At 38.0% G+C, this 72,089-nt stretch overlaps 5 protein-coding genes and 1 long non-coding RNA gene across 6 annotated transcripts in view; 5 read left to right on the top strand and 1 right to left on the bottom strand.

Annotated features, from left to right (window-relative positions):
- LOC139189378 (uncharacterized) overlaps positions 1-1,422 on the top strand; it is a 1,715-nt gene extending 293 nt beyond the window's left edge. Inside the window, exon 2 of the long non-coding RNA XR_011573299.1 lies at positions 27-1,422. This is a non-coding gene — a long non-coding RNA (uncharacterized lncRNA). The remainder of the gene's footprint in view (positions 1-26) is intronic.
- Positions 1,423-18,929: 17,507 nt separating this feature from the next.
- On the top strand, positions 18,930-27,587 carry LOC103407509 (uncharacterized). The gene is made up of 9 exons (XM_008346432.4): positions 18,930-19,479; positions 22,335-23,054; positions 23,383-23,478; positions 23,556-23,639; positions 23,804-24,038; positions 24,135-24,295; positions 25,563-25,841; positions 25,925-26,086; positions 26,922-27,587. Exons 1-8 carry the CDS (start codon positions 18,949-18,951, stop codon positions 25,979-25,981), a joined length of 2,163 nt encoding a protein of 720 aa, XP_008344654.3. The 5' UTR covers positions 18,930-18,948; the 3' UTR covers positions 25,982-26,086; positions 26,922-27,587.
- Positions 27,588-27,689: 102 nt separating this feature from the next.
- Positions 27,690-29,806, bottom strand: LOC103407499 (chaperonin-like RbcX protein 2, chloroplastic). The gene is made up of 5 exons (XM_008346424.4): positions 29,081-29,806; positions 28,690-28,781; positions 28,545-28,602; positions 28,208-28,273; positions 27,690-28,103 (listed from the first exon to the last, which is right to left on the bottom strand). The coding sequence occupies exons 1-5, from the start codon at positions 29,420-29,422 to the stop codon at positions 27,984-27,986; spliced, it is 678 nt and encodes a 225-aa protein (XP_008344646.1). The 5' UTR covers positions 29,423-29,806; the 3' UTR covers positions 27,690-27,983.
- A 9,395-nt stretch (positions 29,807-39,201) lies between these two features.
- Positions 39,202-42,586, top strand: LOC103407488 (DNA-directed RNA polymerases II and V subunit 8A-like). Its single transcript, XM_008346415.4, has 4 exons — positions 39,202-39,490; positions 39,598-39,755; positions 41,899-41,990; positions 42,264-42,586. The coding sequence occupies exons 1-4, from the start codon at positions 39,418-39,420 to the stop codon at positions 42,373-42,375; spliced, it is 435 nt and encodes a 144-aa protein (XP_008344637.3). The 5' UTR covers positions 39,202-39,417; the 3' UTR covers positions 42,376-42,586.
- Positions 42,587-57,558: 14,972 nt separating this feature from the next.
- On the top strand, positions 57,559-61,801 carry LOC103407518 (uncharacterized). Its single transcript, XM_008346440.4, has 2 exons — positions 57,559-57,774; positions 60,793-61,801. Exons 1-2 carry the CDS (start codon positions 57,761-57,763, stop codon positions 61,553-61,555), a joined length of 777 nt encoding a protein of 258 aa, XP_008344662.3. The 5' UTR covers positions 57,559-57,760; the 3' UTR covers positions 61,556-61,801.
- Positions 61,802-68,726: 6,925 nt separating this feature from the next.
- LOC103407524 (cyclin-dependent protein kinase inhibitor SMR9) lies at positions 68,727-69,140 on the top strand. The gene has a single exon (XM_017336293.1). It carries the CDS (start codon positions 68,727-68,729, stop codon positions 69,138-69,140), a length of 414 nt encoding a protein of 137 aa, XP_017191782.1.
- Positions 69,141-72,089: the final 2,949 nt, after the last annotated feature.

Here is a 72,089-nt window from a genome sequence, read left to right as displayed (position 1 = left end):
CTGCAATGTTTTTGGAAAATCTATAGAATCTGGCGACGATTTCTGCCACAGATCACAGCAACCGGCGGCGAAGTTAACAGCGTTAAAGACGAAGACAGCGGATTGCATTAGTTCTAATAGAATCATCAACATAATAGGTATATTATGTTATCTTACTAGAATTCACACATCCTGACACACAGCAGCGCTGGACCACGACAGTCATTGTTCGTGCGCTGCTCGATAGTGTGACTGCGATGGCGTACTCACTAGCGACAACGGCAAGTACGGAGGTGCGTTTTCCGATGATGAGAGCAACGACGACGGCGCGTCCATCGACTAGGTGACGCGTGACGACGACTAGGTGACGAGTCATGGCAACCGTCCGTATAACAGTGTATGGGGACCCAAGACCTACCCTAAGGTTATTCGACATCCCGAATCATGCGATGCACTCTGTTTTCACCAATCCAGAGTTATTTATCATGTTTAACTTAGAAAACTTTAATTTAATTTAGAAATGTTACTAAAGGTGTGAATTACAAGTACAGGCATGACTAGCCTTGACAAAGGTAAGAAGCTAGTTGTGGAGACACGATCCAAATTTCTATGAATGGATCATTTCTAAATTATTTTGATGAACATGTTTTGACAAACTGACATGCCTTTGATGGTGGTCTTGGATTAGACTAGATTTAGATTGAAATGATCAGGTGATGTTTTAATTCATATACACTTACATTTTGATTTATTTCCACCATATGGTCTGTCACACATAGAGTATATCTTTATATGCGGCAGTAGGATGCTTGCATGTGTTATTATGTCTAGTAGAGGCTAGATATAAGTAAGTTTATTAGCTAGTAGATGCTAGCAATGCACATGAAGACGTTCATGAACACACACATGCTTGCACTCGCACTAGTATCTGCTAGTAATGTATTACAGTTCCTTATGTTTGATTTATGATTGTCATTTATTTCTCAACTATATATTGCAACAGATACTAATATGTAGTTTTAAATTATATCAAGTTTTATAAAATGGGGATTAGTACTTTCGAAATGAATTTGACTAAATATATGATTATGATCCACTCACACTTTTGTTTTTCACCCATCAAGACCTAGTGAGACAAAGGCGGCAGTAAAGACAAGGAGTGGGTCTGACAATAGTGTAGCCTTCATGTGGAATATGGTGATTCTACTCCTGTCTTTTTGCTTATCTAGTTGTAATAATGCCTAGCCAAACTTTTGGTTATGTTTGCGCATCACATATTGTTTGTGAATATTGTTGCATGTACTACTATTATGCTCTAAATATGTTATGACATGTAATAATAGGGATGAACCCTACTGTGTTCTCAAGTGGGGAGGTTGTTGTAATTGACATTCATGCACAAGACTATAGTTGTTTTAATAAATTGAGCTTGTTAGTTCAAAATTTCACACAAATTTCAATTATCACCTATGCCTTCGTCACCATCTTGGTGATGGCCAACCCATTTCCACCCCTAGTTTGATGGCTATCGGGGTCGGGTTATATCGGTTTGGTATCAAATTATGGTTTGATGTTATGTATTCGCATTCGATGATGCCAGTTATTGTGCTAATGATTTATGCCTCATAGACGAGAGCGAATTGTGAAACCCAGTTTACAGCAATTGACTAATGCATTAGCCTAGTTAATTCCCAGTGGAAACCGAGATCGTATATAGGCATAAATCACTCAAGAAAAAGACTCTTTTACGACATATTTTTCATGACATATAACACTACCGCGAAAAGTATTTGCGACCTTGGTATTAGTAACGTCGCAATTAAAGTAGCAAAACGATTACAAAGAGCAATCTATTGTCCTAGTTTGCAACGCCTCAAACGGTAGAATAAAATTTAACGCTCAATTTTTTTTTAGGCGCTTAATTTTCAGATGAAAGAGGTGAGTGCGCGCTTCCTTTTCCCTTCTTGACGAAAAAAGAAAACTCGTTTTTCTCTCTTCAACCGTTTCCTCTTTTCTATTCGACTGGAATTATGGAGCTTTCCTCGCCCTAATCCATCCAATCAGAGATTCAGTAGGAGATTCTGGATCACTATCGGAGTTCTTGTAAGCCAATACAACCATCTCCATCTTCTCTCTTTTATGATTCAATAACTCCCGCTAAGTGATTTCTAAGGTTTACTCAAATCTGGATGACAAATTATTATAATTTACTAGATTGATTTTCCTAATTGTTGATTCTATTGTTGTTAATATGTTTACCTGGAATTATTTTCATTTTGGTATTGGGTGGTAACGGAATTTGATCTGGATCTCAAGTAGATTCTATTGAAATATATTGATTAGTTAAAGTCATAATTGTTGGTTCTCCTGAACAAAACTCGTGCCAAAAAACTGGGTTAATGTTGATGGACATGGTATCGTAATGGCAGGCCCGACCCAGGCCCAGTGCCACAGGGGCAACTGTCCAGGGCCCCAAAATGAAGGAGGCACCAAAATAAAAAAAAATAAAAAAAACCAAATAACTAAGTATAAAAAAAAAATGTTCACAACTCAAATAAGGGCTGGAGGGCAAGAGCACAATAGGCAACAAAAGGGCCCAGCCGCAGATTATATATATATAAGACACAACAAAACATAACAAGGACCACTCGGTCCTAATTAAACCTAATCCCTAATACTTCCAACCTTTTCCCGATTCCCCACCCCCCCCCCTTTGTTCCCTCTTCCCCCACTTCCCTGTTGCCGTCCCCTAACTCTTCTTTTTCTTTCTCTCAATTCATTGGCTGCTGCAAGCTTTATTGTTTTGGTGTTTCCTCTTGGGTTGGCAACTCAAGTCAACTCTCAACTACAAGTGCAAGCTACTGCACGCAGCTTGACAGGCAGGGCTGCAAGGCAATCCTCCACACTCCTCAGCTTAGCACCAGGTCATTCACCATTGGCATTGGGCCATTGGCTGCAAGTGCATTCACTCACCACCAACCCTTTTGAGTTTTGAGGTAAACTAATTTTTAAAATTTGAATTATCAATTTATAATTTAATATAAAATTTTAAAATGCAAGTGACATAGAATTATATGATAAATTGATAATTGATGTATAGAATTGTTGTTGTTGATGAATTGAATTCTTGACTAATTGAATTATTTGATTTCATTTCAAACCCAATTTTTAGGTTCATGTGTAGGTACTTTTTGCAAACAAATTATCGAAGCCATGTCTTTTAGGAAACAACTCTCTGGTAATATGAAAAGGAAAAAAAAGGCAAAGGATAATGAAATTGCCGAAAGTTTAAGAGGATCTCTTAATAAAATTTTCTCTACAAAGAATGAGTCAGTTGAAAATTTGAGAGAAAATGATGTTGGTGAAGAGCCACAAAATGTTGTTGAGGAGTCTCATGATCATGAAAATGGTAGTGATTTAGAAGAAAATGTTGGTGATAAGTCTCAAGACCATGAAAATGGTGGTGATGTGGATTTAAATGTTGATGATGATCATAATGGTGTAGAGGAAAATATTGAATCTCCTGAACCTATTTTCCATTTAAACATTTATGATCCAAGAGTTTGGGATGGTCTTCGCACTGGGCACCCAAAAACTCAGGACCGGCCCTGCGCAATGGGTCATCCTTAGGGAGATCATGAAAGTCTAAAGGTGTAATTCATAGGTGGTTTAGAGTATAACCAATGAGGGTGGTTTGTTTTTTAGTGGAATTGGAACAAAAAATAAAGAATTAGAAGCAAATAGGTGTTAATTTTCCATAACTTGGTATACTCTTAATGGTCTGTCTCGTCTTTGATATCAGAAATTCATTAGTTTTTAATATCAATGTGTATTTACTTACAGTAGTGTGATGGATTTGTGAGAATTTTGACACTGGATTTCTCCTTTCCTTTTCTTTTATGTTTGTTCTTTTTTTGCTTGGTTGCACGAAAGGCAAAAGAATGTATATTGTGTGTATTGTACTTTCAAATGTTGTGTAGAATATATCCATTCACACTTTCAAATGTTATGCAAATAGTTCTAGTAATTAGCATGCACAGGTTTCCAGTACAGCTCTTCAAAGCCACATAAGCAACCGAGGCTTCCAACTCTTATTTTGATTATTACTCACTTTCAAATGTTATGCAAATAGTACTAGGTTTTTACCCTTTTCCTCTGTATTGTTGTGCATGCATTCATTTCATGTTATTACAAGTTAGCAGACCAGTGGTGAATTAAGCAAATTTTCTATCATTTTAAAGCAAAAATGGAGGTCTTATTATAGACTTTATTTAATAAAGTCGATTGTACTGATCCTTACATTAATAGTCAAAGCTTTGAATTTTTATCATGTCATTTTTCAGAACCTGTTGAGAGGTAGCAGTCAAGAAATTGGTGCTCCAAAGGATGCAGGCAAAGATAAATGTTTTTGGCTGAATGAGTGAACAAATTATGAGCATCAGTTTAGGCTGCATTTGAAACCTAAAATATATTTCTATTGTTGATTGTTTCAAGTCCTAGACTAAGTTTCATTATACGGCCATGTATTATTGCATATGACATTCAATAACTTTCTATTTGATTGAAGTGCTAAGACATGTAATTAGGATGAAGCTAATGATCACCAATACTGCTACTCTTTATCCAACTAAAAAGTAGAAGTGTTACAGTAGGTATTAGTTTTCTAATCTTGACAATTTTTTTTTACTTTTGCACGTTTGACAGAGCTTCCTAGATTGGTAGAGGCCCTCCATGTGGATTGCACTAATTGAAAATTTGAAGAGGCCAATTGGTGAGTACCAAAGATTGGAAATTTTCATTCCTTGGGATGCTAGCTTTTGGTGTGCATGGCCTTCCTCATTTGCCTGATTATCTTGCCAGTGGTATTTGGTAAGTGAGTCAATTGTTAATCTTTTTATTAACATTGGCAATGACTTTTGCTTAAGAAACCTTTGTCAATGATCGGGACTGATCTTATTACTTTATTACAGTGCAGGGAACTGACTTTATTGATTTAATTAGCTTCCAGGACCAAATATTTCTTACAAAAAAAATCTAAAATTCTTTGTGAACTATACTAATTTTTTCTAGGGACTTTGATTATCTCTCTAATGAGTTGAGGTGGCTTTACTGGTGTGGATGTTCATTACGGACTTTGCCATCAAACTTTCGTCCAAAGAAACTCTTGGCGCTCATGATGCTCCATAGTCGTATCACTCGATTATGGGAGGGGTTTAAATAGAACTATGATTGAAATGTAACTATGATTTTCAAAAATTTTCCTACATTATTGATGGTTTCAAAAAGGTCACTTGTTGCAGGTCTTGGATAAATACTACCTGATGCCATTGGTGTATAATGTATAAGATGACAACTAACTTTAAGTAAAACTATGGAAGATGTATTGGAAGTGATGAGATATCTTGCATAAGGTCAATAGTTCAGTATTTTTCTTAGTGGAAAGTGTTAAGAGTTGGTGGAAGTTTAAAAAAAAAAACAGCTATTCCAACCACTACACCGGTAACTTGGGAATTGTTCAAGGCAAGATTCAAGAGTAATTTTTCGAGTTCCGAGTTTTAGGCAATGAAGCATTGTTGAAAGCTGCATTTGCCCCTAAAGTCGACACGCCTGTGATTGAAGTTGCATCCACACCACAACCACAACCAAATACCGTAGATTTGGATTGTTGTTGTTAAGGAAAAATTCAGTAGGCAATGGACTAATATCAATAAAATCAAGACCAATATAATAGTAATTATAAAAACTTTTAACAATTTGTAGAATGTTATAACAACAACCATTCGACTATAACAAATACAACATGTTATAACAATGAAATTGCTAGAACATGAAAGTCAGATGAATTGAAATAATCCAACTTATTGTGTAGATAGAGGCTTGCATATGGACAATATCCTAAAGACATAATTTTTTCCCTTCTGAGTGCTTGAACTTTTGTGTGCTTCCCTCATTATACAAATGAAAGATTTTGTACGTGAAAAATAAATGTAAATTTCTCTCCAACCTTGTGTGGCATATATATATATTTATTGGCACCCTTTTAGGAAGCACATAACCTTTGGGAACAGTTAAGTCTATTACCAATTCAAATTGAAACATTGAATTCAAAATGAAAGGCCTTATATACATCAATTCATTTTAATTCCAACTGTTGATGCCTACAAATTCAAATATAGAAAACCAATTTCCTGATTCAGGAGTCTTCAACATATTCTAAGAACCCCAAGAGTCTAATCATTATTCAACTAAGTACAAGGCACAAAAGTTTATATAGCCTAACATAAACACGTTTTGGTCGATGTGGGATTGTAGTGTTTTATTTGTATTCAAACTCCAATAGTTGTTCTTTGGAGGGTTGTTATTGGTAGGCAGGTATGATTTTGTTGGTTGATTTCCAAGAGAGACTTGGCATATTGTACATATCTTGAGTAGACTTTGAACCTTTATTCATATCCAAAAGTTGGAAGTGTGTATTAGCTGTGTTTGTTACATTAACTTGAGAGAAGTTTTGTTAAAGGCAATCTCAAATGTCTTGGGCAAAAAAAAAAAAAAGTCGAACAACAACAAAAACAACAAATTCAGAGAGAGTGGTTGTGATATTGCTCACATCTAATTGATCAACCTAAAACCAAGTAGTAAACGCATTATTTTCCTTCTCAGGTTGATCACCATAACTCTTAATAGTCTTGGTAGTAGTAGTTTGATTTCTAAAAACCAAATAAGAAATAGACGCATGTGACTCTCCTAAATGAGATAATTAGTTCAGAAAGCTTAATAAAATAAGCAACGTCAGTGTCATAGAATGAGGGGGAAGCATGAGAGCATCTCGAACACTACTAGCTACAAATTTGTTACCTTAGCATGAAAATGACTCAAAAGCTCATATAGCTAGCTTTCCTTCCATTTTTAATAGATGTCGGTCATGTGTCGTGGACCTCAATGGAATGCCCACTACTTCATATGGTCCACCTTTGAGGTATCTTCATTCAAAGGTGGTGGCAGCTTAAACCATAGTTTGTTCTTAAGGTCGTGAATGATTTGGTTGATCGCGACTGAGAACTTTATGAATGTCTTGGGTGTCGAGCCTTTTTCGCCAGAGAGTATTCCCTGTGTTTGTTTCCTGGCTTGCTCTTGTTGGAGGACTACTTTTCATCCGCCTTTTCTTTAACTGCCATCGAGTCATTTTGAGGTTGCTAAGGTACTTTTTGAGTTGTTTAGCTTCATCCCAAAGTGAGTGCTTCTTAGTCATAGCAAAAAGGTTTGCCAAGGCCAAGTCTGCTCTCATGATCAATTCTCTAAACATGGGGTGGTCTGTTGGGAATCCCTTCCTGAATGTTGCGTTGGCTATAACATTATCACATTCAACGATCATAACTTTATCTACCTTGAACCATTTCACGTAGTTGCCGAAGTGTTTCCTTTAGGTCTTTCTTGACGTTGAATAAGAGGTCAGACTCCTTCTTGATTGAGTGGTAAGATAGATATTCCTTAGTGAAAACCAAAGAAAGTTCATTGAAGTTTCGGATTGACCATGATGACAAGGTGTAGAACTAGTCTTGCACAATGCTTTATGGGGTTCTGCTAAAAATCTTGCACATAAAAGCGTCTCAAGTAGAGGATCATGACGTTGCGGTAGTGCTTCAAATGTCCTCGGATCTTCATCTCCCTTTAACATGGTGAAATGCAATATGCTGAACTTACGAGGTGGGTTCATCCGCTCGATCTTGTATAAGAATTTAACATGCTCATCTTGACTACGTCTCTGATGAGTGCTTTATCAATGTTCTCTATGCGTTGGCAATCGCAATCGCAATCGCTCAGCTAAAAGCCTTTTTGACACACCCTTAATCCCAATGTCCAAATAACAGCAGGATGATCACATGTTGGTCGACACCCGAGGGTGACTTAAGCTATTTAATGAATGCATATGCCGAGAACATGAGAAAACATGCATATAATTTCGCTAGAACTACATAATATAATATTCAAATGCAAACTTTACCAAAATAATATAATAGTATTCGGCCGTCAATAAAATGATAGTGATAATGCATGACATGTTCAGAGCATATATCTAATTCAGAATACAAGCGGAATGTGCTATTACAAGTGAAGTCAAGCAGAGAGGATGACGCAGTATCACTAGTAAGGGAATGCCTCGTAGCTCGGATCGTATGTCTCATTCCTATGTTCTGAGGGAGCGCAAAACAAACATGAGTGGACCAAGTTGATATATAAATAATACGAACATAATTATTCAACAACATACTAACCCCCAAAGTTTATGAAAACTCATATAGCATAATATAAAACCCTAGCATGCCTTAAAACCTTCATAAAACATATATTGTATAGTGTGCTAAATAGTGGTATCATGTATCAGTGTCATACGGGTGAAGCCACCAACCTACGCTCGGCTGAAGCCAATATAAGTATCTCTCGGCAGAAGCCACCAACCTACGCCCAACCGAAGCCAATATAAGTATCTCACAGCCGAAGCCACCAATCTACACCCCGCCGAAGCCACCAACCTACACCCGGCCAAAGACAATATAAGTATCATCATCCGTAGGCAGAACAGTGACCACTAGATACACATAAAAACATTGAATATAATATGTCCAACATAAGTACATATATCTCAAAAACATCTTCATCGTATATAGTCATCCATCATATATACTACAAAGAGTGTAAAAACATGTTCATAAATAGTATATAGTCATCCATCACTATCAAGAACATAAATTCGATAAAGTATGGTATTCCAAAATATTCTCAGTTAAGCATAATAATCATAAAGTGTAAATCTAATTTACTCATAAAAAGTAACCATTAAATCATGCTTTTCATGTATGCATTTCTACTATTAAAATATGCATTTTAGAAGGGATCCACTCACAGATACTCCGTCGTCAATGAGCCGTGCAAAATAGGAAGGATGAAATCGCCACTAATAAACTCACCAAATCACATAAAGGGTCCAATTAACAAAACTCTACTATAATGATTGAATTTTGGAAAACGGATGTCATAAATAGATTTAGGACGTAAAAAACATAAGAAGGGACGTCGGAAACCTCCACGCGTTGCTGCAAGGTGACAACTCTGGCGGCCAATCGCAACTATGGGTCGCCGAAAAAGTCGTTAACGCCGTCGTGATCGCTATCGTGGACAGCGACGTGTGTGTTCCACGGATGGCCTGGGTTCCTGGGATCCTACTAGGTTGGGCTGGATCCGGGTCTAGGCCTAGGCTTGGTTTCAACGGGCCGAAGGCTCTAGTTTGCACAACCCAAGGGCCTGGGTTCATAAGGGTCTTGGGCTTGGGTTCTAATAGGCTTTAGGCTTGAAAGCCCAACCCAAATAATTAGATTTAGGTTGCTTAGTGGGTTGTAGCCCTTAGGTTTTAGGTTAAAGGTTTGGGCCTGAAAGCCTAGCCCAAAAGACTTAAGTTGCCAGGTTTGGGTCGTTTGACCCGGTTTCGACGAAAAATAAGGCTAGAGCTTCCCAAGCTTCGTTCAACTCTGATTCTCAACCCTAGGGTATGATCTAGCTATCAAATTGAAGCTTAGGAGGAGAGGAAGAGATTCGTACCAGTTTCACAACAAGTGGTGGCCGAAGTTGGCCGGAAAACACCTAGAAGTTGTCGGGATTCATCAGGTTCTCTAAGCTTTTGCATTGGTTTCCATGGTTCTATTTTCCTTGTCCTAGGCTCAAAGTTTGGTGTCTATGGGTTGTGAGTTTAAAGGTTGGTGTATGTGTGTGTATGTCATCGGAGTGGTGAGAGAATAGATAAAGAGATTTATAAGAGAGGGAGAGTGAGCTGAGAGAAAGCTCAGGAGGGGGGAAGAGAATAGAGAAAGAATGAAGGGTGGGCGAGCTACCACGTGGCAGTCAAAGAGAGAGAGCGTTGGGAGAAAATCCAAGAAGGAATCTGGATTGGGTAAAGGATAGGGACAAAAAGGTAATTTCATAAATTTAAAAATGTGAAATTACAATTAACTTTGGGGTAGGGTTTCACAATCTACCCCCTTAACAGAATTTCGTCCCTAAAATTACAACCTCAAATAAATAAATACGGATACTGGCTCCTCATCAATTCTTCTGTTTCCCACGTCGCTTCCTCAACTGCATGGTTCTTCCACAACACCTTTACTAACGGAATGCCTTTGTTCCTCAGAATTTTATCTTGTTAGTCAATGATCGCCACTGGTTCCTAAACATGGCTCGTATCCTAACTCACCTATAATGGTTCTGGCTGAATAACATGAGAGAGATCCGGTACATATTTCCGAAGCATGGAAATATGAAAGACGTCGTGAATCTGCGACAGCTCAAGTGGTAGCTCCAACCTATAAGCAACCGCACCAATTCTCTAGAATGTCGATCCACGATGCTCTTCTATCGATCTTGTGCAGCCTTTAGATTCCTCTCTATCAACTGGATGTTAGTATTAATGGTGTCAACAATTTTTGGTGCCACTAACACCCATTCATCGACCTTAGTTCAACACAACGGCATCTGGCACATCTTCCCATACAGTGCCTCGAATGGTGCCATGCCGATGTTGGAGTAGTAATTGTTGTTGTAGCAAACTCAATCAACAGCAAATAGCTATCCTAATTACCTTTCCACTGGAGAACAGACACTCTCAACATGTCTTCCAAAGTCTGAATTGTCCTCTCAGATTGACCATCGGTATGTGGATGATAAGCAATGTTGTACAATAGCTAGGTATTCATGGCGTCATTGAAAGCTCTCTAAAATCAGGAGGTGAATCTTGGATCTCTGTCTGAAATAATGGTGATGGGTACACCATGAAGTTTAACAATATTATCGATGAATAGATGTGCCAACTTCTCTAGTGTGTAGGTTTATCAAACATGTAAGAAATGAATAGTCTTGGTGAGTTGATCCACAATCACCCAAATGCCATCATAATTGACCGCTTACTCAGCAACGCATACATGAAATCCATGGTGATGTCTTCCTACTTCCACGCTAGTATAGGGAGATTCTGCATCAGGCATTCAGGTCTCTGTCTATCCACTGTCACCTGCTAGCAAATAATACATCTCTTCACATACTCTACCACATCCTATTTCATCACATACTAGTAGTAGAATGGATGGATGGTGTGATACAATTTGGTACTCCTCGGATGCATGGCATACGTAGAGATGTGAGCCTCATCAAGAATCTCATTCTTCACCACTTCGTTGTCCTTAGGCACAAATATCCTATTTCCCATCATCAAGGCTCAATCTCTCCGGATTTTCAAATCTTGCCTAAAACCATTCGATAGCTGTTCCTTTAAGTATCCGCACTATTGGTCGAGCTCTTGAGCTTCCCAAACCAAATCCACCAAAACAAGCCTAATTTGGAAGTGTGCCAACAATGCTCCATGTGAATCTGGTGTCACTACAACGCCGGTTTCTTAAAGAGAAAACAATAGTGGAACATGGATAGTTCGAAGGAAGGCAAGCTGTCCATAGGATTTCAGGCTAAGTGCATCCGCTACGACGTTCGTGTGACCAGGATGATACTCAATAATGCAATCATGGTCATTAATGAGCTCCATCCACATTCTCTGCCTTAAATTCAGCTCATTCTAGGTGAAGACATATTTCAAACTCTTATGATCGGTGAAGATGTGGCATTTCTCACCGTACAAGTAATGTCATCAAATTTTTAGAGCAAAGACCATTGCTCCAAGTTCCAGATCATGAGTGGGGTAGTTTCTCTCGTGATTCTTGAACTGCCTGGAAGCATAAGTGATGACTTTCCCATGCTACATCAGAACACAACCCAATCCTGACAATGATGCATCTTTGTAAATCTGAAACTCACCACCATCATCCGGAAGAGCAATGACATGGGCATGAGTAAGAAGTTGTTTAAACTCCTGAAAACTCCATTCACAGCTCTTGACCCATTCGAATTTGACCCCCTTCTAGGTCAACCTAGTAAGAGGCAGGGCGATTACCGAGAAATCCTGCACAAAACGTTGGTAATAGATAGCCAATCCCAAAAAACTCCTCACTTCAGTAACGTTCCTTGGTTGTTCCTATATAAACACTGCTGAAATCTTCTGAGGGTCCACACTAATTCCCTTAGCGGAAACCATATGCCCGAGGAAACTGATTTGGTCTAGCCAAAATTGACACTTACTGAACTTCGCATACAACTGATGTTTCCTCAATCTCTCTAACACCAACTTTAAATGTTTCATGTGCTCGGCATTACTCTTAGAGTAAATTAAGATGTCATCAATGAACACCATCACAAACTGATCGAGATATAGTCTGAAGACTCTGTTCATCAAATCCATGAAAGCTGCAGGTGCATTCGTCAACTCAGAAGGCATGATACATAACTCATAGTGTCCATACCTAGTACGAAAGACAGTTTTTGGTACATCTTTGTTCCGGATTAGTAGCTGGTTGTAACTCGAACGAAGATCGATCTTAGAGAACACCTAAGCACCATTCAGTTGGTCAAACAGATCATCAATCCGAGGCAGGGGATAACGGTTTTTCACTGTCACCCGATTCAGTTACCTATAGTCGATGCAAAGTCTCATCGACCCATTCTTCTTTCTGACAAACAATATAGGAGTGCCCTAGGGAGACATGTTAGGCTGGATATAGCCTTTATCCACAAGCTCCTGAAGTTGAATCTTCAATTCTCTCAACTCAACTGATGTCATTCATTATGGTGCCAAGGAAATGGGGTTAGTACCTAGAAGTAAATCAATGGTGAATTTGATTTCCCTCGTAGGTGGTAACCCTAACAAATCTTTAGGAAATACATCGGTGAATTCATTCACCGCTGTCACATCTCCAACATATAGAGAAGGTTCATCCCGCGTGACTACAAGGGCTAAGAATCCCACACAACCCTTCTATAACAACTATTCTGAAGAATTCGTTGCTTACCCTAAAACGCGATCGCTGGTCATCCAGGCCAATCAAAAGTCACCACTTTCTCCCTACATCTGACATAAGCATTGTGCCTAGACATCCAATCCATTCCCAGAAAGACATCGAACTCCACAAGGTTGAAGGGAATCAAATTGGCCTTTCATAAGTTCCTCTTCAATAATAACTAGGCAATCTTTAAACTCCCACTGTGCACATAAAAGATCTCCAGGTGGTAATTGTATAAACATATCAAACTCGAGTGATGTAGGTTGCGAGTTAACAACATGTGCAAATTGTGGAGATATAAATGAATAAGTGGCACCCGAATCAATAAGTACACGAGCCCAATTACCACAAATAAGCAACGTACCAGTAATAACTCTAGGGTCATACTCCACCTCATGTTGAGTCTTAGCATTGATACGCTCATGAACCTGACGTCTCGAACCACTATTACGGCCACCTCAAATCCTAAGGCCCTAGCTATTGTGGCCTGCTTGGTTCCCTTGAGCACGACTATCTAAAGCTGCTTCAGAAAACTATAGCTGCCTCTGAGCAGAAAACTAGGTATTTTGACTATTACTACAGCCATAACTCAAAGTATTCTGACTATTACTTCCCCTATAGTAACCTAAACTAGAAGCATAACTCTCGGGTGGTGGTGCCGAAGGGCAATCACGGACATAATGCCTAGTGCCACCACACTTACGACACGTGGCTGTAACCACAACGTAATTCCCATAATGGCAAAAACCACAACGCGCACAAGCCGCGATTGCTGAACTAAAATAGCTAAAAGAACACCTCGCCGACTCATTGCCTAAGCCTTTACTAGATGATCCTGAACCCTAACCATGTCGCTTAAATGACTGAGAGCGTCTAGGGATATAGGAATTAGAAGTAGTAGAAGGCTAATTCATGCTCCAGGATCGGAACCCACAACCTTGTTAACTCTGGTTTTGGCTCCGATGATGATTTTGGTTTTGGTGCTGGTTTTGGTTAAGTTTGTTCCACCTTGTTTGTTCGATTCTCAAAGCCGCCTCAATCATTTGCTTGTATGAGGTATGCCTCTGTGGTGCCAGAAGCTCACAAAAGTCCTGGTTCCTAGTAATCTGCAGTTGAATCATCATCTTTTGCTGGTTCTCTCATAGTGTCTCGACAGGTGTCGAAAAGTGCTATCAAAATCTGTAATACTCAGATTGCCTAGACGAAACTCTAGGAACTCTTGTCTCTTCCTCAATTGATAATCGGAGCTCAAAAAGTATGCGTTGAATAGTCTCCTGAACTTAGCCTAAGTCATCAAAGAGTTACGTGGGCGAGAGCCCGTCACTAACTTCCACCAATATCTCGCGTTCCCCTAAAGGAAGTAACCATCGGTATTTTTCCATTCAGATGTTGGGCATCTCATACTCTCTAAGATGTCCTCCATCTTTTCCAACCAATCCTCAGCCTCCTCACAGGCTCTAACTACATTAAGTTTTGTAACGCTATGGCTATGAGCAATCCCCATATATGTACGACTCGGCCTGTTACTACCAGGAAAAGCATTTCGTAACATGGAGGTCAACTGCTGAATTCCTCCTATTAGACCAGAACGAGGTCGTTGAGGTACATTTCCATTAGTAGGATCTGTGATTCTGATAAGAGGCAAACAAGATTTAAAAGGACAAAATATTATAGCCATAAGAAACTTATGATTACCAAATGGAAGAATGAAGTCCTAAGTATGTTTTGATACCAATCTGACACGCCTTGATCTCGATGTCTAGAGGTCAGCGGGATGGCCACATGCTGGCCAACACCCGAGGGCGACGCAAGCCATTTAATGAAGTCATATGCCAAGAGCATGAGAAAACATGCATATAAATTTCGCTCAAACTACATAATATAATATTCAAATGCAAACTTTACCAAAATAATATAATAGTATTCAGCCGTCAATAAAATGATAGTGATAAGGCATGACATGTTTAGAGAATATATCTAATTTAGAATACAAGCAGAAAGTGCTATTACAAGTGAAGTCAAGCAGAGAGGATGACGTGGTATTAATGGTAGGGGAATGCCTCATAGCTCGGATCGTATGCCTCGTTCTTATGTCCTGAAGGGGCGTAAACCAAACATGAGTATACTAAGTTGATATATAAATAGTACGAACATAATTATTCAAGAACTTACTAACCCCCAAAGTTTATGAAAACTCATATAGCGTAATAAATAATTGGTTTTCTGAAAACACTAGCATGCCAGAAAACCTTCATAAAACATATATCATATAGTTTGCTAAATAGTGGTATCATGTATTAGTGTCATACTGTCGAAGCCACCAACCTATGCCCGGCCAAAGCCAATAAAAGTATCTCCCGACCGAAACCACCAACCTATACCTGGCCGAAGCCAATATAAGTATCATCGCCCGTAGGCAGAACAGTGACCACTAGATACGCACAAAAACATTGAATATAATATTTCTAACATAAGTACATATATCTCAAAAACATCTTCATAGTATATAATCATCCATCATATGTAGTAAAGGGTTGGGTCGGATCCTAGTCTGGGCCTGGGCTTGGGCCTAAAGGGTTTGGGCTTGGTTTCAACGGGCCGAATGCCCTAGTTTGCACGGCCTAAGGGCCTAGGTTCACAAGGGTTTTAGGCTTGGGTTCTAATGAGCTTTGGGCTTGAAAGCCCGTTCCAAATGATTGGATTTGGGTTACTCAGTGGGCCAAAGCCCTTAAGTTTTGGGTTAAAAGGTTTGGGCCAAAGGACTTGGGTTACCGAGTTTGGGTCGTTTGACCCAGCTTCAATGAAAAATGAGGCCGAAGCTTCCCGAGCTCATTCAATTCTGATTCTCAACCCTACGGTGTGATCTAGCTATCAAATTGAAACTTAGGAGGAGAGGAAGAGATTCGTACCAGTTTCACGACGAGTGGTGGCGGAAGTTGGCCAGAAAACACCTTGAAGCCTTCGGGACTCATTGAGTTCTCTAAGCTCTTGCACCAGTTTCCATGGTGCTAGGGTTAAAGGTTGGTGTGTGTGTGTGTCGTTGTAGTGGTGAGAGAATAGAAATAGAGATTTGTGAAAAAGGAAGAGTGAGCTGAGAGAGCTCAATGGGGAAGAGAATAGAGAATGAGAGAAAGAATGAGGGGTGAGGGGAGCTGCCACGTGGCAGTCAAAGAGAGAGTGTTAGGAGAAAATCCAAGAATGAATCCGGATTTGGTAAAGGATAGGGGACAAAAAGGTAATTTCATAAATTTAAAAATGTGAAATTACAATTAACTTTGGGGTGGGGTTTCACACTTTCTACTTCTTCCTAGATTACCTCTACTAGGGTAGCAATGCCTTTTGCTACCCCCGATGGTGACCTGTAGGTTTGTGCTACTTTTCCTTGTATCTTGCACATATGTACCCCTATTGCAGTGTAAGTCATTCTTCTCTAGCTGGCGAGCGAGCTATTTGTAGTTGTACTTGGTCTGAGCTGCCAGTTGACTTGAGCCGGATCATACTTATGCTTTTTCTCGTCCTCTATGCTACGTGCTTTGGGCGAGGTAAAAGAAACTTCTTGTGGGCCAAGTGACGAGTGAACACTTCACCTTGAATTAGGTCTGGAATGCTCGTTGGAATGCGAGCCCAACTTTTAATGCACACTTGCCCATGGGCTAAGTCGGGAGTGAACATTTCTTTTCTCGCTAAGGCGAGAGAAAATGTTATCTCGAGGGTCGAGAAGAAAGCGTACACTTCCAGAATACTCGGTTTGTGGCTGGTTGAATGGTTGCTTACTGGGACGTCACTAGAATGAAACATCATCATTTGCCTTCGTCCTACTACGGGATAACTCGTTAGGAATGTCTTACGTCTCAATGTGCTCCAAGAGCTGAGTCACTGAAGCCCTCGCTATCTGTGGCTTGCTGGGATAGGTGTGGATCGTCATGCAAATTGAAAGCTCAATTGGTAGACATCTACATGAGTCATGGAAGTGTAATGGACACTGGTGCAAAATTCGAGCATGGATGGTCAAACTTGCAAAAAAATGAGGTAGAAATACCCCTAGTTTAGTCATAATCCAATAAGTCGGTCGGTTCGATCTAAGTCCGCATTGATACAGGGGTGCAGCTAAACCGATTCTTAACAAGTCTAAGGTCCGGAGCGGGCAACTAGAGTGGGTTAGGGAGCGAGTCGGCCCGTGTTGGTTGCATGTATGCTAGGCTCATGAGGCTTAAGCTTGCCTTTAGGTTTGTGTTGTGGCAAGGATATGGGTTCGCCTCTAGGCTTCTGCTACTTCTGTTACTTCTGCAGCTCTTTAGGCCTGGGAGGCTCGATGCATAAGCCTGTAGTGCTTATGTTGTTGTTGTGCCCTCTTGCACTTAGGCCTCAACCTGGGCTGTTACTGATGCAGCGATCCTTGCCGTTTGCTAGACTTGGGTTGCAACAAAGGGTTTCCTCCAACTACGTTTTGAGTCGCGTAAAGCAACAACGTGGGGTCACATCGCGATCTCCATCTCCTAGTTCATATTTTTGAATGTAGGGCATTCTGTTTGTTTTTTTTTTCAAAATTTCTTACCATTGTACCCCTTTACCGAGGATTGATCAAAGATCTTTAAAAAGTTCAGTGACTAGGAGCGTAAGAGAAAATCCCAAAAGGAATTTGGAGAGCCTTTTTCGAGAATTAAATTGGGCTCTCAATGAAAGCACCAATCTGTAGTAGCAAAATCAATCACCTCCGATTTCAATGAATTTGTACCTACAAAACAAATAAACATATTTCACAAAGACCAAAGCCACATGCTCAAGGAGTGGGGTGTAGGGGTTTGGCCAATGGATATCCGATGTCTAAGTCAGTTTTTTTTTTTTTTTTTTTTTTTTTTTTTTTTTAATAAAGAGTTTTGGGGCTTAATTGCATATAAAAAGTTTGCCAGAATTTGGTGGAGAATAACATATTTATAAATAATAGGGTTGGCCATGTGTAGGGTTTGCACTGACATGTGTCACCATTCGATTGGGCAAGGTCATCCTTGAGGAATGAATTATTCCGAAGATATTATTTAATTAAATAATATCTTGAAATTATCTTTTAACATCCTTGATTAGATATGATTGTGATTCCTTACTTGGTGAAGTTTGTCTTTAATTATAAAAGCATTATCTTTAATTAGAAAAGCAAATACCTTTGATTTTTTTCCTCGCCATGAGCAGAAAAGCTTGATTATGTTGTGGTCAGTTGCTCAATTCTCCAGAGTGTTGAAATACACGTAGATTAAATGTGAGCCCAGCTAATTTAATAAGAGCATTATTATCTTTTGTTGGTAAAAGTTCACGTGTCAACTTTATAATTTTTCAGATTATTTTTTGTTTGTTTTCATTTTTTTGAATCAATCTCTCAATTGTCATTGTGTGTAACTAAAAAAATTTGTAATATCGTTACAAGGAAAATAAATAAGGTTAATTGCATATTCACCCACTTTTAGATTTTTTCTTTACACTTTGGACCTTTAACATTTGAAAATATGATTAACAAGTACAAAAGGTAGGTTCCATTAAAAGTGACAAAATGGAACATAAGTGCTCCTCTTAGAAAGTTAGGAACCCATCTACTATGACAAAAATGTCTCTAATCTACTAACACATGATCACTCACATCTAGGTCTAGGAATCTAGTATGAAAAATCATAACCCTTCTTCTAACATCTTCTTTCTCATTTAAAACACAAAACTGCTAGTCGTCTCTATTTCTCCTCTCTTTATAGGCTACATTGTAATACTTGATATCAATTCGAGAAGTTATTTGATGGCATCGTCGCTCTGAGGGCTGTTCAAATAAAAAAAATAGGTTGAACTTTTATTACACTTCTTACCAGTTCTGTCAATTTTCCCAGCTGACATTACCATTTTCTTTGTTTGACTTATTTTTAAAAGTTGAACACCAACACGGAAAAAATATTTGAAGACCAAATTGAAACAACAACTAAAGTTGAGGGGTAATTGTATAAATAAGCCAGAATAAATAATCAAAGAGCAAATTCCCATTTTATTCTGAAAATAAACACAAATGTTTACCCGAAGGGACAATTCTCTCTCCGGTTCTCTCCCGAAGTCATCCATTTTTCTCTCCCTCTCCAGAGGAGGCTATAGCTCGCTCTTCCGTGGAGCGCGGTGGCCATTGCATGTCACGCCATTCGGCTTCTCCAGCGAGACGACGACGACGACGATGCCCACCGCAGCCTCACCCTCAGTCTCCGCCTCTTCAACAAGTGGGGCCCACTCGGACCTCCTGACCCGGCTGACCTCACCCGACTCCGACGTCCAGCTCAAGTCTCTCAGAGAGCTCAAGAACCGCATCATCGGCAACCGCACCAAGAAGCTCTCCTTCATCAAGCTCGGCCTGGTCCCACCAGTCGCCGCCATCCTCGCCGCTAGAGCCCAAGCCCAGCCCCAGGCTCATCACGACAACAATCTCCTTGTTCAGTCGGCCGCCGCCCTCGGAAGCTTCGCTTGCGGTTTCGATGCCGGCGTCTTGGCCATTCTCGACGCCGGCGTGTTTCCTAACCTCCTCTTGCTTCTATCGCATCCTGATGCTAAGGTACATTTGCTTTCGTTTGTTCAATTTTGCTTTTGGGAACAAGTGTTTGATCGAATATGTCAAATTAATCGAATTCTTGCTCGGTTTTCTGCTAGTTTTAGCTGGATGAGAACGTTTATTTGATTTTGGTTGCGGAGAAAATGCGGAAAAGAAAATGAATTGTTGCTTTGTTGCTTCAGATTATAAGAAATGCGATGTGAATTACTCATTTTAAAAGATAGGAGATCGATACTTGCTCAAGTCTGTCTTTTGTGCTAAAGGTTGACTTCGCTTGTGAAGTTTATAATTTAGGCCAAAATTAAAATTACAAGAAGCGCAGGTATGAAGAATGGGGAACTTGGTTTACCAAAACTAGAATTGTGGTTAAGCTAAGGGGAGTGATTCGGCACACCCATTTTCTCCTAATGCACGCTCATGTTTTTTTTTCTGTCCCTTGATTCTTCTTTAATTGATTCAGTCCAGAGGCCAGAAATAAGCATGGGTTGCGGGGGGAGAAAATGGGTGTGCGGAAATCACTTCCTTTAAACTAACTGCATTTTATCTTCAAACTATGTTTAGTAGTTTATAAGCTATTGAGTGATCAAAGATTTTCGGCTTATGGAGAATTGTCATCACTATGATGGAAGTTCACTATACAATCAAAGACATACCATTTTTAGTCGGTGCCACAATTAAGTTGTACCACAACAAATATCAATGCAACATGCTTTTCCTGTGTTAAATGTACCTAGGGTATGACTATGGGTTCTGGGTCATGCGTCTGTGCAATGGCTAGGTTATTCAGGATTCCAGTTTGAATCAATGGACTATTTGTAGGAATTTATCTTAGGATCTTATGATGCTTTCATTTGCAAGATTAACCAAATATGGGAAGCAAGAAACCTGGAATTTGTTTTTGAAACCTTTCAAAACTTCAAAGCAAGCTTTGCTCCAACCGGGGAAGAGTATCGGGTCTACTTGCTAATAAGTGCCAATTTGCCATTTTCCAGATTGGACATTTTTGAGATATGTGTAGCAAATGTGTGAAAGTGGAAGTTGACAAGTTTGTATGGATTTGAAGTTTATGTCTCATAGGCCTAGGATTAAATCAGTTTTTGAATTGAGTCTTTAGTCTAAGAGATACAGGTCTTTATTCCGGATTTAATCTAATGCACAAATATTTAAACTATTTTGTTGAACCTAAATGTGATTGAAGTTGTAAACGTCTTAGTTGTCCTTTCTTGGGTTTTAAATCGGGTGTTTTAGTTTATAGAAATAATTTTTTAAATGTTTTTCATATTTGAAAGTTCTAGGTTAATTAGGTCTTTTAGTGAATGCTTTTTGTGTTTGAAAGTTCTAGTCCCGATACGGTGTTATAATTAATCACTTCTATATTTGAAGGTTTTAGTCCTGATAGTAAATGTTTGTTTATACTCCATAAAAATGTACTCAAAGAATTCAGGTTTTTAAAAGTGGATTAAATGATTGTGTGTATTCATGTATTTGATATACCACGTCAATAATGGTGTATCGGATCCACATTTATTCTGGCAAGGGGCGTGTAGCTGTTGTGCTTAAGACCATTCACCCATATTTTAACACATGCAGAATCATTAATATCTCCTAAATCCAAAACCCATTATAATTTATTGGTGAATTCTGACAATGTATCAGATACTTGTTAACCTACAGTATTCTCTCTCTCTCTCTCTCTCTCTCTTGTTCATGGGTTCTCTTTACTGTTCAATAACAGCACCCCGCTTCTTTCTTTTCTTAACTTTTGATCCCAACTTTTAATATTAATTTTACTGAAATATCTTGTATTTACCTGCTGTCCCAGGACTCAAGCAACCTATCTTCTTGAACTCAAGCAACCTGTATTATAATGCCAAATTGATACTAGGATTTTTCATTTGTACAAGAACTACAGGCGATTTTCACTAACCTGTGCTATGTCAACCACTACTATAAGAACTGGATATATTCCATTTGCTACCAGATTGTAAGCATATGCCCAAAGGATGATCTCAAGGGCCTTTGTTTTATTAAGAAAACTTAGCAAAAGCAACTAAAGAGCTTTGAGTGACCATAGTGAACTGAATAAAAAAACCTTCTTTTCGTTTTTTTCTATAGCAAAAGACATTTGTTTATAAATTCATAAAGCTCCAAAAAGGTATTTATAATGAAATAGTTTAATGATATAAATAAAAAAATGGGAATGGGTTTATGTTTCTCTATTTAAGACAGAAAAAGAAGCCATAATTGTAAATGATTAGGATTATAGAAGTGACTCCCATATGAAAAATCCTGTATATCTTGATGATATAAACAATACTCCTGATTTGGCAGTTTTGATTTGAAGTTGGATCAAAACATTGGTAATAGAGAGAATTGTGGAATCCACAATCCAGAATTATAGTTTATCCATGTCAAGGTGTCAGGTATGTGTTTTTTGAATGCCTGATGCTCAATAAAGTTCACAAATAATAATGTGTATAACTCTACAAATTATGAAAGATAGAGCCACTAGACTGACACTCCATTTTCCAATTGTCTGCTGTTTATGAATTTCTCTGTATTCCCCTATCTCACATCTTTTCCCTATGAATAATTCTCTCTAATCTAGTGGGGTGGGGCATTGGAGTGGATATGAGAGAAGGAAATCTTGTTCTTCCCTTCTTACTGAAAATTAAATGTATATGGACCATATTGACATGTTCATCTATTCTGTTTCAGTTAGTTAATGTGTCACCAAGTACTCTGATTTTACTCTATTTGCAGAATTGGCCCTTGTTTCTAATATGCCCTGCTTCCATGCATACCTTTTCTTTCTAGCTCATTTAAAATGCCATTCGATGGTTTTATTTTTATTGTAGGTTGTCGATGCCGGTGCACGTTCCTTAAGAATGATTTATCAGTCAAAACTGGCTCCGAAGTGTGATTTCCTTCAAGAGAAAAACATGGAGTTTCTTCTTTCGTTATTGAATAGTGAGAATGAAAATGTTACTGGACTTGGTGCAAGTATAATCATACATTCTTGTGAGAATACTGCTGAACAGAAGGCACTGTGTCATGATGGTGTTGTTAGGAAGCTAATTAGCCTTCTTGAAGGTTCTCTAATTCAGAGAGATAATAGTTTAGAGTCTCTAGCCACAATTATGAAAAACAATGTTGAAGCTGTTTTAGAGTTTGTGGGATCTGAAAATGGAAGAGCTTTGAGTTCTGTAATTGAATTGACAAAGGATAGGTATACCCGTACCAAATTATTGGCCTCTATGTGCTTGATTGTTATAAGGAACTCCTCTTCTTGCTATTTGCAAGATATAGGCATCAAAACCAAGTTGGTGCATCTCTTGCTTGAACTTCATGATGATCCTGGTCAAGTTGGAGATGAAGCTCCCTCAGCTTTTTCTGGTTTAATTTCAGAAAAGCTGGATCTACAGAAACTAGCATTTGAGGCAAATGCTATTGATAAACTTTACAACCACTTGCAAAAGAGTCCGTTGCATCACAAACGCTTGGAAGGAATATTGCTGGCACTGGCTGATCTATGCTCAAAGTTGGAGAGCTGCAGGTCTAGATTTCTGTCATTGCAGGTCTGTTGCTTCATATAATACATTAACTTGTGCCTGGGTTAGCTATTACAGTTTTGCTAAGAATACTCATTTTTTCCATCATCGTTTGTTTTCCCATATTTTCTCTCATATGCCCACATCTCCTTCATAAAAATAAATATAAAAACTTAAAAACCAAAAATAGAAGTTGTAAAAAAAGAGTCCCCTTTCCCCAGTAACAGTGGTTTCTGTGAGCAAATCATCATGACCTCATTTCTCTTCTTTGTCTTATGTCTTACTAAGCTGTAGAATTGATTGTTTGTTGAAAACCCAGCCAGTTTGTAACTTCTGATATTTTTCCTCAATATAGGCGTTGAAATTGGTATCTGATGCCCTAACTCATGATAGTTCTGAAGTACGTACGGCAGCTTGCATTTGTTTAAGATGTGTCTCTCGGTCAATCAAGGTTTGCAATGTGTTCTAGGTCAATAATATTTAGAATTTTATTACACGCATAGGTGTTTCTAAGAAATTGTCATTCAGAATTTGTGTGCAGGTAATTTTATGAATGAAATGATTGTCCCTCCCTTGGTTCGGCTATTGGATGACCCTTCTACGTCTGTCCAGGTATATGCTTTGCTTATCACTAATAAACCCGTTTCTATGTCAGCTGAGTCTAGTCCCATATTATTCCCAAGAATTTACGTTTGATTGAAATACAGATATGCATTATGCAGTTGCATCAATGCAAATCGTTTCTAAAATTACCTTATGACTTCTCTTTGTTTCAGGTTGCAGCTCTCAGCGCGATTGGCAACATAGTTGTTGATTTTACCATGCGTAGGTCATTATTTGTACAGTGTGGAGGCATGAAACAGCTTGTTCAGTTATCAAGATCCATGGATTCAACTGTGAGGTTAAATGCTTTATGGGCATTAAGGAACTTGATGTTCCTTGCTGACAATGCCTGTAAACAAGAGATCTTCATGGAGTTTACAGCTTCTTCATTAGCAACTGTCATCTGTGGTAATGTGATGATTTGTTGGTGGCAGTTCAGAATTTTTCCTTTAATAATTTTTCTTTATATGTTCGCTTAACATTAAATGTATTTGCACCTTGCAGACCCCGAACCTTTTGTCCAAGAGCAGGCTCTTGCACTTATTCGGAATCTTGTTGATGGATGTGTGAAGTCCATTGACCTCGCCTTTGCTGAAAATGGCATGATATTAGATGCCGTTGGGAGGCAGTTGCAGAACGTTTCAAAAGATGAAATTTGGATACAGGTTAGATGTCTTTCTACAGATTGATGACATTAAGTAGCCATATTATAGGTACCTTGGTGACATGCAGTCTAAATTCTGATACTTCATTCCTTATTGCCAGTTTGTTTATAATGTACGTAACTGTAAATTTCTGAAACATGTGTTTGGTATATCAGTCTAATAATATTGTGAAATCATGCCAGTTCTAAATTCTGATATTTCATCCCTAGATTGCAAGTTTATTCTGCATAACTGGAAATTTCTTCAAATGTGTATTTGGTGTATCAGTATAATATGCAAAAACTGAACTTATCCCATAGTATTATGATTGGTTTGTTTAACTGGGGATAATTTGGAATACCATGTTTTGATTGAAGGTTTATTCATAAAAGATGTTTTCTAGTTCTGGGTCTTGCAATTAGTGGGCCATTGAGTTGCTTTCCTTGAGTCAGAAAGCAGGCCTTAGTTAAAGTGAAATCATCTCCATCTTTAATATTGACTCTAATTGTGCAAAAGATTTTATGCTTATAAGTCAAGTACCCAATTTAGAAGTGAATCCTGTGATGGCCTAATGGGGCTATTAGAATACCAGTGTTTACCTTCTCCTGATTAAAGTAACTGTTCGCTATCCCATATCGGCCATAGGGAAAAAGAAGGAATAGTTTAAATAAGATTACCTGATTCTAACTAAAACCGAGGCCTTTTGTGATAAAACCCCACACCTAACGGATTGGGTAGATGATAATTATCAAGTTAGGGACAGTATCGGTGTTGTTGGAAGTGGGGCCCTCGACCCGTCTCTCTGAAAATTTTACATGGTATCAGAGCCAGGGGATGGGCCCGTACTGTCACGTGATTGGGTGGGTCCTCTTTGGCCTTGCGCGGTGATGGGTGGGTCCCCTTTGGCCCCACGTGTTGGGTGAGTCCTGATTTGGCTCCACATGGCTGCCAATGTGTGGATGTCCCATGTGTAGGGGCGTGTTGGTTATCCCACATCAGCCAGAGGGAAAAAGAAAGAAGGGTTTAAATAAGATTACCCTACTCTAACTAAAATCGAGGCCTTTTGATATAAAACCCCACACCTGACGGATTGGGCAGGTAGTAATTACCAAGTTAGGGGCGGTGTCAGCCCGTCTCTCTGAAAATTCTACAGTAAGAAGATTTAAATATGCTGAAGAAAGTAGTAGGCGTTGAAGCTTTTGACTCCTTTCTAGTTGTTATCGTTGATCTCATCGTTTCTATATTATTATTTTACTTTATAATAGGGTTTTAAGTTGTTTTCATATAGGGAATGTATGTGCTTAGCAATGTTGCAAGTGGGAATGAATTTCACAAGGAAGCAGTTATGCATCAACTCATTCCACAAGCAGATAATGGGACACAATCTTTTATTCTCAAGTTTTTGCAGAGTAATGAAAACCAATTACGTACAGCTTCTGTCTGGGCCATTGTGAATCTTACTTTTCCACTAAGTCCTGGTGCTTTGAGCCGGCTTGTAAAACTACACGATGCTGGCGTAGTTTCTCAAGTAAAAAGCATGGTCAATGATCCTTGCCTAGATGTGAAGGTCGTTATCTTATATCTCAAATTGGTTATTTATCCATCTGATTTAATAATCAGTTGAATCTTATCTGTTTCATTGTGGCACAGCTTCGAGTAAGAACAGCGGTTGGGCAATTTACAACCTTTGGTGATTGCTCAACATGATTTTCCTACCCTCAAACCACTGGCAAAGAACAAGAGTAATGATGAAGTTGCACTAGTTTTGACCTCATTGTACATTCAGCGTCCGTTGTGGCGTGCAACCACATGGTAAGCTTCAAACAATGAATTCATTTTTTGTTAATAGTAAGCTTTGACCAGAGGTCGCACTTGGTGCGATGGCAAGTGCCTTCGCCCATGAGCGGTAGGTCTCGGGTTCGAGACTTGGGAGCAGCCTCTCCATAAATGGGGGTAAGGCTAGCCGACATTCACCTCTCCCAGACCCTGCGTAAAGCGGGAGCCTTGTGCACTGGGTACGACCTTTTTAGTAAGCTTTGACCAATTTATCATAACTCTGAAAATGAGAAATTTTAGTATGACTTTGTTGTTTTAATTCAAAACTATTCCTATATAAAGTGAAAGTGAGGTTAATTGTACGGGCAAAATAATAGAATAGTAGTAGTATTCCAACCAAATTTCTCTTCCTAACTTTGGCCCCCATTATGCCCTTTAAGCCCAAAAAGAAACTCATATATATCAAAACCAGCTGGAGCACTCCAGCTCCGCCGACTCGACCTCACAGTGCAGCAAGAGTGGGAGAGGGCATCCGGAATAGAGACATCTGGGGGGTTTGGGGCCTATAACAATTTGGTCCTTTTAATATTTAGCAAAAACCACTCTTAAAGTTACAAATTGCTACGCTTTTGACCCCTCCTCCGTCTGTCAAACTATCATCTCTTTTAGTGTTTCTTTTTTTTTTTTTTTTCATGGCACCAAGTAGACTCGTTTTCTTCTCACTTGCACTCCTGATTGGTGCCATGGCCATTTTGAGCCCTCTATATATCTTTTCCCCACCCCACCAAATGTGGCCTCAAGAAAAGCTTTTGACGACGTGAAGTTTGTAATTAGCCAAGTTTATGCTTACATCATTATTTTTTCGTCGCAGGTGTAACACATTACTATCCTTCCAGTCAGTGGTCCGGAAGCTATATAATTTTGAGGGTACTGACCAGGTTGCCTATTCCATTTTTGTTTCCTTATTTTTGTTTCTTTGGAACCCCTTTTAATACCTTGTATGACATGATGGATGTAGTTGTAGTTATGTAAACTTAGTGTACTGTCTGACGCACTTCACATTGCGTGTACAATACCGTGGTGTCATGTCAGATTTGTAAACATGTATACATGGGCAATCTTTTATTTCCAAATGTATAAAGTGACCAGAATAATCGTGGCATGTTGTTGCGTCAAAGGCCTCGTGGAAGCTTTTGTGTTGAGGAGTATCGGGCAAAGGATGCTCCGATGCCGCTGTGATTGAGGCAGGGCTGATTGTGTTGTAGAAGATTTACCTTGGCTGCTTCCGAATTGAGAAAGCCCTATGGGAACTAGTACTGACCAAATGAGGATTTGGGTGAGCTCATATCTGACCAAATGATGCATTTTCTACATCAGTTCAGATTTCAAGTTTGTGCATTTCGATGTAAACGGTATTTTGTTTTTCCATGCGGACATCCTATCTCTTTCTTTGTATGCATTTTCAACCATATTCTTTGGATTTGAATTGGAGGATTTTAAAAATTTTCTCCAAATTATTCATCTAAGTATTTTAAAATTCTTGCCGAGGATGTAAACATTAATAGGCTTAAAATTAGTTTCGGGATTCGTTTCCCTTCCATTGTAAGAGAGGAGCTAGAAGGACAATGCTCGTTTTCAGTTAGTGATACGAATTTTGTTTCATTTACTGCAAAACGTACGAGGAGTTTTCGTTTACATGGATTCAATCGCAACCAAAGGGCCTGAAGCTCTTGAAGTTAGGCCAGGTGGTGAGGGAGGGTGAGGAGGATATTTGATCAAATTCATACGTTATATACAATTTACAGATATTCGCCAACTTATTAGTTGGACTTGGTGCCAAATAATATACCTAGACTAGACTAGACTAGACTAGACTAGGAACAACAAACAAGGCTCAAGCTCAACCATGCACGACGAAGGCCACAATCCCCCGTCAGCCAATCTTCTCCGTGTTGTCATCGGAGGGCCATATCACAGTCTCAATAAGCCGTTCACGCATCAACTCCAAGTTCTCGTCTGAGATTCCTTGATATATTGCGGCATGATCGCATTTCTGCATCAAAGTGCGTCCAAGAAAAATACTTCTCACATTGTTCAACATCTTCCGTGCCATATATATGCTTTGCTTGCTCAAGAAAAATGCTTGAAATTGCTTACCTTGACCCATTTACCATAGAGGTGCAGCCGTGTCACCATTACTCTCTCAGCAAGTTCCTGCCTCTCCTGTCAATCAGCACGCCTTGTATTTCCGTCATTTGTGTAAATTTGCAGGTAAAACATCAAAGGGACAGAAAATATTGGTGTGAAAGTGAGTCTTGTGCTTTAGATTGTGAGGTTTCCAGAAAGTGATTTCAGCTACGCAAACGAGTTGCGAAAGGAATGGTTCAGTGGAACTCTCTGTTCAGCGTCTAATACAATTATAATCGAAACAAAACAAATGTCGTCCCTCTTTTGAGTTCTAAGCAACCACGGAACACAAGATTTTATAGAGTACCTTCCCAAGGGTGCGGAGGAACCGCTTCCCGTCTCCAGGCTTGTGAGTTGCAACAAAACTGTCCCAAAGAAAATGGAAGCAGGAGTTAGATAACAGTCCATATTACGAAGATACGTTACAAAAAGCGGCCTGATCGATCACTTACTCGTACAACCACCTATATTGTGTTGGGTTCATCTCATACAGCTGGTTCATAACAGTCCTCACAGCCTTGTACGTAAAATAGTTGAGTAATTGCTGCAGGCAGAGAAATTACAGTCAGCTACGTTACAATAAGATGCTCCGTCTACGGTCATCTTCCCACATCAAATGGACTCTAGAAACTAACCAATCTACATAGAATTTCAAACCGCGAAACGGACCACAAATGAAGCTGTAATTCTTGTATAAACAAAGCCAAACGCAAATTTCTAAGATAAGTATCATGAAATCAACCACCAAAACACCAACAAACTACATCATGTTATGTAAGAGATCAGTTGAACATATAAAAGATCTTGTACATCAAAATTATCAGTAGGAGGCAAGTTTCTCACCGTTTTAACATCCTCAAAACTGTCTTCGTATTGCCCTGCAAGCTCATTAACAATTACAAAACCCCGGTTCTTTCGCTTCCTCATACTCCTTCTGCCAATACCAGGAATAGCTTTCATCGAAAATCGCCTGTCGTGGCCGGAATCAATGAACGAACTGACCAACTCTAAGGAGCCTGGCTTCACCACATGCTTCTTGGCCATTGAATTCCTCTGCAAACCCATTTCTCCCCCGCTCTTGAGATTCATCGCCGTAGTCGGCAGCGCATCCAAACACAGGCAAGGACTAGTGTGCGAGTCCACCACCGACGAACCCACCACAGACAGAGCAGCCCCCACCATCATATCTCACTCTCTCTCAAAAGCTCAAACCACCTTTTTGAGGAACACCCAGATCAGAACTCTTCCCAAAAACCAATCTGTGCAGCTGGATTCAGGGAAATGCCAAGAATCTGGTGATGGGTTTTCCGAGAAAATGGGAGATTTTGATCAGAAATATAGCCAGAGATTCAGGAGTTATGAAGAGAGGGAAAACTTGATGATGAACGAGGATGGTGTTCTGGTGCAAGTAAAGGTGTGTGAGAATCTGGGAGGTTTTGAAGGTGTGTGAACATCAACCAGACAAAAGTTTGAGGTCCAAATTACTCCAACACAAAACGTTCCAACACAATACGTTCTTCCTTATTTTTCTCACCTTTTCTTAATATTCAATTTATTTTCTAATATCTAACATACCTGGTGGACGGGTGCTTTCTCCATATTGGCTGGCTTCTTGCCACGTGGAAGGATCTTGTTGGCTGGGATTCTGAAAAAGTATCTGTATATTCCACATTAGGGGCGGAAGCATAGGGAGGTTAGATTCTTTTGCTTGAACGTGTGTGGTTTAGAATTGAGCTTTGACAAACATGAGTTTGTTCACCTTTGGCATTGACTTCTATTCACAGTCTAAACACCGAGATTTGTTATTATAAAACTTAATATGGTTAAGTTGAAAACAATTTTATTGACATTGGTGGTGGCCCTTGTATCATAACAAGTTATTATTCCAACACGTTCTATGCCCAATTTATTAGTTTCAAGTTTGCTTTTTTAAGCTGGACTTTCGAAAAGTTAGGGCTAGCTTCAGCTTAGGTGTAGTGAAGGAATGATTAGGCCTTCAAAAAGTTGTGTTGGCTCTAGTAAATGAATGATGACCGAGCTCTTGAAAAGAGGTTGTTAGCTCCGACATAATGAATTGATTTGTTCTCGGCGTGGGGATTGATTTCTTGAGTGACCCATGAGGAGATGACACATCCCGACTCGGAATGTCCACTAGGACTCCGAATCGAGCTATGCTGGCCGACACTTGGAAGGTGACGAAACCATAAAGTGTGATAATATGTAAAATGTGAATAAATTTAAAGGAAAACTAATGAAAAGGGTTTGAAAACTTTGAGTTTTAATGATAAGGACAAAATAAAGGGTAAAGTGAATAGTACCAGGATTGACTTTTTAGTGTAAAAATGTGGTTTTTTGTTAAAGTGAACAGTACCGTGTGCTTTTCGTTAAAGTTCCCTAAATTTAAACCTAAAAGTGCCTATATACACGAGTGCGTGGTGAGCGATTTTGGACCCATTTCACACGTGATACAGAGCATAAGAAAAGTATAATGAGGTAAGATAATAATTATACCATCATAACGAGCCACCTGAACTGGGGAGTGTCACAAGTCCTCGTCGATACGAAACTTTGCTACTAGAACCTGGAAGGGTGCAAAAATAAAAAGTGTGAGTGAGCAACACAAAGATTTTCAAAATCATTTCAATTATCAAAGGTAGTAACCCCTGGCCGTAAAACCTGTATAGTTTCCAGAAAATCATACTACGTATAAGTATGAAATCAAAAGTATACTAACAGAAAATCTATAAGTATACCACGACACATCATCTCATTAGCAATATAAATAATCATGTGCTTAATAACCCATACTAGCACGCCAGTCAAAGTCACCTATGGTGACCTGTACAACTGCAACTATATCTCATCAATCAATGCTAGAACATAAGTCGGAGTCACCTATAGTGACCTTTACAACTTATCCATATCTCATCAGTCAATGCTAGCTCATAAGTCGGAGTCACTTATAGTGACCTGTACCACTTATCCATATCTCATCAATCAATGCTAGCACATAAATCAGAGTCACCTATAGTGACATGTGCGACTCATCCATATCTCATCAGTAAATGCTAGCTCATAAGTCAGAGTCACCTATAGTGACTTGTACGACTCATCCATATCTCATCAGTCAATGTTAGCTCATAAGTCGGAGTCACCTATAGTGACCTGTATGACTCATCCATATCTCATCAATCAATATCCAAGTAATATGTCAACCGGATCCACCTCTTGTGGCCTGTACGGCTGAACCCATAGTTCATCACATATCCCTGCACACGAGTCAGAACCACCTTTAGTGGTTTGTACAACAGGATTGGGTGTAAATAAATACGTTCAAGTGCTACGATTACGTGAAGACTGTGTGAATAATCGCAGGTCACCTACAAGTCGGAACCACCTGTAGTGGTCTGTACGACAGGACTTTGCACTTACCTTGGATCCAAGGTAAGCGTAAGGTATGGGAGGTGAACATCACGTGAAGAACTGTGCCCTGGCCACGGACGGGAGCACTAACACCGAGGTGCTGGTTTATGAGCTCTAACTGCATCTATTATAACATGTACGATTCATGGGCAACCTGTACGACAATGTCGAAGTTGCCTATCATTACAACCTGTACAACAAGGTCGGAGTTGCCTAAAGCATAAATATAGTCATGCCATAACTCGATCATTTTAAGTAACACCATAAACTCACCTGAACTTACCTGTGCGTCCTGCATTCCTCTTCGCACTTCAAAGCATCCACAGTAATTACTTACAGGTAGTATACATATGGATATGCCATGATGCAATCTAATACTCAACCATGTCATAGCATTTACCAATATATACATATATATAACATGGCGAAATATTCATAATCTGTAACGCCCCACTCCGGAACTATTTATTTCAGGAATAATTATCGGGAACAAGTCCAACTAAATATTAGTTTAATTAACTATCATTACTTACGATTCTTTACTTCAATCTCTCAATTCCTCACACATTGATTTATGACCAACATTTAACCACCAAAATCATAAGGTTAAATCTCACCTTTTCCCCAAATTCCTTCACATTGCTCAATTCCCCAAACAAGGCTTTTGTCTCGATTATTTAATCTCATTTATTGTATGGCTGCATCTAACATCTCGTTAGACCGCCTACGTACCCTAAACAGGGATAAAGCCAATCGTAGTTCACATTAATTATTTGTAGGTAACATGCATATGGATATACCATGACATAATCTAAACTCAACCATTTTGTAGTACTTTAGAACATATAAATATATATAACATGGCACAAATTGCTTAATTCAATTTAAGAGTATTTTTTGAAATTATCAATCATGTATATATATGATAAAAAGGAAAAAATCCACTCACCTGGAGTCTGCCCTACCATTTTCCTAGCATGTACATCGAGGCGTCTCGGACGAATGGCGCCTAGAACAATTTTCAAACTACATCTCATAATCCTTATCAATAGATCATGTAACTTACGTAAAACACATCCCTAAAGACGTTTTAAAATGATTTGATACCAATTAATCAAAAGTCAATTGTCGGTCAAGGATCGACGGTAGGGTCCATAACTCTACGTAACTCGATCCGGAAGATCTGCTCTTCAGATTTCTGATCAGAAACTTCCAAAGATCCACATTATGCTTCTAAAATATTATCCTAAAATTTCACTATGATCCAATGGTTGGATCTCCGCCAATTGCCAAAACAAGTTGGTGGTTAACATTTATTTTATGAACTTGCAAATCCAATTCGGGAAGAGCCACAATTCGGATTCCCGATCCATCAATTCCTATAATCTTCAAATATTATGTGTTATCACATATTAAAGTTTAGTAACGATCCAACGGTCAGATCATCGATTCATATAATAATCAAGTGATATACCTTAATCAAACTAGGTTCAGAATAATCCATTCACATCATATGGATATCAACTATGAACTCAGGCATCTAAAATGAGTTAGAAAGACATCTTCAATCCGCTGGCCACAAGCCGCCGCGGGTGGTGGTCAGTCGCCCCGACTAGCCGGAAAACTTCACTATTTCTAAAAATTCTCAAAAATTACATAAATGAAGATCTCAACGAGTAAAGCAAACTTTATACCTATGGCCAAGGCCAATTTGGCAAGAATACACCTTAAACTGGCCACGAACCGCCGGAAAACCCTAGAAAAGGGTGTGCTTCAGTTCGACCTCCATATTCACTCCGACGCCTTGACCATTGCTTGGGCTTTGTTCTTGAGGTTGAGGGGAGTAAATGGGTGGTGGTAATTGGTTGAGTTAGCTTCAATATTTACGGATTGTCGCCATACACCTACATGGACCACGGTCGGTTTTTCCTCCAAAATACCACCAAATTCTTCTAATTTTGGGATGGAAATGGAAGAGAGAGGGTTAGGGTGGTATTTCTAGGTAGTGGTTCAACACAATTCATTGGAAATTGGCCGGAAAATGCACAGATTTGGCCTTGATACTCAGCCGGGTCGCACGGGTCAAGGAGGAGACCCGATTTTCCCCTCCTTCTCACCTTCCCTCCTTTCCCTCCATTCTCCTCTCTCTGGTTGGTCAATCTCCTCTCTTCCTCTCCTCCGATTGGGTTGCAACCCCCTCCTCTGTTTTTTCCTTGTTTCCTTTCTTTTTCTATTTTTCCTCTCCCTCTGCCACACACACACACACACACACACATACACACACACACCCATGGCATATAAATCATTTAATAATAATAAAATAAACATAGTGTAAAATAATTAAAATAGTATTTCATTCCAAATACCTTCGGGTTCGTAACTCAATAAAACTTCAACCGTAACTCCAAAATCACTTTTACCTGTGCCTACGCGTCCATAAGATCGATCTCTATCCGAATATGTCAAGAAACATGACGAAATATACGCGAATCACATACGTCCTCGAAAATCACGCTTTACCCACAGGGCATTTCCGTAATTTCATGTATTAAAATTATAAAAACCATAATTTTTAGGGACGGGTTGTCACAGAAGACGTGTTGGAGAATAGAGTTCCACATATAAATTGTATATTATTTTGCTATATCTTTGATGTGAAACTCTATTATTTAATAACTCATGTATTAGGGCATAGTTATCTATTTCCTTTGGTTTGAAGGATGCAATCTACTATTACCTTGACCGAAAATTTAGCCAAACTATAAGAATTTAGACCCTACAATTCCAAAAATAAGAAAAACAATTCAAGCAAGAGGTATCAATGATTGATACAAACGAACTTGCGTTAAATAGTTTACGAATGGAATATAAACGTGCAAGTTTTAGTTTTTAGTTTTGTGTTAGAGACAAAAGAGAGAGACATGGGAGAAATGTGGAAAATAGAAGATTGAAGGAAGGATGAGGGAAGACATGTAGAAGAAATATAATGGAAAAGGCACACAAAATGAAAACTAAGAACAAAAAACCATTTTAAGTTGGTCTTTGTTGTGAAATTGAGAATGTGTGTGCAGTGGAATAAAATAAATAAGAGACAATATTTACGAGGTTCGGCAAGTATGCCTACATCCTAGGGGCAACAGTAGTACTTTCATGCATTATCTGAAATCATAGGAGTACAAAATAACTCTCACTATTTTATCTCTTCTCTTTAGCCTTGGTTCGTTGGTATTTTCTCCTGCATCTCTCTTCTTTCTTTCCTTTCTTTCCATCTCTTGTTTCTTTTCTCTCTTCCTTTCCTCTTTTCTTTCCTTTCCTCCGTATGTTTCTCACCTCACTTCTTTCCTTTATTCTTCAATCTTTTATAGGTAAAAGTCAGGACCTAACAAACCATCCTATAGGTTATTTTAATACATTAATGGGAACCAAAGTCATCAAGTGAATAGTAAACTTTAATCATCTTTTGGAATCTTCATCCATACTGCATTTTCAATGCGCATTCATACTGCTTTTATAACACTCCCCTTTGAATGCTCACATGTCTTCGATTAACTGTCTCACTAAAACTTTTCATGAGATGAATGGATGGTCTGAAGGAAACAAAAAATATTTTGTTCATGTGGCCAATGTCACGTACTCTTAGATGCTCCCTTTGACCGATGCCTCCCCTGATTATAAATTTATAATAAACCAACTAACTTATCATCAAGAAAATGTCTGTCAACGCAATCCTTGAACTTATGAAGTGAAGACGTTGGAGATATGTATTTTTTTAAATGATATGAAGATGTAGCAACAAATGTTTACTTCATTGGTCGTTGTAGGATCAATTTATTTCCATATGTAAATACAACTCCTTTTTTGTAAGCAATTTGTATGTAGACTAGAGAGAGATTCAAATCTTGCTTGCCTAATAAGACCATGAATTTTGCGGCTTCATTAGAATAGAAGTGTATGTCCTTAATGTTCTAAAGACATCAATTGATAAACTTTATTTCATTCTAAAACTCATATGTTGGTATTATTCTTCATAAAAATGTAATATCTGATTCAATGTATTATGCTAAATGGATTAAGGCACATACTTTACTAAGATATGAAACTTCTAGACCAAGTATCCGTTCATCATTGCCCCTCACAAGCATGAATGATCTCTCTATGTGGCAGGAACGGCAAGCATGGTGATGGCGTCACTCCATTACACACGCCTTTTATCTATTCTCTCTTTCCTCCGTCCTCGCCAACTCCCAATTCGAAGGCTTCGACGACGACACCGACAAAATCGACGATGTTGACGACGACGACGACTCCTCATTCATCTCCCCACTCGCACCTATCCTTCCCTTACCGCCACCTCCCAACTGCATCCACTAATCTCTCCCTACCCGACCCGAATCCTAACTCGATTCTCGATTCGGACTCTCCATCTATCAAGATCAAAGATCTACCTTTCCAACCCCAGTAGAAATCTCCCCTCGATGCCCTCTACAATTATTGAAAATGCCACTCCCTCTGATTCCGATCCTAAACCCTCTGCCGACCCCAAACCTCCTCTGTGCCGAGATCCTTTATTGTGGAGATTGCATGTGGAGACTGCCGTGATTTTCAAGAAGAACTTCAATCTTTTGGGTGTCAGACGGTGGCAACGGCAACGATTCACCCTTGTTGTTAAAGGAAGGGCATAACGTGTTAAAGTTCTACATGAGTAGGCAGATATGCTGTCAGGGGCTTCTGGTGACGCTGGAGCTCAAGAGCCGCCATGATTTGATCTCCTCCATTTTCAACTAGGTAGTCCCCAGTAGGGACGAGATTTGAAAACCCATAATTTTTTTTCAATAAGAATTATTAATTTTTTTTAGGGTTAATCTCTGTTTACTACCCTAATGTTTCGTGGTTTTCAACATTTAGTACATCAAGTTTTTTTCGTCCTAGAGTCATACCTAAAGTATAAATTTTGGGACAGTCTCATACATCCGTTAGTCAAACTGTTAAGTCTCCCGTTAATTGTGACATGGCGCCCACGTGGATAATAACTGGGCGCCACATGTCAATCTGAGTCCACGTGGATATTAAAAAAATAAAAATTAAAAACTAAAACAAAAATTAAAAATTAAAAAAACTAAAAACCAAACCTAAACCTAAAAACTTTGAAGTTGCCACCGCCTTTGCACCCAACCTTCTTCCTCTCTCTGTTTCTTCTTCTCCATCCAACACAAAAAGCCATCAGCGGCACCGCCTAACCCAACCCACTTGTTCCTCCCAGTCCACTGAGACCACCCAAGCCACCAAAATCGGGTAAGCCATCATCCTTTGGAAAACTGCTTTGCTTCGCTCGTTGAAAAGAAGCAGGACGATCACCACGACAGCCCGGCTGGGAACTACGGCCGATAGAGAATTCACATTGAGATTGGAAAAGACCACCAAATTTCGTACTCGGAGAAGGGCGACGACGGTGGGCTGTCGCATGGCAGCGGGGACAAAAATGTTTATAAGGACTATAGGAAAAATATGGAAAACAGTGAATGAATCCACATTGCACTTGCAACTTGCTCATTTCATTTTGATTATTTCAAAATCTGAACTCTATTTTCGATTCCAATTAGAAAATCCATTTAAAGTTTGAATATTTACATTCGAAACCAGAAGCTTCTGCATAAACAAAATCCAATTTTTCACACTTCCCCCTTCAAATTTCAACAATTTCCCAAAAACCCATCTCAAAATCTCACCCCTACAATCAACCCCAACTCATAGATTTCTCTGCAACAATGGTTGAGAATCTGAGATTCATTTTCCTAAGCCCACAGAAAAACAAATGTTGAATTTCTCTAAATGTAATCACTTAAGTTCATAAATTTGAATAATATCTGAAAGGGCGGTAGGTCATCGCATGGCAGCGGGGAGGCTTGGTTTGGGAACCAGGGGATGATCGCTACGCCGGAGGTTTCGCATTTGGGGTGGGGACATCGGTACACTCTCAGAGAGCTTGAGGATTCCACTAATGGGTTTGCCGAGAGTCGAAAAGAGTGTAAAGAGGAGCTTCTGCTTGCGCCACCGTCGCCGGAGCAGAGATTGTGCAGCGGACTGTTTTCCTTCAATCAGATCCCAGTCAGCCGTTCGGGTCGATTGATATGGTCGAATGGTTGGTAGCTGGGTTTGGAAATTGTGCGAAGAAGAGGGCGACGGTTAAGAGGGCAACTTCAAATTTTTTAGGTTTAGGTTTGGTTTTTAGTTTTTTTAATTTTTAAATTTTGTTTTAGTTTTTATTTTTATTTTTTAATATCCACGTGGACTCAGATTTACATGTGGCGCCCAGTCATTGTCCATGTGACGCCTAGTCATTGTCCACGTGGGCGCCACATCACAGTTAACAGGAGACTTAACAGTTTGACTAACGGATGTATGAGATTGTCCCAAAATTTACACTTTAGGTATGACTCTGGGATAAAAAAACTTGATGTACTAAATATTGAAAACCACTAAACATGAGGGTAGTAAACAGAGATTAACCCATTTTTTTAATATCCACATGGCCCCATATTGACACGTAATGTCCAATCATTGTCCATGTGGGCACCATGCTATCAGTGAACGGAGATTTTGACAGAAAACTTAACGGATGTATGAAAATGTTCAAGAATTACGACTTTAGATACTAGATTGGGTCGAAAAAAAACTTGATGTATGAAATATTGAAAACACAAAAAACTTTAGGATAATAAACTGAAAGTAACCCTATTTTAAAAGTTTAGAAAAAAAAAGAAATATTGAAAACAAAAAAACTTTAGGATAATAAACTGAGAGTAACCCTATTTTAAAAGTTAAAAAAAAAGTTTTTTAGCCATGTGGCCTAAATTAGTTTATTAATTTTTTAATGTACACGTGGATGCACAGCAAAGTTACTAACGATCAATCTAACGGAAATATAAGTCTATAAAAAAAAAAAGATGTGATATCCACACACCTCTTTTTACTTCTCCCACACATTTTTGGTTTTCGGCCGTCGGATCGAATGAATTGAAGAAGATCAACGGACATAAATTAACAAAAGGTGTGTGAGAAGTAAAAAGGGATGTGTGGATAGCACATCCCAAAAAAAAAACATAACATTAAGTATGAGAGTAGGATGAAAAACTTGATATATGGAAGTTTGAAAACCACGATACTTTAGGGTAATAAATTGAGAATTACTTTTACACTAAGTTTGGATGAGATAAATAAACTTGGGATTTTAACAAAAAATCAGAATTTATGAATTGACATGCACCAATTCCCTTATTTAGATTTATAAATATAGAAATTTAAATTTTCGGGTGGAAAAAAAACTTGGAATTTGGGACCTTCAATGCCCAAGTTTAAACTCTACATAAATAAGTGTTATTTTCCATTTTCTATGAGTGAGAGTTTAAAAATAACAAATTATGTATTCAAATTCTATTGTTCATTTATGTTAACCAAATAAAAAATTCACAAATTTTAAAAAATAAAATTCTGTGATTTTAATTTTCGTTATTTTAAAATTATTTAGTAAATTTAATTTTACGTTTGGAATTTTTCGGGAGATCAGGACCGTTCAACGGGTCAAGGTGGGAGATGGTAGCTCCCATTGCGCTCCGCATATTCTTCATTCCAACTCTCTGAGCGTCTCACTCTCACTTATAAGCCAGTCTCCGGCAAGCTAGCAAGCCCCAGAGTCGACCCACTACTCGAAACACCGTCGTTCTGCAGCGAAACAGCACCCGGCGTTCAAATCTGCAAGGATGGTTGATCGTCTGTTCGAGGACATATTTCAGATTCTGCGATTGAACCCAGATGGCAAAAAGTTCGATAAAGGTAATCCCATCCATCTTTTCGAATTCCTTATTCCAAATTACATAAACCCTTTTCAAGAGATCTTTAATTTTTTATTAATTTTTTGTTGATATTTTGCGCTGTGAAAGTTACTCGAGTAGAAGCAAAGAGTGAGACTTGCGAGATGTTCATGCACCTGGATGTGAATTCAGAGGTGTATCCGATGAGGGAAGGTGAGAAATTCTCAATGGCTTTAACTTCCACAATCAATTTGGATGGAACTCCTGATACTGGCTATTTCACTCAGGTAAAGTTTAAATCTTCTACTTACTCAAACTTCTGTTTTCACTTTGTTGCTTAGATATTGATGGTTTCCTTTTTGTTTTTTTACCGTATCTGATCTGTAAATCTGTATTGGAAAAATGTGACATGTATCAAAGCATGTGCCACTGTACAGTGAAAGTAAGTGAATTTACAACTTGGGTTATTAGCTTGAGAGTTATCAATGATTTTAACACAAATGGCAGAACTGGGTTTTCTGGAACCCTTAACTTTTTTCTTGGAATTTCATTTGTGGTTTATTTAGGATCATAAATTAGATACTACATATATAAAATATATTTTCAATTGGGTTTTTTGGGGTCTCTAGCAGTTTCTATGAGTCATGGGTATCTTGCCTTTGATTTCATGGTTAGTCTATTAGGTGGTTTCTGAAGAGGGAGTCCTGATCCTTTTGACGTTTTGAGAAATGCCCAAGTCTTTGTAATAAGTAATTAGTAATTAACAAAGGCCACTTGGAAGTTGAACGTAAGTTGTTAATAAAAAGGAAGGTTAGAATTTAAGTTAGTTATGCACATGTTGCACTGTCTATCATTTGTGCCAGATGTTCTATTGTCTTATGAGTTTTCAGAAAATACGAATCACTTAGGCACTTTTGGCTGATGGTGATGATATTACCTGGCTAGTAAGTTTTGTGTTATTGTAAATCAGAGTGGTATCTGTTCATTAGTCACATTTTATCACCAAAGCCCCACATGGTCCATGACACCCTGAGGTTTTGGTTACACTTTTCTTGTCGGCTCAGTTTGTTAAACTGGTCCTTGTCTATCCCTTCATGTACCTCTGGAATGAATCAAATTTCTCTTGAATAACTTGAACAGGAACTTGAAGCCTGAATTACATTGATAGTGATGCATGGTTTTGGTTGGACCTTCACATGCAGTATGGATTTAAGCTTTTTGTGACCTGTGATGGGGTTGAACTTCTGAAATTTGTATAAGCTTGTAATAAACTGACGGGCATGTTTGATTTTATGGGGGTTTTTTACTTTTAATGTTTCCGTTCCTCACTTGTGGTCTGACTTAAGCCAAAAAAAGTGGGGCAACACGACATGCAAGCATGTGTGTTCACTAGGCCCAATACGTGAATAGTAATCTATGATACAATGATAGAATTGGAGCATCCAAGTCAGCAGATGTAGAGGCCCATGACCTTATATTATATGGAAACACTTTTGTTTTACTGATACGGGATAATTCAAAGCAAGTTACATTTGCTGTTACAACTTTTGGTTTTTGCAATGGCATTTTCGCTGTATGGATGCTTGCCTGGAGTCAGTCCACTAGCCACTCTCTACTATGATCCAAAGTACAAATCATTAGTATCTTCAGTTTTTCAAACACGAAGTGTTTCTCTGAGAAGAGTTGAGGAATGAAATAGAGATGGAAGTATGCTTTCCTTTCCTTTGACATACCTTGAATTTCAATGGGGTTCATATTTTAAGAAGGCCTTTTGTCTGGGATGTTTATGAGAAGTCTGTTAGATGTTTTTATTGGCTTAGTGTGAGTATAATATAGTTTAATAGCGCATCTAGTCTTTCCATAGTTCCTCCTAAGTACTGTTTTCGGATGGATGGAAATATAGATTACTGCATTGATTCACACCCCTTTTTGCTAGGGGAAAATTCTCGGTCAATGGATTGGTTTGTTACAGATTGCCGCCACATCTTATGTAGGTGGGTTTTTACATATAGGTCATTGGAACCTTCAAAGTTACAGATTGCCGCCACATCTTGAGATTGTTATTTATTGGAATGCTTTTATTCTTTTCTAAATTTTATTTTTGTGCTTTTAGGTTTATATATTTCTTGCCTTCAAATAAAATTATTCTGGAACTGAAAAAAAAAATGGCGGGGCTCCTGTCACTTAAAGTTGGTGATAGTATCTGCTTGGATTTGATTATATTATGAGGTGTATATATGATAGCTTTGAAGGTCACATCTTTAACAATAATGAATCGACAACGAGAAGAAAGTAGATGATTCCTCAGGATGACTGTGTTCTATGCTTTTCTTGATCTTTGTTCTCAGCTGTAGCTGTATCTGTAGTTCAGTTTTACGAAATTATTTAGCCAGATTATGCCTAACAAAAAAAGTTTTACCTTTTTTGCAGGGCAATCGCAAGACATTGGCTGACGAATATGAGTATGTCATGCAAGGGAAGCTTTTTAAGATTTCAGAGGGTTCAAAACGTGATCCAAAAGCGTAAGTATTTAAAAATAAATCACTTCTTAGGATCTAACAGTGGTGCTCTTTATTTTTTTGTTCGTGTCTAAGACAATGAAAAGATAAACTGTCGGCATAAGGAATTGGTATACCACTATAAGCTCACTTGAAATTGATAAAGTCCACTTACAAGGCATTATATCTCCTACAACTATGATGCCGATCCTATGACAATCAATTGCTCCAATAACTATGAGTTTATATCATATAATCGAGAACCTTTTTTTATTGGGTTTTGTCTTTTGGCTTCAGGGAGGTAAATGCTTCATTTGGTGGGCTTTTGATGATGCTGAAGGGGGAAGCCTCACAATTCAAGAACTTTGAACTTGACCAGAGGATGTTTCTCCTCATAAGGAAGCTATGAAACACTATGATCGCAGCCAAACTATAACTACTGTGCGGCTTACGCTCTGTAAACTTGTGCTAAACCTTTGATGTTTGGGATTAAGTCTGGACTGAGTATAGGTTTCTACGTGAACCGGTTGTTACTGCGTAAATTCCCAGTGGTGGTATGTAGACATGAAATGCTATGACATTGGACAGTTTATGTTATCAAAATTAACTTCTAGGTGCAATTTTCTCCCCACTCCTACATTTTTCTCGTGAAATGGATGGTATTAACGATAGTAGTTCAGTAATAACAGGTGTTCCAAATGACTTTATTTTCTTGTACTTGGCCCGTTTCCTAACCTAGTAGAAAGGTGCAAGCAAAATGAGAGTCAGGTAAATAACAATAGATAAAGTAAAAAGGTGCAAGCAAAATGAGAGTCAAGTAGGTAAATAACAAATTGACCAAAAAAAAAAAAAAGTAGGTAAATAACAATAGATAAATTAAAAAGGTCCAAGCAAAATGAGAGTCAGGTAAATAACAATAGATAAAGAAAAGGTCCAAGCAAAATGAGAGCCGTGACCCAAGATACAATGAGAGGTCCACATAAGCTTAGGTCTGAAGGTTGAAAAAACAAACAACAGAAAACCCTAATCTCAAGCAGCATAAACCAAATCGCCACCACCGCCACATCCTCGGAACAAACTCCGAACTAAGAAAGTAGATACCGGATCCAAATCCCCTTCACGAATCCCTGCAAATATATACGAACAATGTATCTAATAGGTAGAACGTGAGGTTAAGGGGATAAAAATATCCTTACTATGGCAAATGCCACATAACACTTGGCCTCGATAGGGATCTATCATGTTGGTTGGGGAGGGGAAGTGAATGAGGGAAGTGGATCTGATATCCAATTTTTGATCAGAGCTCGTCGATCCGAGCATCTGGTGGGTTAGGGATGGAATATCATGGCTAAGGAAGAGGGAGGAAGAAAAATTAAAAGATAGAAAGCAGTAAAAGCAGGCGATAAGTGTCAGATAACGGGCATGAAGACCGGGACAATTGAGACTTGGCTCAAGGAAAACTGAGATTAAACTCAGGGGAGAATCAAGAATTAAAAAGGAAGAGAGAAAACTGGAAAGGGGGAAGGAAAATAAGGAGGGATGCAGGGAGGGGGAAGGAGCATAGGAGATGAGTGGGGAGGAAAAGGGAGAGAGGGCAAAGGAGAGAGAAACTATGAAAAACTCAGGGGAAATAGAGAAGAGATAGGAAAAGAAGAAAGGAAGAAAGGAAATAAGGAAGGAGCGGTGGATGCCTCCGCACCCAAGCCAAAGGCTAAGGCCAACGGCAAAAGTTTCTTGGGTTTGTGTTTCACAAAGAGCAAACAAAAGGCAATTAAAGCGTTTATTTGTTGTTTCTTGTAAATTTAAAAAAATAAGACACCCTTTCAATGTCAACTCAAAAGAAGAGCCCCTTATTATCCGACCAAAGCCGACCATTGAACTTCCAAAAATAGGACCGAGTACTCCTATCTTCTCTTCCCAATGGGAGGTAGGAGCATCTGTAACGGCATCAGTAACGGGGGAAAGAGAGGCAGAAGGCGCCCGATAGAGAAGGTGAAACCATCCAAACAATGAAAAAAATCAGTCATTGGGGATAACTTCGAAGCTTATCGGGCCTCCTCTTATAAGCTAGCTCCATTTGATCGATTGCTAAGTAGATTTCATATTACATATTTTACTCTATTCTTAGTATGTTTTGGTAATTATTTTGGTAGAATTTTGATATTTTGCTTTATATTTTTAATATTGGACATTCGACTTCCTCTGGAGCAAAATGTTATCAAACGGACAAATTTTAGAGTAATTCAAATTGAAGGATGTTCGTGAGTTCCTTAGCTTGTTCGTGTCAAAATTTTGGTTTTTTCTACCAAATGGTTATTTTCTGGCGATGAAATAGATAAATAGTGCGCGATGTTGGAAAGTCACGTTTTTGGGCTTAATTGCGATTTTTAGAGCCCAAGATGACTTTTGTTGGGTTTGTGGCCTTCTTGAGAAGTGTTTAGAAGCTTTAAATTTAGCTATCAAGGGCTAGATTTGGAGCAGATATGGGTCCAAAACGAGTTGGACAGTTTCTAGGCGAATTTTACTAGTCAAGTTAGGATCATGTTTATTAATTTATTTGGTTTCCTAGTCTTATTCTAAGACTTTTTCTAGGAGGATTTAATTATAGCAGTATAAATAAGCCATTGTGGCCGGCCCTAGTTCTCCTTCTTCTCTATGCAATATTTGAGAGAGGAATTTGGCCAAGGCTTTGAGATTTTCAAACTTTTACATGTAAGGTGTTTTCGATCTTTTTTTTTTCGATAAAATTCCTTTTGATTTTAATTATGAATATGCGTAACTAATCTCTTTTGCTAGGGTGAGGCCACAAGCCTTAGCAAGAATATGTAGTTTCTTTTCAATTTGCTTATGATATTATGCATGCATGTTTTGAATTATTAATCACCGGTTTAAACTATCCAAGTGTCTTAATGATTCACGACCATTAGGATTTTAGAAAAATAATTTGATACAATTTTGGTCGGAGGCCAGTCCCTGAAATTGACAAAGGGTTCTTGTGGTTAATATGTGCAAGTTCACTTAGGATGAATACCACGTCTTAAGGGTTGCATGGTTTTTCAGAAGGTTTTCACAAAAACTTAATGAGTCATGCATGTTTAGATTTGATCTGAATACCACAAACGGATTGTATGTTTGATATATGCTCTATGTTGAGGGTCCAAGTAGGCATATATTAGGAAAACCTAACCTTCAAAATATGCATGTATAGGTCATAAGTAATTGGGAGAATTATGTATGATTGTTAAGGTGACCACAGAACCCTAGTGCTTTCTCAATTTGATTTCTTAAAAACTGGTTCTTTCTCCTTCTTTTAATATTGCAGATTTTTCTAATCTTTAAAATTAAAATTTTTTTTATTGAATTAGGTCATAAACTCAATCTTCCCAAAAGTTTGCTTTTAAATAATTAATTGAGATATGGTTTAGTACAAATTATTTAATAATCCCTATGGAGAATGACCTTACTAGAGCCATCTATACTACAATATCCTTATTACTCTTGCAATTATTACATGTGTTTTTAACCCCTTTGCTCGTGTGGTAAAAATTCTATTAGGAAGGAAAACCTAAAATGGATATCATAATAAATAGCTTTGAAAACTTGTTTTTCCCTGCAAATCTTTGAGTATCATGAAGACGATATTCTTCCCTCTTATCGAAAATATATTATATAGGGTTTCCCACTCGTCACGTGACACTTGAAAGTTGCCCCTCAAGAGGTCCTTCTACTTTACCTTGAATAAGTGATAAATTAGGTTCGCTCACTAATTTGTTAGATATGGCTCGACAAAATTACTTAAAAAATCGTTAGATAATTAATTAAGAAGCCGTTTGATAACCATTTAATTCTTTTCCATTTCGATAGCTAGAACTAAATGCCCAAAACTTGAAAACCCAAAATAGTAAGTTTCAGTTTTTAGTTTTTTTTTTTTTTAAACTAAAATCTCAAATAGTTACCAAACAAATTTTAAGGTTGTTGATGCATAAAACCGGAGGGGTCTGGAAACAACGTAAATCCGACCGTGAATCTGTAAGAATGTAAAGAACACAAGATGTATCGTGGTTCACCCCAATGTTTGGGCTACGTCCACACTGATGTTGATTGTATTTCTCTGTAACTGTATGTATGGATTACAAGCTCAAGGGGAGTCCCCCTGAGGAAGAAAGTGTTGTTGTGTTTGTGAGGGTGTTGCCTTCTGTTGGGTTCACCGAGTTTGATTTATGAGAGAGGGAGGAGTCTCCTTTTATAGAATAATGGGCTCCTCCTTTTACATAATTATGGGCTGGGTAATGAGGCCCAAATGTTGAGGCCCAATGTGTGTGGTACCAATAGTAGTCCCCCAAGTCTTCAGTCAAAAGAGTCTTTTGGCTAAAGACTTGAAATTCAGTCCATGTGTGGGCCGAAGTAACTAGATGTCATCTAGAATTGATACTCGATGTGAGGCGGTGCTCAATGTGAAATGATGCTCAACTAGAAGTAGCACATGTTACGAGGCTGTTCGGCTTGTAGCTTATGTTGCCTTGGTTGGCTCGGCTTGTGGCATTGAAGGTGAGGGAGTCCCTTTTATAGAATAAGGGCTCGCTCCTCAATACATAAATGATGGGCTAGAGTTGGTGCTCGCGGCGAGACGGTTGCTCAGCAGGCGGCGATGCTCTCTAATAATGGTGAGGGAATCCCTTTTATAGAATAAAGGCTCGCTCCTCAATACATAAGTGATGGGTTAGGAGTGATGCTCACGGCGAGGCGGTTGCTCAACAGGCGGCGATGCTTTCTAATAATGGTGAAGGAGTCCCTTTTATAGAATAAGGGCTCGCTCCTCAATACATAAATGATGGGCTAGAGTTGGTGCTCACGGCGATGTGGTTGCTCAGTAGGCAGCGATGATGGTGAGAGAGTCCCTTTTATAGAATAAAGGCTCACTCCTCAATACATAAGTAATCGGTTAGGAGTGATGTTCACGGCGAGGCGGTTGCTCAGCTGGCGGCGATGCTCTCTAATGAAAGTGAGGGAGTCCCTTTTATAAAATAAGGGTTCGCTCCTCAATACATGAATAATGAGTTAGAGTTAGTGCTCGCGGTGAGGCGGTTGCTTAGTAGGCGGCGATGCTCTCTAATGATGGTGAGGGAGTCTCTTTTATAGAATAAGGGCTCGCTCCTCAATACATAAATGATGGTGAGGGAGTCCCTTTTATAGGATAAGGGCTCGCTCCTCGATACATAAATAATGGGCTAAGTCCCCCAAGTATTTTTCATGAGGTCCAATTGCGGAAACCCAATATATGGTACATAGTGTAGTCCCCCAAGTCTTCAGTCAATGGAGTCTGTAGGGTGGAGACTTGAAATTCAATCCATGTATGGGCCGAAGTGGTGGTTGTTCGGAGGCGGTCTTTGTATACCATGCACTGAAGCTTTGTAGGTGAAGCTTTGAAAGTGAAGATTTGAAGCTGGAGCTTTTGTAAATGAGCTTTATGTATGATTAACATGAGTGATGCTCATGTATAATTTTGGGGTACTGAACGTACTTTTGATCACTTGGTTGGTGATAATAGCGGCAGGCTGCCGAATAATTTTGGAGTACTGGACGTACTTTTGATCACCTGGTTGGTGATAAGCAAGTGGGTGTCCAGTCAGACAAGAGATCACCATGATCACGTGGCTCATCAGTCTATAAGTTGGTAGACTTCTTTAATCAGCAACAATGTAGATCAGTGGATCTAGTTGCTCAATAATTCCTAACAATAAATGACAGTATAAGTATGACCGTATAATGAATAAATCAAATTGACAAAGTTTGTCCTTGTGCCTTCTGTGAATAAATGATTTATTCTGTTGTGTGATGTTGCATAAATCAACAATATATTAGGTATTGCCTAACTGTGTGTGTGTATATATATATATATAATCATGAATAAATGATTTATTCAGTTGTTTGATAAATGACATGCTGCATAAATCAACAATATATTAGGTATTGCCTAAATGTGTGTGTGTGTATATATATATATAATCATGAATAAATGATTTATTCAGTTGTTTGATAAATCACATGTTATATAAATGACATAGTTTAATGGCAATCATATATTCTAGGTCATGAATAAATATTGTATATATGTCACTAGGTAATGAATAATATATATGTATATGTATATGTGTGTGTATATATATATATATATATTATATACTTTCAGGCAAGTTGTTGATATCCAATTTGGTCAGATGAGGTGATATATAATGCAAATGGTGTAATGGGTGAACAGACTTTGCCACATTTTACGGTAGTGGTCATAAAGTGATCAAAGCAATGATGACCGTTACAAACAATAATAATAATAAAGTAGTAACAGTAAGAGTCTAAGGCCATGTGACCCGACATAATGAGCACATAAATGTAATCATGAAACTTTATTATAATGACAATGGGGTACACAACCAATATATATATATATATATATATATATATATATATATATATTAGTTAAAGTTTTGTGAGTGCTGTGACAAACATAATGATAAAATATTAAAGAATAAACAAGTATTGTAAGCTTGAAGATTGCAGACAAGGAAACGCTGTAAAGCGTATGCACACTGTAAAAGAGTATGCTCATTGTAAAGCAAACGCTGTCACTGGAATTCCAATAATGATGTGAGGATGTGATGGTGTGGTTTCCAACAACAAGATCACCACAAAATAATAATGAAATATTAAATAATAAACTAGTTAATGATTTAGCAGAAAACCATTTGTCCATTATTCTCAAGGGCTGTGAGATAGCTGGGGAAGCAGCAGGGGTAGGAATACTAGTACTCGGAGATGGTGCGGGAACAGAGGCCGTGTGCTGATCAGATCATATTTATATATATTTTTACTTCAAATTCACTCGTCTTTTCTTAGTTAGTTCCTTATATTTTGAGCTATTTACGTTATTTTTGTGTTTATAGGATTTGTTTATGCAAAGAAAATAAAAATGGCACAAATGAGTTTTAAATAATAAATTCATCGAAAATTGCTTTAGTCGTTCTCATTTTGTCATGGGTTATTGGTAGAATTATGTCACGGATTATAGGTCATGGAAGTTAGGCTAAATTTATTAGGTATGCATTAGAAATTATATGGCATTAGAAATTATATGATATATCTAAAATTGAAGTGTTTTGCAGTTGGTGAGTAAAGAAAAGAAACATAAAGAAGCTGCCTTTGCAGCTGGAACAAATGGAAAAAAAAGGATCCAAGAGACAGCAAAACGTGAAAGAATAAAATAAGGGAAGCTGCCTTTGGGCAGTGGAAAAATAAGAAGAAAAAGGAGAATCCAAGGCATGAGACACGGGGGAATAATAGTGGAACAAAAAGAATGGCAGAAAATAAAGATAGACTTGCGGAGAGACAGGTGGGCTGTCTGTGACGAAAAAGAAATAGCTGCGTGGGCAGCTGTGTGATGACAGTCAAAAGCTAGGGTGAAAGCTGCTTTGCAGCTGGTCAAAGGGAATAAAAATAAGCTGGAAAAGTGGAGGGCAGCCTGGCTGCCAAAGTGAAAGACATGCGCATAATAAAAGAAACAGAAAGCACTGCACAGGGGGGAGAGAGGGACGGAAAGAAGCAGCCAAGCTGCCTTTGGCAGCTTGAGAGACAGGTGGAAGGAGAGAGCTGCCTTTGGCAGCGTGCAGCAGGACAGGAACAGAAGCAGCTGAGCTGCGTGGAGATAGAGACACGGGGGGAATAACGCTGTCCTTTGGCAGTGAGGTCAGGGAGAGACGGAAAGCAGAAGGAAGTCAGGGAGCTGCTTTTGCAGCTGGGGGAGATTGACGCGGAGAGACTTGGAGAAGCGGAAAAGACGCAGAAAAATAAGCTGCCTTTGGGCAGCGTGAGGCTGCACAGAAAAACAGGAGAGAGGCAAATGCTGCCTTGCGGCAGCAGAAACCGACGCGGGCAGAGGAGTCCACACAGGAGCACGCGAAACGAAGGCTGCCCTTGGCAGCGCAGAAATAGAGGGGAAGGAGAGCACAGAGGTCAGAGGCAGACTGAGTGAAAAGGAACAGCTGCCTTGCGGCAGCAGAAGAAAAATAAAAGGGTTGTATATTTTCTCAAACTCATGTTTAATTTCTGGTTTAATTTGAAAATAATGTGTAATTAAATTTATTTTGTCTAGAGGTTAATTCAAAGTCATGAATATATTTGTAATATGAATTGATTACCTTCAGTTGTGATTTCTGAGTTGTGATTTAATTTGCTTAACTGCTTGATTGATAACTTATTTGTGTATGTTGGTTGAGAGTGCACGCTTAATTTACATGCATGAATTTGATGCTAGAATATAAGTGAATTTCACCTAATCGTTATGAACTTATTTTCACAAGTAGTAAAGGTTGCTAGTCACAATCACGTTAAGTAAATTCTTGGCAAGAGTATCATGCTTTTCATAGTTACGAATGACTCGTCAATGCTTATAGTTTTCACAAAGTTTAATGATCTTTGATTGTATCTCTATTGTGCTTTTCACGTAGGGGACTTTTGAAGAATGTTTTGAATTGTTGTATGCGTTTTCCCGTCCAATTCAATAACTTAAGGAAAACTTGAAGATTAAAAAAGTGCTGTTCACGGTTAATCTGAAGTGTTGAGATTCACAATTTATTGAAAGAACAACTGAAAATCAATTTAGGTTGCATATGTGTCATGTGTGGAGAAGAACCCTCTAGCTAGTCCGTCATTTATCCTTTTACCTTAATTTTATGTTTTTGTCAATTCTGTAATTTAATTAAGTTTAATTTACTTTTCATCAAAACCAAACACCCATCCATTATTAAATTATATTATTTAGTTAGTTTTCTTTATTGTTAGTCTTTTAATTTAATTTCCGTCCATTTCAGTTCCTAGTGTTTAATTTAATTGTTTTCATTATTTTGAGTCATTTTAAGTGTGTTTCGAGTTATTAGAGTTTTTAGCCTAGTTTTGTGTCCTTGAGTCTTATTTAATATTTTTAAATTAATTTAGAATAGATTAGCAATCCCTCCTAATCCCCGGCCTAGAACGATACCCTACTTACATCTATACTACAATTGTCAAAAAGAGGGTTTAATTTGTGTGCTTATATATTTCGCATCATGTGCTTCCTTTGTTCTTCTCCCATCAACATTTTGAGCCTTCCCTTGAGCATAGGGCCAGGCCTTTCACCGGTGGAGGCGCGGAGCCTTTTCTGGTTTCGGTGTCCAAGCTTTAGAATTAGAATTTTGAGTACCCTATTGTCATGCAGCATTGCTTCCAGCTCTGTTCTTTGACTTCCTGGCAATCACCTCCCACCCTCCATTCTCCTCGGCCAAGCCCAGGCTAACGTTTGCAACACCATGACTCAAATCTTCAATCTTAGGGCTACTTACTCCCGAGACATCTTTTCCCTTGAAATTTCCACCACTTCTTCTCGCATTCATCGTACCAAACAATCCCTTTTCTGGAACATTGATGAACAACGCCGATCGTAGTGGGAAAAAGAGTCATGTGCGCCGGAGGGAGAGATTCTCGATGGGTGGTGTGAATCACGCGCTCTCCAAGTGTAAGCGAGGTCGAGGAAGTGAGAGTGAGTTGTAGCAGAAGAAATGGCGTGGAAGGGAAGTCTTTTGATTGGCTGGGATGATGTGCTTTGTTAAGAGTGTTGAGAGCAGAGGATCTCAGGTGGGTCTTCAGTTTGGAGGAGTAGGAGGAGAGGAAAGAGTTGGGAATGTGAAGCTTGTTCATAGCTGTTGCCATGACAGGGAGCTGGAACGGAAGGCATGGATTCTGCAGTGACTGTGCAGGTGTTTGGTTCTTCGGTTTTTGCAGATTCACGGTGGAGGTTGTGAGGTTTGATGAAAAAAAATGAAAGAGAACCAACATAGCTTTTCGTGTCGTTTCCCACAGACGGCGCCAAATGTTGATTCACAAAACCGGAGGGGTCTTGGAACAACGTAAATCCGACCGTGAATCTGCAAGAATGTAAAGACACCTGATGTATCGTGGTTCACCCCAATGTTTGGGCTACATCCACACTGATGTTGATTGTATTTCTTTGTAACTGTATATATGGATTACAAGCTCAAGGGGAGTCCCCATGAGGAAGAGAGTGTTGTTATGTTTGTGAGGGTATTGCCCTCTGTTGGGTTCACCGAGTCCGATTTGTGAGGGGGGATGAGTCCCCTTTTATAGAATAATGGGCTCCTCCTTTTACATAATTATGGGCTGGGTAATGAGGCCCAAATGTTGAGGCCTAAATGTTGAGGCCCAATGTGTCACGGTCTGAGGCCCAATATGTGTGGTACCAACAAGGGTTTTAAAAAAGTGAAAATAAAAAACTAAATACTGAAAACAAAATGGTTATTAAACGGCTCCTAACTAATGTGGCATTATGTACCATTATATGATAAGGCCAATGTTCACAACAGATTATTTTTTATATCTGCTTGCCTTCCAAGTTCCAACTAACATGAAGATGCTGAAAACTCTTATCTTTCTATATTTCTATGCACATGTCTTTGTCCAGTAGTCAAATCTCTGGACTTTTAACGCTTAATATGCTCATAAACAAGATAAGTCTCGGAACTGCAGAAGAATATATAATTAACCACCTACTGTTGCTTAGTCATTCTCATAACATTCAAGTTATCTGCATTACAAGAAATTGATCTTAGCCATAACCAGCTATCAGGTAAGCACATGTCAACAAACTTTTGGTGATTGAATACCATGTTTAACAATTGAATATCCAGTTAAGTGAAAAGACCAAACATAAGTATTTATTTGTATCTTTCTCCGTAGCACATATATATATATATATATATATATATATATTTAACAGGTTTTGTACCTAGAAAAATCAAGAAGTTAACCATGATGGAGGAGATGGGTAGCAAAACAAGAGAGATGGGGAACTTAGAGCTAATTTGGAGTTGCTATGCTGTGAAAAAAAAAAACCGATGTTTTCAGAAGCAGAAGTAGAGCTGTTTCTGTTTTCTGCTGTTTTGGACCCATGATTTTGATAAAAAAAACACTTTTTTTTTTCATTTACCAAACACAATTTTAACCCCAGCTTTATTAAAAGCTGTTCTTCAAATAATTTCCACAATGCCAAACCAGCCCTTAACCCTGTAGATGATATCCCTTGACTATAATCATTTCGAAGGTATGACTCGTTCATATGCATATGATAGGATTGTAATAAGTGATTAGCTTAATCACTTAATTGGGGATTAAATTAGGTTTTAATAGTTGGTTAGTTAAGGTTCTTAAGAATTGTCAGCTAGCAAGAAATGTATGCTCGAGTTGTATAAGTGCTTTTTTTGTTAGTGGGAAGGCAACGGTCATTTCAATAAAAAAATTATATTACAAAATTGGGAGCTCAGCTCTATCTTCTTCTTCCTTCCTTTCACCCTTCACCTCTGATCTTACTGCTAGTCAAGGTTGAATTAGGAATTGGAACTTAGGTCATATCATTGATATCATCCTTTGATTCCTAGTTTCCCTTCTTGTATGCCCCGCCACACCACCACGACTGGCACAGTCATGGGCGATCGTCTTACTGCACTGGAATCTTCCATAGAACATGTCAATTTTAAATAGGGAAGAAGCTCCTCACTGGAGTTGGTTCTGTTTGGGTTAATATTTGAACATCGGACTTAGATGAAGAAAAGCCCAAGATTATTTAATTAAAGGAGACTTGCTCGAAGCCCAACACCGAGCCCAAAGGCAAATTGAAGCCTTTTCAGCCAAATGCAAGCCACGGGCTTACTATTGAAGTGACAAGTGATGGAGACTAACCTACTACCAGCCAAAGAACACTTTCTAGTGGCATTCCAAGTAAAAAGCTAATGACTCACTACCCTCCAAGTGCTTTCGGGCAAGAACAAAGTTACAACAGTCGGGCTAAATCGCCTATAAAAGGAGGAAGAGGCCCCAGAGACAAGGACACTCAACCAATCAAACAAACAAACATACAAACTCTACTCTCAAGCCAGATTTGCATTCAAAAGCTAAAATCAACCCATATTCAATCCTTTTTAGTGACAAGCTAAGTATTGTTCAATTTAAAGCTCTGTTATATCCTTTAGTGGCGTAGTATCGATTCCCTTGTGTAAACTTGTTTACCATCCATCCTTTTTTAGCATATAAACCTTGTAATTTCAAAGAGAAGTAATTGCAAGAAGTTCAACCTTGCCATACAAGGTGAAATCTTGCCCAAAACTCTTTGTTTGTTTTCTAAGTTAATAGATCTATTACTTAATGCATTCTCCAGTATGTATTCAAGTCATATCCATCTGCTTTCCCACTTTAAGAGTCTTATTTGTATCTGGATCTGGTTAGTTTAAATGAATATGTCTTCATTGAAAGCAATCTAGGATCAAACAAATGACTTAAGGGGATTTGGTCTCCCTTCATTTGAACATACAAGACTATGAATTAAAAGTTCCTCCACCAGATGATCCAGATCCACATGGTACTGGTCATTAGTCTCTTGATACTCGTGACATGGCCTAGCAAGCATCTAGTTCGTGATATCGGTGACCTTGGAGTTCAACCAAACCGTCCTCAATGGCAGCACAAAGTGGATTTCTCTCGTTTCGTGGATGGTGATGATCATGTGGCATGGATATATAAAGTGGAGCAGTACTTCTTATATTATGGCACACCTGATCACCAAAAAGTGCTCATGGTTTATTTTCATTTGGAGCATGAAGCCTTGTAGTGGTTTTCGATGGCATGATTCTTTGTATAGCACACCTCGTTGGGAAGATTTTACCAAAGCCTTCTGCCAGTAATTTGGGCCTTTTATGTTTAAAGATAGCATTGAGACTTTGTTTAAGCTACGTCAAACAAGTATATTAAAAGATTATATTATGGAGTTTTAGGCCAATAGATCCTTTGGTGTTGGACCAATTTTACTTAAGAGTTGTTTTTGGATGGTTATAGAGCATAAGTTGAAGTACGATGTCAAATTATTGCAACCCTCTACTATACTTGATGTTATAGTTATGATATGCAAGTAGACATTAAGCTCAGAGAGCTCAAATTTGGTTCCTTTCGATTATGCCAGAATGTTAAATTTACCCTTACTTTTTAGTCCAATTTCCAAAACACCAAAGTTAAAACTAATACTCTATCTGTGAAAAAGTTGTCTCCTGATGAAGTACAAAGAAAAAAAGAGAAATGTGAGTGTTGGTTCTGTGATGAAAAATGGGTGAAAGGACATAAAGGCCACCATAAGCAGTTATTAATGATGGATCCAGTAGAGGAAGAAGAGGAGATTGTTGTGGATGAAGATGAAATGCTCCCTGAATTGCACAACATGGAGTTAAGTGAATGTGTTTTTTATGGAACTACAGTTAATCAAGATGAAGATGAATTGCATAACATGAAGATGAAATAATTATTCTCCTAACTTATCGAGGTTGACTTACGCCCACACTCCCCCTCAAGTTGGTGAATAGATATCCCCTAAGCCCAACTTATCGAGTGAGTCATGAAACCTACTAGCAGAAACTACATATGTTAGAACATCACCGTTCTTCTATCTTTACAAACGGAATGTCACCAGCTTAACGTCAAGCTTCTCCTCTATGAAGTGTCTATCCACCTCCACAAGTTTAGTTTTATCACGCTGCACCGGATTATTAGATATCTTCCAAGCTACTTGATTATCATAGTACAACGTCATAGACCCTTTAGGTTTAAAGCCTATCTCATTAAAAAGAATATGAATCCACAAAAGTCCACAAATATCATGTGTCATCCCCTGTATTACGCTTTTACTGATGACCTTGCCACCACACTTTGTTTCTTACTTCTCCAAGTCACCAGATTACCAGCTACGAATGTAAAATATGTTGATGTAGACCGCATATCAATAATATTCCCAGCCCAATTTGCATCATCATATCTTTTCACCTCCATGTGTCCATGCTTTCTGTACATTAAACCTTGTCCTGGAGCTCCCTTTAAATAGCTTAAGATCTGCATTACTGCTGCCATGTGATCCTCACTCAGTGCATGAATAAACTGACTCACTACACTTACAGTATAAGCAATGTCTAGTCTAGTAAGTGACAAGTAAAGCAATATTTCCACTAACCCTTGATACCTCTCCTTATTTGTTGGAACTTGATCTTGATAGACTGCAAGGTGATGATTCTGCACAAGTCCAAGACATACTTACGTTATGACAAGTATGTCCCTTCTCAAGATGTAGCAACCTCAATGCCTTAAGTCCCCCTAGGTCTTTCATCTCAAACTCGGAAACCAAGTACCCCTGTAACTATTCAATTTCATTCATATCATCACTTGTAACAATCATATTATCCACATATATAATGAGTAAAGTAACTTTACCATCCTTGCTGAATAAAGTATGATATGAGTTCCTCTGTTAGTACCTGCATCGCTTGAGTCAATCTTCCGAATCATGCTTTGGGCGATTGCTTAAGATCATACAACACCTTCTGAAGTCTACACACTTTCCCATTGGAGTTTGGAGTGTCATATCCTGGTGGAAAGTCCATGTAGACCTCTTCCTCTAAATCCCCATGCAGAAATGCATTTTTTACATCAAACTGTCTTTAAAGGCCAATCAAAATTAGCAGCAAGAGATAAAAAAATTAAATGGTATTCATTTTTGTGACAGGAGCAAAAGTTTCTTGATAGTCAACACCAAAGGTCTGTGTGTAGCCTTTGACCATTAGTCTCGCCTTGTACCTATCAATTGTTCTGTCAACCCTATGTTTGATAGTAAACACCCAATTGCATGCCACTGATTTTTTTTTTCCTTTAGGAAGTGTAACCACACTCAATGTATTATTCTTTTGTAATGACTCCATCATAATTTGCATTGCCTCTGTCCATTTCAAATCTTTCAAGGCTTCTTCCACTCTGGTAGGTATTTTGATAGTGTCCATCTGTAGAACGAGTGCACAATATTTTGGGCGAGAGTCAACGAGTGGAGACATAATTTGCAATAAAGTACCATACTTTCCCTTCTGGAGAGTATCTGTCTAGCAGTTTTCCTCGATTCTATCTTGGAGGTAAGTAGTTTAATAATATTTGAGTGAGTACGTACTTGTGGATATCCGGTAGATCATGGACCAGTATTGAAGGCGTGTGAAGGGGGTTGTCTCTTGGGATGATACTTGGGGAAGTGGCAGGATGCCCATTTGGGCAGGAGGCAGCATGAGAATTACCCATTTGGGGCAAGTGACAACGCCAATTGGGCATGTGGCGACGGCAGGAGGCCCATTTGGGCAGGTGTCACCAACAGGATAGAGCCCAACATCAGCAAGAAGCTCCTTGACCTTCTTCTCGATGTTGTGGCTGGAGTTGTAGGGTGGAGTTTGTGGCTATACATTGGGTTTGGATGTGATGGGTGAAAGGGGCGATGATGACCATTACTTGGTGGAAGCCATGCTTCTATAACTTTCTATTGATGTTGGAGACAAAATTAGTTTATTTAATTTAACAGAAAATTAACTGCGACTTAACGGATGCGACATTTCCAATAGGTTGAGTATTTGTTTGAAATGTTAAAGAACGTTAAAACCAACTTTGAATGATACTTAAAAGATTTGGAGATTACTTAATCCTTAATAATATCGCTTGTAATAACAAAAAAAAAATTAAATAAAATGGCTTTCATGTGGAAAAATTGTGAGCTTGTTTGGTCGACATATAGACGGGCTCTCATTTCTCGTACTATGTAGACGAAGCTAAGAGACAGAGACGGAGACAGAAAACATCAAGTGTGGTGTAACCAGACGACGGCGAATACAATCTTACGAACGAGGAACATGTTCTACAGAGGGTAACTCCACTTTCCCTTCCCTTCCTTGTAATCCTTTATTCCAATTTCTTCCCTTTCTTCTTCTTCTATTACTATTACAATGATTCCTCATCTTTTCATTTTTTAGGTTATTTAAATTCATATTAGTGTTCTTTTCTCTAATAATTTCTACCGATGGCCTTTATTAGTCGATTTCTTTCTGTTGTTCTTGTTAATTGTGGGTTAGTATAAACTAGATGACGCCCAGAATAATAAGTTCATTTTTTCCCGAAATTTTATGGATTATTTGGGGTTGAACAACATAAATGATAGGATTAGAACTAAATTAGTTTTTCAATTTAATGTTCTGGGATTGTTTTTTTTTTGCCCCCGTATGCTCGATTTCGAAGAAAATTCAACAAATTTATGGTCTAGCTAGTTATGGATGATATCGAAAACCCTTACGTCAATAAAATGCTTGCTGGTAATTTGTAATTAGCAAACGTTGTTTTTATTACAGGACTGACAATATTTTTCTGGTTTCTATTTGGGCCTGCGGGGAACCTTTTCTATTTGAGCAAGTACTGATTATTTCCCTTGTTTTGAAATTGATAAGCGCTTTAAGGCGGAACGTAGGATGTGGAAGTATGTCATCAAAACCCTTAAGTTAGTCGCAACTGAAATAATTTCGAGGGTTTGTTTAAGACCTGAATAAAATGTTTGACCTAATTAATACAGTAAGAGAGTACCTGTTGCCGAAACCAGTTAGAGAGTACCTGTTATGATTTAAATCTTAAGGTAGTTGTCCAGGGTGATGGAAGAAAACAATATAAAATTCTGAGATTCAATATGGAATACAAAAATGTATTTGCAAGTTTCCGGTTGTTATGTTAGGAAATATCCTATTTTTTCTATTTTCCAACAACCAGATATGGTTTTTCCATGGAAAATTTATCTTTAGTTTATAATTTTACACTTACGTTGTTTCCCCACTCCTAAAATTTATAAGTTAGTAGCACAAGGTCCTCAGACCCAAAGGGTGTGTTTTAAACTCCGGACCTATCGCACCTAAGGGAAGCTCCAAGTTGCATTTGTATCTTGTTATACCCGTACCATTTTAGGTTCATGTTGAATATCATACTAGTAAGAACTCTACCCAACTTGTCTTATCAACCATTTAAGATGACCCAACATTTGCTTAACCTCTTCATTGATCATGTCATGTTTGGGTCAGTTTACATACCTCATTTCCAAGTTATGTTAGACCGTGGTGATTTTTTCCTGTCATTTTATGTTGTCAAACATTTGTCAACCCTAATCCGGCTTCTCTTTTGTTAGTTGAGAGGAGTGACTTTACACTTACCTACCATGTATATTAGTGATGTCATGTTTGGGTTGGTCCACGACTCCACATATATTTTGAATTAAAAGTGGAAAACTAAGTGTCACATATATTTATCCAAACTTATTACTCATACATTCCTTATAAAATCAAAATCCACTTCATCCTGATACTAGAGAAAAGGTCGTACCCAGTGCACAAGGCTCCCGCTTTACGCAGGGTCTGGGAGAGGTGAATGTCGGCTAGTCTTACCCCCATTTATGGAGAGGCTGCTCCCAAGTCTCGAACCCGAGACCTATCGCTCATGGGCGAAGGCACTTGCCATCGCACCAAGTGCGACCTCTATCCTGATACTAGAGAAATCATACAAAATTAAAGGAATAGTACATTGTATATTAAGAAATGGAAGATACTTAGGCAGTTTTGTCGTGTCAAAATTGGGTTATTTGTGGATGACGTTAACCCAACCTATTTTTCTCTTATGTTTTTGGGCAGCATTATTACGAATCTGTGTCAAGTAGTGCTGAAGTGTAATTCTGTAGCTTCTTTTTGGCCCCGTCTTGTGTTATTGACTTTCAAACTACATGTATTTAAGATTAAGTGATTTATTTCTGATACAAAGGTCCTTTACTTGACGCATATGCTTAGAAAAAACTTGGAAGACTTGATCCTGTATCAATAAATGACGGGAAAAAATAATATATTCATAATACTAGTTAGCAAGTTATTTTCGTGTTTCCGACTAACTCAACCTGTTTATTATGCATGTTAGTAAATTGTAGCATTTATGGGTTTCTATTAAGTAATATGAACTTCAACTTCTTTTCAATAAAAAATGAAAATTGAATCAAGTAATACTAACTGTAACCCAATAATTTAGTCTTGAGTTCACGTTGTATTACTTTCCACCCCTTATCCCACCCTGTCTCTAACTCAGGAATGATTTACCACCGTAATAAAAAACTAAAAGGGGCATTTGTAGCTTTACATTTGTCCTGGTGCATTGTTTGTATACTGGCTTGTTTAGTGTGATTCATTGCAATTTGCAAGTGTTCCACGTTGGGAAAGGAATTAGGAATTAGTGCACAACCACTGCTTGTTAATCTACTTTGGTATATAGCTAGGTGAGGCTGTTTCGTGGGCTGAGGAATTTGTGAAGGCAGAGCATTATATTGTGGTTATCGTCCGACAACCTATAATACACATAGTATGGAAATTTGATATTCAGGAATGATGTCGATGTTTGCGTCTATATGTATTTATGGTATCACTATAGTAGCACATGTTTTCTTGTTTCTAAACAACTGATGTATAGGAAGAAACACAAGGAGAGATGCAATGTAGAGAATTGATTCTCCCACATCCACAGAAAGAACATGAAAGTGCTAAGAGAATATATTACTGAGTATTCTAAACAGTACGTAATGGATTCTAAATCTTGAAGTCTATATTAATGCAAATACTATTGTTTTAGGTTCTATTTTAAGTCTAACTTGTTTATTTTGTGATATAAAAGCTGTGGTTTAATGAAAGTGCATGAGAATGTTTTTCTAGAAAGAAGAAAAGCTACCCAACTACTAGGAGATATTGGTGCATGGCATAGGAAAATTGGAATGCTTATTAGTGTAGTTGAGTAATTAGTCATGATTCTTTATAATATGTGAGTATTGATGAGTGTGCTTCTCCTCTGTTGCTTTTGTTGCCACTGGGGACTAAAGTAAATTTTCTGATGGTGGTGATGGCCGTGAAATGGGCTCAAAGCGTCAGCGGCTAGGCGAGCCAGGATCTTCATTCTATGGAACCTCCCCAGGCTCAAGTTATATGTACAATCCTACTCCTTATGCATATGTTGGACAGCCTCCGCCTTTCCCTGTCGTTAAGCTTCGTGGTCTACCATTTGATTGCACGGAAGTTGATGTTGCTGAGTTCTTCCATGGTCTTGACATCATTGATGTTCTTTTTGTCCACAAGAATAGCAAGTTCACTGGGGAAGCATTTTGTGTTTTGGGGTATCCTCTCCAGGTTGATTTTGCCCTTCAAAAGAATAGGCACAACATGGGCAGGAGATATGTTGAAGTGTTCAGAAGTAAAAGGCAGGAATATTACAAGGCAATAGCACAAGAAGTTTCTGATTCTCGTGGTGGTTCCCCTCGCAGAAATGCCCCAAGGGCCAAATCTTATGATGAAGGGAAGGACTCAGCGGAGCACACGGGGGTATTGCGGTTGAGGGGATTGCCATTTTCAGTTGGCAAGGATGATATAATGGATTTCTTTAAGGACTATGTGTTGTCTGAGAACTCAATTCATTTTACAATGAATTCGGAAGGGAGGCCCACTGGGGAAGGGTTTGTGGAGTTTGCAAGTGCGGAAGACTCCAAGGCAGCTATGGCCAAGGATAGGATGACGCTTGGAAGTCGATACATAGAGTTGTTCCCCTCCACGCATGATGAGTTGGATGAAGCAATATCAAGAGGACGGTGATTCCTTGTAGCTTGGCCATCAATTGCTATCGTGTACTAGCCATAATCTTTTACATTGTTGCTTCATATTTCGCTTGACGACTTTCAGTCAGATTTTCTAGTTGTTGTTTCAGGAGAAGTATGCTTTACGTATGAGTGAAGTTTTTCGTATTTAGCTAGTTTCCTCTGCTGATTTAGGTTCTGTTATCTTGCCTTGTGTATCTGCTACATGACATATGTTTCCCCTCTAATTTAGTCCTGTTCTACACTGATGCATGTTGGGTCGATATACGTTGTTCCCCGGGATTGATGATATCTAGGATCGAGTTCTGTTCTAGAATTTAAGTTGGATGGCTAAGAACTGTTTCTCATACGTTGCCTGTTATGTTCTGCTTGTTTATGTAGGCCAAAGGCAAAGGGTTTGTACTTCGTGTTAGTTCCCATCCCAGTTTTCGCAACGGAATCATGTTTCTTCTTGTACTGGGTTTGCTATATGTTGTCTTTCTCTGTTTACATTTGCATTTGGATTGTGGAGAATGGTAAGAGCAGTTTCATCGGTGTTGCTGAAATTGTTGTGATGGGTTATATCATCTTCTTGTGTTGGAAATCTCATGGTATTAAAAATGCTGAAGTTGAAATGCTGCTGTTGCTTTTGGTTCATATTATATGTCGTTTGTTATTGAGAACCTCAATATTATTAAGGTGACTTCCATCCCTTGTAATTACTATTTGTTGAAATATTTCACATCGGGCAGAGAGAGAAAACAAGAGTTTAATAACCTAACTCGATTCCAACTAATAGGAGGTCTTTTGTAATAAAATTCTATACATGTTGCACTATGCGGGTGGTAATTATAAGTTGGAGACAATATCGGTATTGTTAGAAGGGAGCATTTGGCCCATCTCCTTTATGATTTGACACTATTACCTCCTTAAAGTTTATGTACGGCATTTATATGCAACATTAATTGGTTGAACGATGCCACTAAAACTATGAAATTGTTACGAAAGAGAATATCTCGATCTCAGGGTGGCTGTCAGTGTGCTGAAATCCATTTCGTTTTAGGGAAGACAGTGAAATTAGTTGACATGAGATTCTATTTTGGAATCCTCATTTTGTGCAAAACTAGCTCGTTTAGCAGCTTTTCCAACCTTTGCGTAATTCTTTCCAAAGTCAACCTCTCTCTCTCTCCGTACACGGATTCACCCATGCAACTATTGGATCAAACTAACCAGGTATGTTATATTTTTTTTTTAACAAATAATATTATCTACATTAAGAGGGAGGATGTGCGTTTAACCTCATAATAGGCTAGTAATAATATGGTTCAAACTCATATTTGGCGAGAATCGAACCTAAGACTTCTCACTTACAAGTGAAGAGGAATACCACTAGACCGTAGTACTAAATAGCACCATGTATGTTATGTTAAACTGTCAATTTGAATCATACATTCAAACAAGCATTTGCCGAGATTCTGAATTTGACTATTTAATGTATTACTTAATTAATCTGAGTGATAGTTTTTTTATTACTACTTTAAGCTAGACTAAGGGAAGGGTTGGTGATTTGAGCACGAAATACAGTGATTTAAAGATGAAAACTTTAGCTACCAACGCATATCACCACTTATAATCTGAAAATTAGTTTTACAGCACAACATTTGGTCATTTTATCTTAGAGGGAACAAACTACTTTGAATCATAGATAATAAAATATACGATCAACCAACATTTATTAAATTTGAAAAAGAGTCGGAAGAAATCGTTCGATCCTTTTATTTTTATTTCTCGAACTAAGAGATCCATGAATTGGGATCCTAATGCATATAGATACAAATGGTCCAATGGGAACAAGAATTTACAAGGAACATTTGGAATATTTCATTTCTAAGCAGAAGAGCCGTTTTCATTTTATTGATCAGTCGTGTCATATAGGCCTGTGTTGAACATCCAATTGCTTCGATTTGAATTATTCGGAGGATGCCTTATATACATTATATTAAAAATATATATTATTATATAAAAAAGATAGACAATCAAATCGATTTCTCGATTCAATAGTAGCCCAAAGAGGTGAGGTGAAGAGGGTCTCATCGCAAATAAGGAGAGATATGTAAAAAGCAAGTCCGTTACGCCTATTCCTAATCCTAAATGGAATGTAACAATGTAGAGATTCATAGGTATTAGAACCTATTTAGATACGCTCCAAAAAAATCTCACTAGATTTACGGTGTAAAAAAATACAATACCATGGGAACCTCCAAAAACAAACTTCACATGTTTAAATAGTAACATGGAGCATGAAACTACATTGGACCATGTTCATACTTGCACACAACCAAATTAATCCCAAACATTTTTCTTGTACGCCATGACTTTGTCCAAGTATAATGGGACACGTGTACAAATATTGAATTACTGTATTTAGGATACCCTGAAAAATACAGACATTGTCTTAAAAAAAATCTCAAAAAATGGGAAAAAACAAGAAGGGCATCCACCATGCATGAATCAATCTCAGAAATCCTAATAAAAAAATCTTTGCTTGCAGACAAAACAGTGAGTGACTCATTTATCAACTTAGATAACTATGAAAATAAAATAATTATTAATTTTGTAATGTTATATATATAATTGAACAAAATCTAAACTATTAACTGCTCCTTGGGTAGCTGCCCTTCTTGCTCTTGCCCGATGCCCGATGCCCGATGCCCGATGCCCGATGCCCATATTATTCTTGATCTATTTGTATTGTAATTTGTAATCCCTAGGGTCACAGGGTGCAAAGGAAAGTCTAACATAAAATGTTACGCAATGATTTTATTTTTATTTTTATTTTTATTTTTTTACAAAAGTATTACTTTTATCATTTATTTGTACATCTTTCTAATGCAGATAGAATTCACATGCGTTGTTAGGCTTTATCTTTATTAAATAGATGATACAAATAATTATATAATTAGATGGTAAGTATAGTATTACTCTTCTTCTTTTTTTTTTAAAAAAAAAAAGGGAGCAAATTTTTTTTTTTTTGAACAAAAGATAGTATTTACGCTAAAGGGGTTGGGGAGTAGGCTAAGTCTCATAATGAGTTAGCAATAATGTGGTTTAAATTTGCTTTTGTGTCACATTCCAATCTCGGCTCCGCCGTAGCACGATATTATCCGTTTTGGGCTTACCATTCCCTCACGGTTTTGTTTCTGGGAACTCACGAGCAACTTCCCAGTGACAGAGCCACTCTGCCGTTCGATGCGGATGTGCCAGTGAGGACGCTGTGTTCCCCTTAAGTGAGGTGGATTGTAAGATCCCACATCGATCAACGAAGAAGGGATGATGTGCCTTATATGTACATGCTCCCCTCCCTATAGCACGAGGCCTTTTGGGAATTCACTAGCTTCGGATTCCATCGGAATTTTGAAGTTAAGCGAGTTCGAGCAAGAGCAATCCTAGGATGGGTGACTCATTGGGGAGTTCTCGTCTGAGTTCCCAGAAACAAATCTGTGAGGGAATGATAAGCCCAAAGCGGACAATATCGTGTTACGGTGGAGTCGAGACTGGGATGTGACAGAATAGGATTGTAAGATCCTACATCGACCAACGGAGAGGGGGTGATGTGCCTTATATGTACATGCTCCCCTCCTTATGAGGCATTTTGGGAACTCACTGGCTACATATTTCATCGGAACTTCGAAATTAAGCGAGTTCGGATGAGAGCAATCCTAGGATGGATGACCCACTGGGAAGTTCTCGTCTGAGTTCCCAGAAACAAAACCGTGAGGAAATGGTAAGCCCAAAGCGGACAATATCGTGTTACGGCGGAGTCTAGACTGGGATGTGACACTTTGCGAAAATCGAACCTAAGACCTCTCACTTACAAGTGAAGAAGAATGTCACTAAATCATAATACTAAGTTGGCTTAAAAATATTAACATCAATTGCAATTTGTTGAACTCAAACAAAATATTAATCTTGTTCAAAAATGGAGCCGAACATGAGCTTTGACATATTTGGTATAAAGTCCGTGAGCAGCTTGTACATGTTTTTATGAGATAGCTCATGTTCGTCTCGTTCATTAAAACTTAAGTTCATAGAGGTTAGACATTTTGATCCTATAATTAACTTTCTTTGGATTGATAGAAAAAATCTCATAGGAATACATATCTCTGAAGACATGTCTTCCTATTATTTTATTTGTCCTTGCTTGATTAATTTTTCAACGTTCATTAAGTCGAGCCAAATTAGGTTCAATATTGGTTAAAATATGAGATGAGTTGAGCCGAGTTAACCACAAGATCGATCAATCCACAAACGAGCTGAACCAACCTTTTGTAATTAAATGATACGCAAAGAATTATGTAGCTTAGTTGGTTAAAAATATTTTTTTGGGTTCGACTCTCCCTGCTTTAGTATTGTTTATATAAAAATAAAAAATAAATCTACTTTTCCAACCTACCTTTTTTTCTAAATGGAATAGTGTTCACAGAATTAAAAGAAGAAGAAACTAAATAAATAAAATGAATAAAGAAGGCATAAGAAGTAAATATCATTTAGGGTAATTCTCATTTTATCTTGAAGTATCGTGGTTTTCAAACTTGTATACATCAAATTTCTTTCATCCCAATCTCATACCTAAAGTGAGGATTGTGCGACACTTTCATACTTCTGTAAGACTTTCCGTCAGAACTTCTGTTAACGTGTGACATGTGGCCCACATGGATAATAGCTGTCGCCATGTGTCAATTTTGCCCCACGTGAATATTTAAAAATAAAAAGTAAAAAAATAAAAAAAAAAGAAAAAGAAAAATAAAAACAAATTTAACAGCAGTCATTTTCATCTTTCTCTCATAGATAGACGATGACTCGCATTCTGCAACTACAACCCAACAGAATCCATGGAGCTGACTAAAAGAAAAAGTGTGTGTGGGACCATAATTTTTTAGGATTGGAGTAAGGCTGATCCTAATACAGTTACTTCAAAAGTCCAATCATGAACTCACTAGCTCAAAGCAGAGCTGGATCAGACGAGGCAATGTTGCCACCATCACCATGTTCCCAGCAATATGAGAGTCTTAGCAACTCTGCTCACTATGCTTGTTTCGCAAGACATGCGATCTGATTCGGATATAGGCTCATTAAGGTCCTTATAAGTCTTGGAGTTCCTACAATCTAGGAATTGGTGTGCGCACAAGTAATCACAACTCTTAAGATGGTGCAATATCTACTTCTAATATCCTTTAAGATTCTTCTGACCTAAAATGGTTATCTCTCAATGGTATAGATACACTCATCTAGGGTTCATCTATGGTAACACTATCTTAATACTTAAATTCTTTTACACTATGTTTGGATGAGGAAAATAAACTTGGAATTTGGTTAAAAGTCAGAATTTATAAATTTATAAGCACTAATTCTCTTGTTTGGATTCATAAACATAAGAATTTAGAATTTCCGTAACTTGAAATTTGGAACCTCCAAATCCCAAGTTAAAAATCCATGTAAATACACATAATTTCCCAATGATTGAGAGTTTAAAAGTAACAATTTCCGTATTCAATTCCATAGTTCTTTTAGGTTAACCAAACAAGAAAATTCACAAATTCTAGAAAATAAAATCCCGTCATTTCAATTTTTGTCATTTTAAAATTCTTTAGTAATCTTAAATTTCTTCATCCAAACATAGTGTTACCCACTGCTTGATTCTAAATGCAACTCACTAACTTGATAGTTAGAGAGCCATTGGTCAGCACACCACCTCCAGTCTTAGGCTTGCTCACAGTTATTCTTTGTTTTGCAGGTAGTTGTGCATAGGGATGGCAATGGATCAGTTTGGGGACGGAAATGCTATATCCATCTCCATAACCACAAAAATTAACCATATTCATAACCGCAAATTAACCATTGGGTATTATCCATAATCATACTCATCGGATAACGGATTCCCCATCGGTTAACGTTTATATTCATCTTTGTCAATAAAAAAATATATTCGCCCAATTGACGCATAATAATTTAGTAAATATTAATTTCGTCAATAAATATTTGATGTATAGAATGATTTAATTAATGGATCTTGTGGAGCATAAAAATTAAAGCTAAACATTGATAATGTTGGTTGATCTTTGATATCTCTCATAAGTACCATTGAATTCTCATAGATTTTGATTCATATCAAAACTTTTGAATTTTGCCACAAAATGCAACTCACATAATGCAATTTTTGTATTCTCAAAGTAAGATTCGGTGAATAATAAATATACATATATATATATATATATATTATATAATACTTTAATATTATATATAATTATATTAGATATTATTCAGTTCGGGTACGAATATGGATTGGGGACCCTATAATCATATCCAAAACTATAACCGAATAATATTTATGATTTTTCCCCATACCCAAAATATACACAATTTTCATACCCAAATTTAATTCATTCGGACGGTTATCTATGATTATCAAGTTTAACTGTTAAAATTATCATTCCTAATTGTGCATCACGACACTTAAGAGTAATAAAATGAGAATTACCCTGTTTCTTAAATCTCTCAGTTTTTCTCCCCTTTACCGCCTCTGTTTCTGGGCTTTGCTTCGGGCAGCGGGCAGCATTTGCCCCAATTATATCACAATTCTCAATCAATATAAAGCCCTACGAGCAACATGTTTATTCGTAAGTGTTAGATCCCGCCTCTTCTCTTCTCTTCACCCCCTCCATCATCTTTCTAGGGTTTTATTTAGGGCTTTTTCAACTCTTACGGAAGTGGGTTCCCCCCCTCCTACCTTATTCACTCCAATAATCCACTCATCTTCTGTGTTCCTTTCTTTGCATCTTGAAAATATTTCTGGGTTGATCTTGTTTTTGTGTCTTTTTTCTCTTTTGGGTCAGAAATTTTCTGAGTTGAAGACTCCATGTGTGGTGGAGTTTGTTCGAAGTGGTAGGTAGTTGTAAGGTTTGATTGAAAAGGCCTTGTTTCCAAACGCGTGTTTGATCATTTTAGCTTTTTGACACTTTTTCCAGTCAAATTTTATTTGCTTTATAAAGCATCCAATATTTAGGGTTTAGTTTTTCTCTCTACTAGTTAATTTTCCTTGTTTGGTAAAGTTTTTTTTTTCGGAAAACTTCTTCCTTGCTTCTTGGCCACCTTCAAATTCTTCACCAATTCTTGTTTGCTCTCTTCAACCAATGACTCCAGCTGCAAGAACAAGATCAAAGACAAAAACAACAAGAGAGGCAAAAACAAAAACAACCCATTTCAAGAAGAAGCTTGTCCGGCCAAAGACTACTACTCATCAAGAATTTGCATCTCCGAAGACTTCGCCTTCGAATTCATCCTCCGTGGTCTGCAACGATGCTCCGAAGATTGAAGGCGGCATAGATGAGTTCGAGGCTGTTGACGATGTGTCTACGGCAAGCGCCTGCTCCACTCCGAAAGCTCAGAGATTCCGGATACCGGAGATTGTAACCTGTCCACCGGCGCCTAAGAAGAAAAGAGCTATTTCATCAAATTGCTTGTTTCGGAGATCTCCAATCGCCTTCTTTGCTCCGCCGGACTTGGAGCTCTTCTTCTGCTTTGCAAATGGCGGTATTTCAGTTTAAATCAAACTTTGAGTGACATTTCATGGAATATATACATAAATAATTTCCGTAGTTAAGAGATGGTTGTCATCTTTACCATCAAATTAGTTTTAGTTTAGTCTCATGGGATGAGATTTTGAGTTGGGAGAAAGCAAATTATTGGCCTCTGCTTTTTCTTTGCCAACTATCTAAGTTGGGTTTTCAAATTCTAGGGTATACTAATCAGTAATTAAATTAGCTGGGACTGTCCAACTAATTGATTTTAGCCTTTTTTTGCTTATTTTTAAAGGTATTGCTGACCTTCTGAGTTTGGTGAGTGGAATGTAATGGGTGGGTTTGAAGTTTGAGTGTGGTTTGTTAAGTCAACTTAGTAAGAGAAGCATAGGCACTTCTTTTGTTGTGTGTAAACCCTTCTTAAGTTAATGAAGACAGAAAGTTTATATATGTAGCAAGTTTTTTTATACATCCGATATTTTATATTAAATTTATTTAAATTTTGAACAGCATATTCGGTTTAACAAACTAATATGTTTTAGCTAACTTAGTTAAATTGATGCCCGTATGATATATACAAATTATTAGGAATGTGAAAAGGTTGTTTGTGGACAAAAAATTGTATCAGCATATTGCATCATGACGTAACTCTTTGAACGTTGGATTCCTACGCAGAGAATATAATTTTGGAGTGATAATTTCTTCACATTCAATTTGTGGGTACCTCTTAACCCCACTAACTAATCATATGGCACCACTATTTGTTGTCTAACAAGATTATTTAGTCTATATTAACGGCCAAATTGTTAACTGATATGGTCCACCATTCTGATGAAAAACTAGTGATCGAGTATCTATCTTTTATTTAATTTGAAGATCCTTTGTATGAATAAATTAACTTTTACCATAACAATATTACTTGTTACTATATTCATTAATTTATTGGACACTTATGATGACTAAGCGGTTTTATATATCGGATTAAATTTTTAGAAATGATTTTTACCTTTAAAGCATGATAAAGAAGACAGTGATTCATATAATTTTTATTATACAGTGAAATAATGCTCGAAAATGAGAGAAGTGTTGTCGTAAATGGATTATGTGGTTGGAATTAGAAAACTTATAAACGTAATTTCTGTATAATATAAAATACTGTTTGCATAGTGGCCTTACAGGTTATAGAGATTCTCTTTGAATCCCTTCCATCAAATCTACTAAATTCACAAATTTAGACTTTTGAAATTTAATTAAATGGTTAAAGTTATTATAATTTTTATATGATATATTCAAGGTTGAGATCATATTGTCAGACACTTGGTGTCAGGGTGTCTCAGCAGAGTCCGGCATCAAACAGAGAATCCAATGAAAGGACTCGTGCGGGTTGTGATCATTTTCACATTACAGAATCTCAAGAAATTTCTCATCATGTTTTCCTATATGATTTGTTACTTAATTTGTCCTTCATAATAAGATTGGAAATCGATTGGAAATCGATTTGGACACTAATAAGTGAGGTGTTACTCTCCTCTTTTACTCTTTTACGTTATTTTGATTTTAATGATTAGCTAGTGTTATAATTTAATGATATTTTTTTTAACTTATAAATTAGATATCTCAAATTTGATTTACATAAATTATATTTGTTGTAAACTTGATATCTCGTTAATGACGGACCTACTATGCAACCTATTTCAGTCCCCTTCATCTTAAATGTAAAATATCGTTGTATAAAATGAGTAAAAAGTACAAACATATATAAATTTTTATGTAAGAAATTTCTTCACATCCTCCCACAAAAAGAAAATAAAGTGAAAGATAAAAAAACATTTACTTATTAAAGCTTTGCAATACAGGAGGTGTGAAGTTCATTAAGAGCATTGTCTTTACATTCAAGGTATGTGTTGGTTTATTCTTTCTAATATCTCATTGTGAGGTTAAGCCTACTTATTCTCTTTTAATATAGATAATATTGCTTGTTAAAAAAAAAATCATGTATAAACTACCTCATATTATTTCAGTAAAAAAAATAGATGAAACGATAGCAAGTTCATTCTACTATTTAAGAACTGATACATATATAAAAAGGACAAATTGGATAACAACCAATAGGTCCTCACTCCAAGAGACTTTAACAGAACATCAAAGGCAACTTCGCCAAACAAGTTGCCATCCTATTGGTGGATTTGAGAGCAAGACATGCCCGAGAATAAGCAATGAATGCATCCAAATTTTGAAATCATTGACACCCAAACTCAAAAGATTGTAAAAAAAAAATTAAAAAAATCCACTTGTGAGAAAGAAATAAATAAAAAAAAGTCAAACACTTTGCGATAAATGAGAAATTCTATAATGAGCATAAGAACATACTTTAGTAACGGGTAGCGCCGACTCTAAAGAGGAACTAACAACAAACCAGTAAATGTTCATACCAACATAAATTTTGTGCTCAACACCATCAATGAAGCTACCAAGATCAATGAAATGGAGCTGAGAAAAGCTGATAACATACCAACACAAAAAATAATTAAAATACACAACGCTTGAATGCATGAGTAAATAAGCACAACTGCTGTTCCAAATATTACGATGAAGTTATGGCCATCAAAGTAATTTGTGAAAGTATGTGGTACCTAGATTCTATGGAATTTACAAACAGGGATAATGTTGGTACATGAATCGAGGTAGTCTGTACATGATCTGATATTGTACATACTGTTCGCATCAGGAATTTTCGTCGGGGATGTTTCTTGGCCGATGAGCACACAGCTCCCCTGGAGGTTGGCGCCGGTTGAGGGCTGCTGTCGGGCTTCTGCTTCACTGTCGGGTGTTGTCGGGCAAGTCTCGTCGGGCAAGTCTTGTCGGGCAAGACTCTTCGGGCAAGGCTCGTCGGGCAAGGCTGAAAGAGAAGGACAAAGTTAACTTTGAGAGGTGCCTTTGTGGGGCCTTAGGTGTAGGCCTTGAGGCTCACAATCA

Source organism: Malus domestica, chromosome 11, assembly GCF_042453785.1.
Source record: "Malus domestica chromosome 11, GDT2T_hap1".
NCBI lineage: Eukaryota > Viridiplantae > Streptophyta > Magnoliopsida > Rosales > Rosaceae > Malus > Malus domestica.
The sequence above is the reverse complement of the archived record's forward strand: the minus strand, read 5'-3'. Positions and strand labels throughout refer to the sequence as shown.

What these genes read in the sequence shown, in the direction of transcription:
- LOC103407509 (XM_008346432.4), top strand. Translation starts at nt 18,949, where the DNA reads ATGTTTACCCGAAGGGACAATTCTCTCTCCGGTTCTCTCCCGAAGTCA. An exon ending in ATTAGCAACTGTCATCTGTG is followed by an intron (nt 24,039 to 24,134) that starts GTAATGTGATGA and finishes TGCACCTTGCAG; the next exon opens with ACCCCGAACCTTTTGTCCAA. An exon ending in AAGATGAAATTTGGATACAG is followed by an intron (nt 24,296 to 25,562) that starts GTTAGATGTCTT and finishes GTTTTCATATAG; the next exon opens with GGAATGTATGTGCTTAGCAA.
- LOC103407499 (XM_008346424.4), bottom strand. Translation starts at nt 29,422, where the DNA reads ATGATGGTGGGGGCTGCTCTGTCTGTGGTGGGTTCGTCGGTGGTGGAC. An exon ending in GTTTTGAGGATGTTAAAACG is followed by an intron (nt 28,782 to 29,080) that starts GTGAGAAACTTG and finishes CTCTGCCTGCAG; the next exon opens with CAATTACTCAACTATTTTAC. An exon ending in TCCTCCGCACCCTTGGGAAG is followed by an intron (nt 28,274 to 28,544) that starts GTACTCTATAAA and finishes GCTGATTGACAG; the next exon opens with GAGAGGCAGGAACTTGCTGA.
- LOC103407488 (XM_008346415.4), top strand. Translation starts at nt 39,418, where the DNA reads ATGGTTGATCGTCTGTTCGAGGACATATTTCAGATTCTGCGATTGAAC. An exon ending in TGGCAAAAAGTTCGATAAAG is followed by an intron (nt 39,491 to 39,597) that starts GTAATCCCATCC and finishes GCGCTGTGAAAG; the next exon opens with TTACTCGAGTAGAAGCAAAG. An exon ending in ATACTGGCTATTTCACTCAG is followed by an intron (nt 39,756 to 41,898) that starts GTAAAGTTTAAA and finishes CCTTTTTTGCAG; the next exon opens with GGCAATCGCAAGACATTGGC.
- LOC103407524 (XM_017336293.1), top strand. Translation starts at nt 68,727, where the DNA reads ATGACTCCAGCTGCAAGAACAAGATCAAAGACAAAAACAACAAGAGAG.